This window comes from Tiliqua scincoides, chromosome 5 (genome assembly GCF_035046505.1).
Source record: "Tiliqua scincoides isolate rTilSci1 chromosome 5, rTilSci1.hap2, whole genome shotgun sequence".
NCBI classification, from domain to species: Eukaryota; Metazoa; Chordata; class Lepidosauria; order Squamata; family Scincidae; genus Tiliqua; species Tiliqua scincoides.
Genome location: NC_089825.1, coordinates 143,652,460 through 143,723,132, shown reverse-complemented (window position 1 = coordinate 143,723,132; position 70,673 = coordinate 143,652,460). Strand labels below are relative to the sequence as shown.

At 47.2% G+C, this 70,673-nt stretch overlaps 3 protein-coding genes across 3 annotated transcripts; all 3 read right to left on the bottom strand.

Annotated features, from left to right (window-relative positions):
* Positions 1-35,947: 35,947 nt before the first annotated feature.
* LOC136654054 (perforin-1-like) lies at positions 35,948-44,131 on the bottom strand. The gene is made up of 3 exons (XM_066630916.1): positions 43,587-44,131; positions 36,518-37,480; positions 35,948-36,053 (listed from the first exon to the last, which is right to left on the bottom strand). The coding sequence occupies exons 1-3, from the start codon at positions 44,129-44,131 to the stop codon at positions 35,948-35,950; spliced, it is 1,614 nt and encodes a 537-aa protein (XP_066487013.1).
* Positions 44,132-48,496: 4,365 nt separating this feature from the next.
* LOC136654053 (perforin-1-like) lies at positions 48,497-52,908 on the bottom strand. Its single transcript, XM_066630915.1, has 3 exons — positions 52,809-52,908; positions 52,364-52,658; positions 48,497-49,550 (listed from the first exon to the last, which is right to left on the bottom strand). Exons 1-3 carry the CDS (start codon positions 52,906-52,908, stop codon positions 48,497-48,499), a joined length of 1,449 nt encoding a protein of 482 aa, XP_066487012.1.
* An 8,306-nt stretch (positions 52,909-61,214) lies between these two features.
* On the bottom strand, positions 61,215-69,529 carry LOC136654052 (perforin-1-like). Its single transcript, XM_066630914.1, has 3 exons — positions 69,177-69,529; positions 61,866-62,828; positions 61,215-61,320 (listed from the first exon to the last, which is right to left on the bottom strand). The coding sequence occupies exons 1-3, from the start codon at positions 69,527-69,529 to the stop codon at positions 61,215-61,217; spliced, it is 1,422 nt and encodes a 473-aa protein (XP_066487011.1).
* Positions 69,530-70,673: the final 1,144 nt, after the last annotated feature.

Genomic DNA, 70,673 nt, shown 5'->3' with positions numbered 1-70,673 from the left:
AATATAAATATCGCACTCTGAATGTAGGTAAGTATACATGTTTTATATTTATCTCATGTTTGCCCTGGGGTTGCCTTCCCCTTGGCTTGATGCAGCGCTTGCCTTTTTGGTACGCCTGGATTGGCACTGCTGGCAGGGGATGGAATTGGGGTGTAAGAAAATGTACTGTGTGCCATAAACTTTGTAAGATGAATCTCTGACTGGCAATTTTTGGCAGTTTTGACAATTAAACAGTGACTAATGGGGAAGAAGGCAGATAGTTTATGTATTTGTTTTGTTTATTGTTTAGCTTTTAATTCACTTTGTGATTCCATATTTGACAGAAAGCAGTATACAGATAGTCTTAATAATGATAATAATCATGATTAGATTCAGTGTAAGGCCACAGATCAGAATAATGCCAGCAGGAAGAACCAATTAGGTGGTGACCACAGACCAAGCGATATTTGAAATGCATTTGTCCATGATTCAAATAACAGGTTTGGTCCTCGAATGTCCCAGATTCAAGAGCCAGGTTGCACACTCCCAGAAGGTTATCATTCCATCCAAAGTCCTGATCCCAGACTTTCATTTGCAGCTTGCTGAAATCCTTGTCGAGCTGGATAACTCCAAAATTCAAGGTGACATTCCATGTTGGGTTGTTGTTGTTCCACACAGTGTGCGTGCACCTCCGCTTATTTTGAAAGGACACACTGACGTAGCCATCGGAACGTGTGATGAGGTCCCCCCACAAGCCTTCAGCATGTTCAATTGTCACCGTCAGTTTGCCCAGGCCTCGATTGGGTGCACAGCACATGGAGTTGATGAAGTTATTATTGGGACACTCACAAGAACAGAAGTCACTGGTGCTAGGCTGGGATCCTGGTGGGCAGGAACGAGTGCAGTTCCTCCAGAGAGCATTTTCTCTCACATACTCACTTAGTGCCAGCTGCAAGCCCTTCCTCCGTGGGTCAGCCTTATCCACCACAGTATGGAGAAGCTCTATGGAGGAAGAAAGCAAGCCAGGCCAAGATTTTGCACTTTCCAGCCACTCTTTGGGGGATGTTGAAGGAATCCTACCACCCAAAATCTCCACATTGCTTCTACTTAACTGAAGCAAGGAATTGTGGTTTTTTTTCCTCTTTTCACACATCTGGAATTGTGTACTATTGGTCAATCCATCAAGACCAAAAGCAATACCTGCATCAATTGCCAGGCAGTGGCTTATCTCAAAAATATTGAGGCCTTCCAGTACAGCCTCACACACTGGAATGAATGTCAGATACCTGACATGCGCTCCCAAGTCAAGCTCTGTTTCAAAGTGAGTCCCATAGGTTCTAATGAGCTCAAAATATTTCATCTTGGAGCTGGGGTCATAATTTTCGGGGAGAAGCTTTACATTTTCAGTAAAGTGGGCACTAACTTGTTTGTTGACACGGAACCTGCAAAAGGAACAAGAACAGAACGCAAAGCGCAGAAAATGAATTAATGCTGCCTATTATGGGCTTGTCTGCACAATACTATTTTGAGTTATCAAAAATACTACAATTCTGAGATGTAATGTAGTGGGCTTCCAGAAGAACCTGGAGGAGGAAAGGGGAAGGTTTTAGGGGTGCAAGAAGGGGAAGTGAATGGAATTAATAGAAAGAAATGAGATGTGCTTGGTGGCTTGGTCTGTGGCAGAAGGGCTGTAGCTGAAGGTTACTAGAAGACTCGCCACGGGCAAGGGATGAACCCAAGAACAGGCCATAAAAGTACTTCACATACTTGTGCTGCATGAACTAGTTTGTCCCACTGAATAAACACACTTGGCCAGTACCTCAGGAGGAGATTTGCCTTGGTTCTCCTACTGAAAAGCTTTATTTGTAAAACGTTAAGAGTTAATTAAGAGAATGTGTGGAATGAGGTCTATTTGACATACTGGACCCCCCCCCCCCAAAAAAAATAAAAAATAAAAATAAAAATAAGAAAACAGGAAGTGCTCTCTCTCTCTCTCTCTCTCTCTCTCTCTCTCTCTCTCTCTGATAATCTTTGTCCCAGTGGTGTAGCTAAGGGGGTGCAGGGAGTACCAACTGCACCAGGCAACAAGCTTTAGGGGGGTGTCGCCTAGGCCCAGCCCTGGTCCCAGCGACAAGGGCCTCCTCAGGAGTAAAGCAATCCTTGAGTGCAAGGGGCTCCTCAGGAGTAGGGATGTTGCAAGTATGGCCTGGATCTGGCCCCCAGGCAGGAGGCTCCCAGGGAGTAGGGCCTGAGATCTTGTGAGATCTCAGGCCAGTCACATGGCCAGAAAAGGTAGGGCTGGCTGGGCCAGCTGCTGTCTTCATAAGGAGCCTGGCAGGCAGAGGGAGAGGTCGCTCCTCCTTGGGCTCCTTCTTACAGAGGGCAGCTTGGGGAGGTGAAAGCAGCCCTTACCCTGCCCTGAAGAGGTTGGAGAAGCCTCAGCCAGGGGCACCCAGCCCCTAACGCCCCTAACTAAGGAGGGGAAAGTTCCTGGCACTTTTAGAGGGTGCAGGAGCCTCGTGAAGCCAGTGAATCCCCAGTAGGAACCCTCCAGTAGGACCAAGAGGCTACTCTCAGCACCAGGCCAACTCTTGAGGCCTCCCAGCTGTGGGGTGGTAGGCAGGCAACTCTGGAGCAAGGCATCACCCCTTGGACATGACAACGTAATCATACTATATAAAGACTGTAAGGGGGGGTAGTTCTTGTGATGTAACAAGGCACCCTCATGAATGTGAAATGATTGACCGCATTAAACCCCCTACTGCAGCCCCTCTTCTGGACTTGACGTCTTCTTCCTTGGTGCAGTAAGTGGGAGAGGGTTTTGTCTGATTTTACCCAAGGCCAGATCCTGAAAAATAACCTACCACTAGTTGTTCTAAGTACTGCAGTCTCTAATTTATTAAAAACATAGTAAAAGATCATAAGATACATTTTTATTCTTCTTAAATTCTGGTCTTCACCACCTTTTTGTAAATACTATCCATGCACTATGAACAGCATACCAGTAGAACAGTGGTTCCCAACCTGGTATTCATGTACTGCCAGGGACACTCAACAGGACCTTTAGGGGTACTTGAAAAAGAATTGAATAATGGTAGAAAAAGGCAGGTTGTGCTCCAGAATGCCTTGCAAGGCAGGAATGCCTTGCAAGGACCAGCAAGACAGGAAGGGAGGTAGCTAGTTGACTGTGAAAGCCCCACTAATAGTTAGTTTTTGGTCATCAATTCATCTATGAGCCAGTGATTGAAAACCAGCACAGTAAAAAAGTTGAAACATAATATGGAAAGTAATCAATCACCCAGAATTCCTCAGCACACTTCTGGTGCAAAACAGTGCAAAGGCAGAGTCTTCTGTTCTTCAAACAGATGAAAAGAGACAATATGTGATGAATGATGGAAGGTGGCAGGCAGGATGACCAGGGTGACATAGCGTTTGAGTAAAAGCAAAAGCCACACTGCAAAAGTATAGAAAAACCCAGAATAGAAGAAGCTGTTTGACTTCATTTAAAGGCAAAATTGTATTCTCACAGAGCTGCTTAGGCGTAAACACCTTGGAATGCAAATAGATAAGATTACTAGGTAACAAGCAGATAGGCCCCAACTTGGCAGAAGTAGGACAGTCTGCCTGTGTTTGTTTATAGTTTTAAACTGTTATTCTTCCATGCTTTGAGGAAGGACACATATAGGCACATATAGGTAAAATAGTCTTTGCCCTAAAGTGTAACCAACATATATGGGGACATAGTAGTCATTAGAAATAAGTCTTAAGCAACCTTTGCTACTTGATTTTAGAAAAGTCTTAAGAACAGACAAAAGCTTTAACATTGCAGGAAGGTTTCACAGGTGTTTTTATGTTGACATTAGCATAGGAGAAAGGCATGCAGAGAGAGATAACTGTACCAGTCAAAGTACATTGTGTCATCACTTTAATGAGGATGGTACCTGTCAAGGAAGCCCCTAATTGGATTGATGGATGCGAGTAAGGGTCAGTACTGGGTCAGTACTGGATAAAATGATATTATAGCAATCCCTGCTGGCTTTTGAAAACTTTGTAATTCAATATGTTTAATTGTTTAATTTTACCTTTTATGGGAACTGTAACCTGAAACAAGCCGATCAGGTGTCTCTAAAGTTATCTATAGCCTATTAAGCGTCAGCCCCATCTATGATGTCAAACTTCAGCCAATGGGAAGTCTAAATTTTCAAACAAAGAACCCAGAATGCTATAAAGGGTCCAGTTAATATTGGGAAATTGCTCTCAATGCTTTGGACATGAGTCCCTTGAGATGCCCATTGCCTGCAATGAAATAAAGCCTGCAAACTTTCGCTCCTGAGTACTGAGATTTCTTGAGTTGCCTTCTTTCTACCCTGCAACAATGAATACATGAAGTCTGGGCTTTCATAGAGAGGAGATGAGGGCGTGTATTATTAATTACATACATTTTGCTAATATGAAGGGTGCAGTTTATGGAAATGGGCTGCCAAGGGATATGCAAGTGAAAAAGGTTGGGAACCACTGCAGGAGAACCATGAATCTAATCCACCTTTAAGGTGTCTGGTGTGTTAAGCCAGAAGCTCTACATACAACATACAACCCATAGCACATAACTGAGAGTGTGCAAGTCAATTCACAGCAGAGAGATGAGATATTTGCAACCTTTTTAACTCAGATGTAGACCCACTGTTTTCCATGGGAGTTATTCTTAAATAATGATGCACTGAATTATATAGCCTTTGCTTCAAATGGAAAGGAGAATCCCATCCTGGTGTTGAAAAAAACAGATCTCTGATCAATGCAAAACAGAATCAGGCTGTAAAAAGCATTTGCAAAAGGGAACAGAAGAGAATAAAAGGTTAACATTGACTAGAATTTCCCAGCAAAGTTACTATAGAAACTAATCTCTGTATTGCTTCTGAGAAAGGAAACTTTTCAGAGTTGAAAAGCTCTGCCCTCTGATTGACCTGGAGATAAGGCGAAGTGATAATTAGAGCTTGATTACTTGGCAAAAATTTTAAGTACTATAGGCAAGTATCTATCAAATGTTATGACTAATTACCCAGGTATATTCTATAGGTATATTCTATACCTATAGGTATAGATATATAGGATAGGTGTATTCTATCAAATGTTATGGCTAATTACCCAGAAAATGAAAACACAACACAACTTATGGAACAAAAAGTAGATTTTCTTAACTCAAAACTGACACTGATTGTTCTAGAAGCCAATGAGATGTTATCTTGATACAGCATCAAACCAATAAGGTGTTAATAGGAGTCAGCTCTAATTTCCATGTATCATAATACAGTTACCCCTGCTAAAAAGAGGCACTTTTTCAAGTGGTGCTCCTCTTATATTTAGCAGGGAGAGAATAACCGTCCCTCTTCACCCCAGCACAGTGTCTCTAATAAGGGCACACTTTTTAAAATTTACTTCATTAATTAAATTTGATTTTGTTGTGGGCGGGGGGCTACAAAATCCTCTTTGACCCCAGGCAGCAAATGGGGAGCTGTGCCACTGGCTAGGGGGAGGTGGCAGAGCAAGTGGGTGGCAAGCTACTATGGGGAGGAGGCAAGTTTTCCTGACATCACTTCCCTTTGTGACATCACTTCTGGGACATCATTTTCAGTTCAGCACTGGTCTACATGATCATTAGCTACACCATGGTTTTGTCCTTCTGTACATATGCCTGGGCAAGCATTGTGAAATTAAGGATATCTGTTTGAGTCTGTTTTTTAAAAAAATATAGGAAGTAAATTCATTTGCAAGTGTGTTAGTAAGCAAATATATATATATATATATATATATATATATATATATATATATATATATATATATATATATATATATAGCCTGCAGATCTTCTATAATTATTGCAGTGTTGGGAAAACCCAGCAGGGCTTGACTCGAGTCAAGTCACCGAGTCACTGCCCCCTGTAACTTGACTTGGCAATGAATCATAACAGGGGCACTTTCCAAGTTGCTGAGTTGCCCCCTCACAACTCGAGAGTATTTGAGTCAAGTCACCCGCCTTTAAAAAGTCCACTGTGGCTTCACTGAAGGAAAGGGGGCTGTGGCCGAGCGATGTGCGCACTTTGGGGTTGCATTTCAATTCTCCTCCACCATATCTGCCCACCCTAATGCCTGGTAGCATTGTGGTACACACCCACCTCTTCTCTTCCCTCCCCCCATGCAATCCTGTGATAACTGTGATGAAGAAAACCCCCTTTGCTCCACAGGCACAGCAGAGCAAGGGCGCATCCCGGCTTGGCCAGGTGGGAGGGCACTGGGCGGGGGCAGCACATGCTGAGTGAGTGAGGAAAATCACATTGCAGCTCAGCGGAGGGAAATGGGGCTCTGCTGGGCTGTAGGCATGTCTCGGCATTCCCTTTAAACAGTTCCCCGCTGTCCCGCACTCCACCCCACCTGTCAGCCGGATAGCAGTGTGGAACATGCCCACCTGACCCCTTCCCTTCCTTGTGCCACACCAAATGTAGCTGAAAACCAGCAGGAGAAGGACAGGGAAACTGCCCAGAGAGGCTTGGGCAAAAGTGTGAGTGATATAAATCACCCCGCACTGTGCCCACCTCCACCCCATATATGGAGTGTTAATTATAATAATTAACTCCATATCCTTTGAAGGAGGAGCTTATTGCTATGCTAATAGACCCAAAAGTTGTCCATGAAGCTACGAGCCTTTTTTGCCTCGGACATTTCGCAGCAAATTAAGATATCTTTAATGCATAACATTCAAACATCTAATCCAGTGGAATTATACCAGGATCTGGTCCATGAGATGAAACAGCTTTTTACCTGCAGACCAAGGGTGACTCAACAGTGGAATTATCCAATTTCCAGGTACTGGTTCTACAGAAACTGCACTGAAGCAAAAAGAGCCCCACAAAACACTTACCAAGCTTACAAAATCAGTTCTGAACCAAAGGCAGTTCAAGATCTCCTTGACCAAAACAACAACAACAACACTGTATAAACAGTTGTTGATGTGAAAGGAAAGAGATGTCATGAAAGAGAATTGGGTGAGATTGATCCAGGCAGTCAGATCTAAGGACTCAGCTCCGTTCTGGCAATTGGTTAAGATTTCTTCAAATTGTCAACCTACACTGCTAGACTGTCATATTTATCTGAGGACCTGGGAGAAACATTTCCATGACTTATATAAAGATCCTGATGCCACCTACATGCTGCAATCCTAACCACACTTTCCTGAGAGTAAGCCCCATTGAACAAAATAGGTCTTACTTCTGAGTAGACCTGGTTAGGATTGTGCCCACAGTGACCTAAGTATTGCACTTGAGGATGCCCCAACCTGGTCTCTGGTGTTTGATTCAGAAATCCACGATTTAGTTATCCAGATGAAAGTAGGCAAAGCTCCGGGCATTGATCTGATACCTCCAGAGGCAGTCAAAAGCAATTCAGGGCACAATCCAATCCTGTGCTGGTACAGGCAAGCCAAGAGGCTAGCACTGTATCCAGCATGGGATGGGGCCTAAAGTGGCCGCTCAGCCAGAGGTCAGGGGAAACTTTTCTGCTTACCTCTGCGTAAGGCACCCTGGCCCATATGGGTCTCCTCAGACTTATGCCACCACCTGAGGTGGTGCAAGTCCAAGGAGAGCAGAGTGGCTTCAAGCCGCTCTGAGCTCCCCGGGAACAGGATCCAGCATAACTGCTGGGTCTCAGCCCTGCCTCCTGCTCCCCACCTGCCCGCCCCTGGGGCCACTGACCACCTGCCCTCCCCAGAACCCCACCTCTACCCCGCCTCCTCCCCACCCACCCCAGAGTCATGCCTCAGCAGAGCTTGGCTGATGTAAGACTTGGAGCCTCCGATGACGTGGCAGGGAGTTCTCCGGTAATAGAGGATCTGGGCACTCCGTGTCCATTGGACATAGCAGGCAAGGACCAGCATACTGTGTGATGCCAGATGTGGAAACAACTCCTTACCGATAGGAGCTCATCTAATGGCCTTTGAAGACCACTGGTTCCCTGTGACCTTGGATACATGGGCATTACAAAGAATGGCATGGGGGTTCATCCTGGAGTTTTACAGGATTCCCCTAGACCAATTCTGGCAGGTTCCGGTCTCATGGGATCCAGTCAAACATCAACAGAAGTTGGCTGCCATATAGTACTTATTAAACATCTAGGCCATGCAGATAGTGCCATGCAAACAGAGATGCCAGGGGATGTATTTGGTGTTCTTCCTAGTTCCCAAGAAGGATGGGAACGTGAGGGCCACCCTGAACCTCAAATGGTTGAATACCTTCCTCAGAAAGAAGGAGTTCAGGATGGAGACATGGAGGTCTATTATGGCAGCTCTGGAGGAGGAAGAATTCCTGATCTCCATAGATTTATCTGAGGCATACCTCCATGTGCCTATCCTGAAGCAACACTGCCGGTTTTTGTGGTTCTGCTACAGCTGCCACCATTACCAGTAGAGAGCCATGTTGTTTGGGTTGATGACAGTACCATGAGTGTTCACAAAGATTCTGGTGGTGCTGGGGGTGCACTTGCATCTCCAGGGGCTAGCCCTGTACCTGGATGATGTTCTTATCAGATCAACGTCCCATGAACGGGTGAAACAGAATTGACAGGCAATCTTGACCTGCCTTCGCAGCCATGGTTTTGTAGTGAACAAGGGAAAAAGCTCCATGGTTCCAACCCAGGACCTAGTCCATCTGGGGCTACTCTTCAACACCATGTCGTTCAGGGTTCACCTATCACCAGGCAGGCAATCATCCTTTCTACTGGTCTGCCAAGCAAGGGAGTCCTCTCAGATGGAACAGATGGACTTAGCCAGATTACAGGGTCTGATGATGTTCAGCTTGGGGAGATGGAAGGGTCTCAAGACAGGTAACATATGGAGAGCCAGGATGGGATAGTGGTTTGGGAGTTGAACTTAAACCTGGAAGATTCAGATTCAAATCCCCACTCAGCCATGAAGCTTCTTGCTTGTCCTTGGACCACTCACTATTCCTCAGCCTTCAGTGGCAGACCTCCCATTTTGTCAATGGGGCAAATGTCCCAGGAGTGGAGCCTCACATGTGTTTAGGACCCCTCAGAAGCCTCTCTGAAGCTCCCAACGAGGTCAGAAACTGTAGTTCCATTTTTCTGGAAGCACAGTTTAAAGCATTGAGGTTGCCTCAGGAAGCTTCCCCAGCACAGCCTGGGTTTGCACAAGGCTCTGTAAGCATCAGGTAAAGGGGGGGCAGATTTATGCACAGGGGGTGGCAGCATCCCACAGGGGGGACACCATTGCAGACCTTTGCCCCAGGTCATGAGGCTGGGGAGGCCTGCCACTGTCTGCCTCACCGACCTCATGGAGTTGTGAGGACAAAAGGAGGGGAAGAACTATGTACAGCACCATGAGCTCCTCAGAGGAAGGGATTTTTATTTTTTTTATATCAATTCCATGCATTCCTATGAAGCTCAGAGGAAGGTACAAGATACTCCCCACTCCAAGTTTATGCTCAAATACCTGGTGACACTCAGACATTGTGACTGGCCTAATGTCATCCATGAGCTCTGGGGTCATAGGGAATTTGAACTAAATTTAGATATTCTTAGTACATCAACACTCTAACCACTACACCACACTGTCTCAGCTAATTTGAACCCCCCTTCCCTAAGGTTGTATGTTAAAAAATTGTCTAGGGAATATTCAGGGTTTATCAGGGTAGACAGCTGATTGCTGCCTTTGCTTGATCTAGACACAACACTGGTTTGCCTTGAACAACCATCATGTTTATCTTTACTCCCTCACACACTATGGTTTTAGCCAGGGTGGGGCCAATAGATGGATTACTCCATCTGAAGCATTGACATTATTCTTAAGAATTCGTCAGACATGGCTTTTTAATTTGTGATATGACTGTTTGTATTTGCTGCAACAGGTGACTCTTCTGGTTTTAATTAAAAGAGTTTGGGTGTTGCTTCCCACCCAAAATGATTTTGCTTCAGACTTGACTCACCTGACCCAACAAGCGCTGGCCAACCGAGCCCCTCCCCTGACTCAGACTGATCACCCCTGCCAAAAGATCATTACCCCGTTGATCTTGCCAAAGCAATTCAGGACAAGACCACAAGCATGTTCATACTTAGCATGACAGGGTGTTTGATAGATGTGAATGAACTGTGAACATTCACAGTATGCCAGCTGAACAAGAAAAGTCCATAATAAGTCCAGAAGCTAGAGCCTGCTAATCATGAACACCTTCCCTCACTGGCATAGCTAGAGGGGGGGCAGTGCACTAAGTTTTGCAGGGAGCCTCCCTGCAGAATGCAAGCAGCTCCTCCCCCTTCCCTTGGGAGCCATTCGCCTCCATTTAGCTTCACCACAGCTTGCAAGCGGCTCCTCCCCTCCCCTTGGGAGCCAAGTGGGGGGGCAGAGGCGAATGGCTCCCAAGGGGAGGGGAGGAGCCACTTGCATGCTGCAGGGAGGCTCCCTGCAAAACGTAGTGCGCCGCCTCCTCTAGCCACACCAGTGCCTTCCCTAAGGAAATCATTCGTTTCTATTCACTTTGCTCAAATTCCACCCAGCAAGAAGAGACAACTCCAGCCCTGCCCACCTCCCACTCCAGCACCCTGCATTTCCCCTCCACCTTCCTCACTTGTAATAGGAGCAGGTGATGTGATGGAGAAGAAAAATATACTTGTCCTGTGAACTCTTCCGTATGCATTCTTGAGTCACCGTGGAACGCGATCCCGCAAGAGTCCACTGGACCTTATCACTGGGGCTGATGTTCACTTGCAGGCCACTCTTCCAGTCATTTTTCACTCGCAATTTTGTCAATGCCTCAGCCACAGAAATGGCCGACTGGTGAACTGAGTGTTGCACTTTGTCCTGGCACAAAACGTTGGCTTTCCAGTCAGTGATGATCAAGGGAAGCCTCTGGAGTGGCTTCCCCTCCAGCAAGGGATTCTCACACAAGGTGCACTCCCCACCTTTAGGTATTTCCTCATACACATGCCTCAGTGACATCAGTCTGTTTATATCGAAACCCTTACCAGCAAAGTCACCACCCGGTACAAGGTTAGCCTTCTTGCATTCAGCTGCAGTGCCGTTCCGGCAATTTGGGGAGGCAGGAGAGAGGAGAAACAAGAGAAATACGCAGGCAGCAAAGGTGGGGTCCCTCTTGTGCATGGCTGGTCCAGCAGGAAGGCACCCTAGAAAAGAGGAAGAGGCTGTTGACTTGCTCATCTGGGGATGGGTCACAAGTTACTCCACAAGTGGAGACAGAATGTTGCAACTTTGTGTTAAGAAATACTCTATATGATTTTGCAATTAAGGTATGAAACAGTTCAATTCTATGTATTTCTGCTCTGAAATTAGTCCCACTGTGCTCAATAGAGCTTATTCCTAGGATTATGTGTATAGGATTGCATCCTCAATTACACAAGTGTTAGAGTACAAAGCTGTCAGAGTTAAGAGCCCCATCCTATCCCCTTCCAGCTGTGCTAATGAAGCCACACCAAAAAGCACACTCTGCATCCAGCAGTTGGGAGAGGGTGACCCAAGAGCTAACAGGATGTAAGTATACAACATTTATACTTTCTTCTTGGTAGGTCCTGGGGCTGCTTATGGGTCTCCTTGGACATATGCAGCAGTGCTCACAAAATGGTTGCCAACAGAGCGTTGCACGTGTGATTGGTAGCCATTTTATGACAGTGGAGATCACATTGTCATGCTCCCCACCTGGCAGCCCAGTGCTATAGGACTGGGCTTTAAGTGCCATTCGAATTCTATGGCAGCTGCAAGATTAAAGTCAGTATATCATCAGTTGCTGGGAGAGGGGCAAGAGAGGTAGCCTGTGGGCTTTCTGAAGGCATCTGGTCACCATGGAAAGCAGGATACTGCAGTAGGTGGATTTTTGATCTGACCCAGTAGTGCTCTTTATACATTCTTAGCAATGGCAGCAGAGATCATTTGATCCATGATTGCTGAATTGAGTCTCCCTGCAGAGCGCTAGTGCTCAGTACTGAGTGTGAGAGCTGCCTTCCTCAAGCCACAGCAGAGATGGAAGCTAAGGGAAAAACCTATGCTGAGTATTACAGAGGCACATAGCCCAACCCTGCTGATCATGGGCAATGGGTGTCATAAACATGCCCATGCTCAGTAGCAACTTTACGGCATCCTGGGAAGGAGGGAATGCCGGCGCATGGCCAGCACCAGTTGGCACTCAGTCTCAACGTTGGGAGAGTGACCAGTCAGTGTTCCTGAGGCACGGTGACCTTTGACCCTAAACCGTAAGTCACCCAGAAAAGTATAAGCAGAGTACTAAGAATTAGTTTAATACTATAGCATATGCACAATGGAAGAGAGCTGCTTGATTTTAGAAACAAATGCTTAAACAGCTTAAAGGCCACACTGCTACAGCATAAAGGGAAAAAGGAGTTTTATTTAAACATCATAGTTAGTCTTACAGAACAGGGGCAAGCTGCTTGAAGAAAATTATTTTTAGAAGTTGTTTGCTAAGTTTCACAGAAGTTACACACTTCAGAGTTTAGAAAGGGAGTAGCAACTAAGGCAACATATAATAAGATAAGGTTCCTTCTTGGCAGGAGCACAGGGCTGACCAAGGCTATTGCATGCCAGGTGCCAAGTCTCACTTGTTTATTCTTCTAAGTTTTCAAAAGAGGGGGGCTGGTGCAGAGTTGCCTCAAACAGCTTGCCTGACATGTAATGTGTTTGAAGGTAAATGAGAGGAGGATTTCTTAAGAGAAATCCTATATGCAGAGAAAGTTTGGCTTGTTTTAAGAGATATACACCACTATACCCTTAATAAGTAATTAGTCACAATAGTTATAATAGAATTAAGACATACAGTATCTTAAAAAAAACTGTTAAAAGGAAGTTTAATAGACTCTGGTTCACACAGGTTTGCAGAGGGCCCACAGGACATATACTAAAACCTGGAGAAAAGATGCAGAAGAGATAAGATGGGTGGCGCAAGTAAGGCCATCCTAATTAGGAAGGGTTTGGAAGGAATATATGTCAATAAATAGGTTAGAAGTTCTGCCAAATTAAGGTCTTCACACCCATGTTTAAGTGTTTGTGTGTTCTCTTTAATGAGAATAGTATGAAAACCTATTTTCTCAAAGAGGTCCCTAGTTAGATTGATAAATATGAGTGAGGGTCAGTGCTGGATGGAATAATGTTACAGCGAACCCTACTGGTTTTGGAAACTTTTGGAAATTGTGTAATTTTGGCAAAGTTTTAAGATGAAACCCCACCTGTATGTAAAATAAGAGCCAATCAATGGTTTTGCTCACTTGTTGCCCACCTATTTTCCATCTTGTATGTAAGTGGTATCTTATCTATATCCTATTAAGAGTTAGCCCCATTTATGATGTTAAACTTTCAGCGAATGAGAAGTCTAGATTTTCAGACAAAGGATTGTGTGGTATAAAGGTTAAGGACCAGCGTTCAGATGGGGTCCATGCTTTGGACACGAGTCCCATGGACCAATTCAATAAAAGTCTGTGAACCTTCATCCCTGTGTACCAAGTCATTCTGAGTTGCTTATTTGAGTTGCTGATAGACCTTGCAACATCCCTACAGCCCCAGCTAGCAGTGTTTTCGGGGTGGGGGAGAAGCAGGGAGGGGTGAAATGGGGTGGAGGGAGTGCAGAAGGAGGGTGGAGGGAGGATCAGGTATGCGAGGTGATGGGGACGATGGCAGCCTCTGCTACCAAATCCTAAACCTCCTTCTGAGCCTGGTGGCCTGAAATGGGCCCCCTCAACTCTGTGCCTGTTCAAACACAGGCGCAGAGCTGAGGAGACCCATTGCCGCTGGCTACATTCTACCCGAATTAAGGGAACAAACACTCCTTTCCCCCAAGGAGACCCCAGCAGTAGCCACAGTGCCCGTAGTGCCCAGCGGTCACCATTTTGGCACTGCTGGACCCCTAGGAACAGCTGGTTTTAAGATTGGTCTGAAAGTGAAGTTAATCTCTCCTCCCCTGCACCATTCTGTTAACTTTCAAAAAGCAGAGGTTGTCTGTACAGCAGGGAGTGTTACAGACCAACTTTTTTATTATTTACTTTTTGATTGGTTCCTATGTTCTGTTCCTCTAAGTGCCAATACAAATGTTGCTGCCTGTTATGTACTATTAGCACCTGTTTTGTGCACCAGCCTATATGAATGCCAGGCTTGTGTGATGAACTACTTCACCCAGGACTCATACACACAAAATGGACTATTTTCCATTTTCCACTATTGTTCTTATGGTTTTAAATGACCTCCATTCATTCTGGAGAGATTGGCTCCCATGTGCTGGTATAGCTAGAAGGAGGCAAAACGCCTTCAAGTGGCTGCAGCTGTGCAGCAGATGCATTGCATTCTAAAGCCCTGGTGTTAACTCTGTGCTTCCCAGATCTGTTAGAGCAAGGGGCCACTGTTGACACTACAACCTATGTCCTTGAGGGATCTTGCATGTTTCCACTACTTTGTTCTACATTTCTGAACTCCTCAGAAACTGTCAACCTTGTTATACATGAATTTTTTATACACAGATTTGACTCAACACGAATGACCCCTGCAAATGAGAAGGAATGTGCTGATCCCTGGAGAAGGGAAATAATGCACCCCTTTAAAATCATAGTATAAAAAACTGCTATTTACTGTTGTAGAGAGACAGTCATACAAGTGTTTACAGGTATAACCTAAGCATCCACAGATTTTTCTGTCTCAAAGCTGATGAGAAGGGCCCTTTAAATTAAAGGAAAACATTTAATAATGCCAGAGAGGGCAGCCATCCATCAATCCATCCATCCAGCTTACAATTCATCAATCATTCTCCCTGCAGGCTTCATTCCTCCCTTCCCCCTGAGCACGTGAAAGAAGGCTAAATGGCAGTGATTATCACCTCCTCCATTCTTTCCCCCTTGCTGGGGCTCCTGGTGAAGGGAGGGATTGCTGCCTCCTAGTGAAGCCTAAGCACCTGGAGAGACACCAATTGCCTCTGTGTGCATTACAAAGGTCAACAATTTTAAATCTTTTTAAATCACCAGAACAAAAAGACTTTGTTTTTAAATTGATTTGCTACAGTTTTTTGCCATCCCTGAGGGCTTGGAATGGAACCCTCCTGAATAACGAAACTCAACATGTACTTTGCAGCAACTTTTGTCCTTCCTCTTTTTGAAACTTGATTACAGGCAGTCCTTTTTATCTGCACACTCAGTACCCTTGGATTTGTTTACCCATGGTGGCCGGTGGGTTGGCCCAACCTGGACCCTCTGAACTCACTGCAAAGCTTCTCCAACTTTCAGAATGCCCGTTTTGGGGGGGAAAAACCCAGCAACTTCTGGTTTCTTGGGGGAAACCAGAAATGACATTTTCATGTCCTTATAAGGCAGGGATCTCCAAACACTTTGGCCAAATGGCCACATCAAATATCTGGCATGGTGTTGAGGGCTGGGAAAAAAAAATTAAATACAAAATTTAAATAAATACATTAGAGATGAACTTGGATGAATAGATAAATGAATGAATGGGCTTAAATTTCCAGGATTCCTGCAAGCACCAACACACACCACAGAAATAAATGCACACACTCAAATGGATCCCCATTCCCTCACCTCCCAAGCAGCTTACTTAAATCTACAGGAGTAAATACCTCAGAACCAGCACATCACAGGAAATTCCTGGAGCATGTTCTGGGGGATGGGGAGGCCTTGGTGGGGGGGGGGACCTCTGAGGCATGGGGAGGACATGCTTGACTTCCCTGCACTTTAGCTGGAGCCTTCTCAAAGGCCTTTGCAAGGATCTCTGAACCTGGAAGTGACTGTCAATGACATAATCACAAGTCAGTCAGTGCATTGTCACAAGTCAATCACAAGTCACAGTGCAATCACAAGTCAGTGTGCATTGTATTTGCAGAGAGCAGAAGCATCAAAGGACAGTAATGTTTGGGAACTGCTGCAGTGGTGAATCTAGATAGGGGCAAGAGGGGCAAATGCCCCAGGCACTGCCCCTTTGGGAGCGCCGCCACCAGCCTCATCTCCCCACCCCTGTTTTTCTTTTTCTTTTTAAAGCAAAAGAAGCTGCCAACTCCACCAGCTTTTTACACTTTAAAAAAAAAACACCCCTCCTCCTGATGAAGGAGGGGCAACCCAGAATCACAGAATCACTGAAAAAACTCTACATTCAGGGAATTAGAGGACAGGTCCTCTCATGGATTGAGAACTGGTTGGAGGCCAGGAAACAGAGAGTGGGTGTCAATGGGCAATTTTCACAATGGAGAGAAGTGAAAAGTGGTGTGCCCCAAGGATCTGTCCTGGGACCGGTGCTTTTCAACCTCTTCATAAATGACCTGGAGACAGGGTTGAGCAGTGAGGTTGCAAAGTTTGCAGACGACACCAAACTTTTCCGAGTGGTAAAGACCAGAAGTGATTGTGAGGAGCTCCAGAAGGATCTCTCCAGACTGGCAGAATGGGCAGCAAAATGGCAGATGCGCTTCAATGTCAGTAAGTGTAAAGTCATGCACATTGGGGCAAAAAATCAAAACTTTAGATATAGGCTAATGGGTTCTGAGCTGTCTGTGACAGATCAGGAGAGAGATCTTGGGGTGGTGGTGGACAGGTCGATGAAAGTGTCGACCCAATGTGCGGCGGCAGTGAAGAAGGCCAATTCTATGCTTGGGATCATTAGGAAAGGTATTGAGAACAAAATGGCTAATATTATAATGCTGTTGTACAAATCGATGCTTAGGCCACACCTGGAGTATTGTGTCCAGTTCTGGTCGCCGCATCTCAAAAAAGACATAGTGGAAATGGAAAAGGTGCAAAAGAGAGCGACTAAGATGATTTCGGGGCTGGGGCACCTTCCTTATGAGTAAAGGTTACGGCGTTTGGGCCTCTTCAGCCTAGAAAAGAGACGCCTGAGGGGGGACATGATTGAGACATACAAAATTATGCAGGGGATGGACAGAGTGGATAGGGAGATGCTCTTTACACTCTCACATAACACCAGAACCAGGGGACATCCACTAAAATTGAGTGTTGGGAGAGTTAGAACAGACAAAAGAAAATATTTCTTTACTCAGCGTGTGGTTGGTCTGTGGAACTCCTTGCCACATGATGTGGTGATGGCTGTCAGCTTGAGTTCTGAGTAAAGCAGAACCACAGCTTACATGTTGGTTCAGGGAGCAGGTGCAGAGAGATGATTCAGCAGAATCAGCAATCACCTGGGACAGGCACACCCTGGGTGTGACCAAAGCCAGTACTGATTGGCTGAGCTGACTATATGAGGTTAGTCAGAAGGAGCCTCAAGTGCAGCAGTAGGGGAGTTGATGGAGTAACTGTGAGACTGCTGCCAGTGACTGAGGAGGCTAGATACTGTATGTATATGATATTACTGACTTATGGACTGAACCTTTGACTGTGTATTATTGGAAACTGATTTGGACTTGTTATACTGGAACTGACTGCTGTCTGTGCTGACTCTTGGACTGTTTAATGACTACTCTAAATGTGATATCCCTTGCTCAATACAACTGCTGAAAGTACTCTGCTGTAGTTGATGTATTGTTCTTGCAACCTGTACACATTGGGACAAGACTGGGAACCTCCAATCCTCTCATTATTTTCTACAAAACCCCCTTAACCTTAACAATGGCAACTGGCCTGGATGCCTTTAAAAGGGGATTGGACAAGTTTCTGGAGGAAAAATTCATTACAGGGTACAAGCCATGATGTGTATGCGCAACCTCCTGATTTTAGAAACGGGCTATGTCAGAAGGCCAGATGTAGGGGAGGGCACCAGGATGAGGTCTCTTGTTATCTGGTGTGCTCCCTGGGCCATTTGGTGGGCCGCTGTGAGATACAGGAAGCTGGACTAGATGGGCCTATGGCCTGATCCAGTGGGGCTGTTCTTATGTTCACTGCCAGAGAGGCAGTGAAGTGCTGCCTGTCCAGCAGTGATTCAGCGCCAGACTGGGCCACCCTAGAATGACAGTGCGCCGGGAGTCTCAACTCACAGTGCGCTGATGCTCTAGGGTTCCCCTTTCCTCTGGAAGAGATGAAAGGGGTGGCATGGTGCATTTGCACTCAGTTAAGTGGGGAACCATGCCAAGAGTGGCTGTGCTTCTGCAGCCACTCTCGGCACAGTTCCCTGCCTCTTCTGAGACTTCCCCCTCTCCTCCTCTTCAAAGAAAAAAGAGGAGAGAGGAGTGGCCCTCAGAGAGGTGGGAAGCAGCACGTCTCCTCCTATTTCAGAAGAGATGTTCGCTGCTTCTCTGGCTCTGAAAGAACCTTCACACAGCTTCTAAGTGGCACGAAGGGCTCTATCAGAGCACTTTTCGGCTGCTGGTAGTGATGCCCAGGAAGTGAGCGCTGTGCTTCTGTCCTGTTTGCCACTTCCAGCAGCCCCAAAGTACTCCAATGGAGCCTTTTGCACCACTTAGAAGTGGCATGAAAAACTCCATCAGAGCCTGAGCTGCCTCCTTCCTTCCCCCTTTTGTTTCAAAGGAAGAATGGAGGAGGCAGCCATGCAGAAATAATTGAGGTGATGATGACATCACCGCAATTACTTCCAGGTCAGGGGAGGGGGGGCGGCAAAAGCAGAGGTGGCCCCGGGTGCCCCGGCCCCACCTCTGAACTGCTGCCCCAAGGGGTGTGACGTGCTGTTCAGCAGCATCTCAGCTCTATCTGCTTGTAATGGCATACTTGGGGGGGTTCATGTGGTCAAGTGATCCAGGGGGCACAGCTGGTGAGGCGGCACTGCATTGCAGCCATGCTATCCTGAGGGTCACCCATGCAGGCTACCTCCGCAACCCTCATAAGGCTTCTAAAGCCTTCAGAGAGTGTTTAAATGTCACTTCTGGTTTTGGACAAAAACTGGAAGTGATGTTTAAAAGATCCTCTTAGAAGTGGGGGTGGCACCTCCAAGTTTACCCCCTGGAAGCAGGCCAGGACCACCACTTTGCCTTGTTATTGTATCTTTTTGACGAAACTCTCTTTGATGCTTTCCAACCAGACTCAGGCATTTCCCTTCAGCCTGCTTGTACTTTTATTACTCATCTTCCCTTTCCCGTGTTGTTTAATCTCTTTTGCAGAGGCTTTCAATTCTGGTTACGTATATAGTGACCACTGATCTGCTTGGTCCATATTCACAGATGATTCAGTGGATTGTCATGTTTGTTCACTCTGAAGATGCACTGTGGGATTGACTTTTCAGAAGAACCTCTGGTGTTCCATGCTGTCCTGGCAGGGTTTTTTTCTCCAAGATGGCCTTCCTCTGCCTGTAGTCTCTGAGATGGTGGCAGTGGATGCAATCCATGAAGGATTTTCCCTATTGAGCTGTAAAGTACAATCCTGAGCTGCATATCGGCTGGGATAAGACCTTTGCTCCAGCCCAGGAGGACCGCAAACGTGCCATAAAGCACATTTGTGCCTCCTCCAGTCAGCATAAGCCTCCGTGCTGACGGAGGGAAAGAGCCTTGCGTCAGCCCAGCTGGGCTGACGCAAGGCTCTGGGGTGGGTGGAGGCGGGGAGGAAGTGGGAGGGAGGCGTTCCTGGGTGGGAGAGGGTGGGCGGGAGGCAGCTCTGGGGATGGGCTGGTAGGGAATGGGAGGCGGGGCTGGGATTCAGCAGTTATGCTGGACCCCAACCCCCATTCCTGGGGAGGTTGGAACGACTTGAAGCCACCCCACTCTCCTCAGACTTGTGCCACCTCAGGAGGTGGCGCAAGTCCGAGAAGACCCATTGGGGCCAGGGCACCTTACCCAGGGGTAAGGGGAAGAGTTTCCCTTTGCCTCACGCTCAGCTGATTCTGGCCCCTATCCTGTGCTGGATACAGTGCAAGCCTCTTGGCTTGCCTGTTCCAGCACAGGATAGAATTGTGCCCATAGTATAATAAAGGGAAAATGGGAAGCAGGGAGTGTGAGTATGCACTCACCAAGTATTGGTATGCATGCGCTAACCAAGAGGCACATAACCCCAAGGTCAGTCTGCCCGCTCCTAGGAGATTCCCTTCCCTGACTGGAATTGATGGTGAAGTAATAGTACTTTTGCAAACACCCTACAGGTAAGCCAATGTTTTTCCCCCCCTAAGTATTTGGGAACAATTGCTGCCTACTGTTCAAATGTTGAACTTTTCCCAAGGGAAGATCCAGACATCCTCCCAGGTAGGACTTTTGTCCCAGGTGGTAGACATTCTAGTTGAGCTTCCAGTACAAGTCTGTCCTAATGGAAAACTATTCCAGGATCAGATTAGTGGCCAATAGTGCTTCCCTTTGCCATTTAGAAGTCCACTTATCCATGCTTCTAGTTATCAAAATGCAAATCCCTGCAGTGTAACCTTGGCACAAGAGGATTTAAGTTCATCCTCCAAGGAGGGAGTCCTTTCTCTTCCTCCAAATGATGTTCCCTTCCCCTCTTCTTCTTTGTGACAGCACGGGAGCTGACAGACACCTCTGTGATATTCTCCTTTACATACCTCTCTCCTTCCGCAGCTTTCCAGGTGAGCGAATCAAGCTTCGGTGGAATGAACATCTTCCCTTGGAGCCAGGAGCAATTTATTCCAAGCAACACCCACAACTGACACCCAGTAGGCAGCTAGTCATACGTGTGACATTCTGTACAGTACACTTGATAGCAGCCACTCCCCTGCTGGCTTTTCCTCCATAACTGGTTACTTTTGTTTGCTTGTGTTTTTAAAGTTTTGTTCACTTGTAAAATAAAATCTTACGAAAGTTTTTTTTTTTTTAATTTACTTCTACATTTCAATAATTTCATTTTTAAGAGACCAAACATAATTACAAAATCCAATTTATGTTGTCACTGGAATAGGAAAATGTTTCAGAATGGAAGGAAATCAGAATGACAAGAACACATTTGATTAACTGTAATAAATCAGTCTTGCTGAAATAATTCTTAGATAAGCTCTGAGTGATCATAGAAACATAACTCAGAAAAATATCTTGCTTTGTGGGTCATCTCACCAATAAAACATGAATCACTTCTCTCAACCAGGTTGCTCTCCTGATGCCCAAGTAGCCCGTGGCTGTGTCAGCATTTGAGAGTTGAGCAAGCTGGCCTTGGATAGGATTGTGACCTTAAAAACCCTCAGTGGATCCAATCAATCAATCAATCAATCAATCAATCAATCAATCAATCAATCAATCAATCAATCATCTAGATATGGAAGTGGAAAGCATTGCATATAGTATCACATGTAAGAATGTCTGCTTTTTAGATATATGTTGTACATTTTTCCTTGATATAATGACCTCTTGGCTCTTTGGGAGTCAGTTCATTCCTTTCAAGGCAAAGAGAAACCAGGAGGGCCGAAAAGAAGAGAGCTCCATGGATGAGACCCTCAGGGGTGTGATAGAGGCATCCTATTTCCAGACTGATACGTAGTTTCCCATGCTATCATGGAGAATCAGGATTTTGAGAAAGGAGTGTGTAATTTTCAAAAAGAAGGATCCCTTGGAAATCCCCCACCCACCCAGCCACATCCTTTGATCACTAGGAACAGAGAGAGGTTGGCTTGTGGTGGGTACATTGGACACACTGTGACTGGACTTTCAGCTGGGAAGGCTGCAGATCTTACATGTTGTATTGGTAGAAAGTGCTGGGGAGAGGGAGTGACATGCCATATGTCAGCATCAATGTCAGCATCTGGTTAGGACAAATCATCCCTAAAGGATGTGGGTGTATCTTTTTGAGAGTTAATTTCATAGTGGGCATAGACTAGGTGGTGGCAGCTGGTCAAAGAAATCCAAAGGTGACAGAGGAGAAGAGTGCCCTTTGGAAAGAGACACCCTGTACAGGTGTTTATATGTAAATTACAGCAGATCAGAGTGAAGGTGGAGGAGTTGGAGTGGGCTGAGAACAGAGATGTAATTGGTATCATGGAAAGCTGGAGGAACGGCAGGAACCTGTGGGCATGGTTATTCTATACAAAAGACAGGGAGGAGCAGATTTCGGGGTGATATAGCTCGATGTATCAAAGAGGGTACTAAGTAAAATGAACTGATCCATGTAGGGGGACCAATATTACTGACAGTCCAATCCTAACCTGCACTGGTGCAGCCAGGCCACATGGTCTGCATTGTATCCAGTATAGTTTAGGAGACAGCTGGAGGTCTCCTAAGGGTGAGGGGGTATTTAGAGTTCAAGTTCAAGTTTATTAGGTTGATCAGCACATAAGCCATACACCTATTTATCTAGAATCTTAAAACCAGAGTTTAAAAACACAAAGAAACAAAATTTGGCTATATCCACAATACAGTCTTTGCAAAGACTACTTAACAGTAATTTCAGTCTTAAAGAGTCTGAAAACATAGAACACTTATGTATCAATTTCTTTAAGAATCGATCTCTCCCTGCTGTATATTTTGGGCATTGGAAAAAGATATGCACCAGGGTGTCTAATTCGGTTAAGGGAGGGGGGATATTTGTGCTATGGAGCTACTTGGATCTCCTCCTGCTGTATAGCTAGTGGAAGTCTGACCAGTCCAGTGCTATGCCAGCTCATCCAGAAGGGGGGTTGGATTATAGAGGATACAGACAGCCTCTGCACAAAACCCCCTCCACAGGTGGTTAGGGGCTCGTCCATCGCTGGTGGTTAGGGGTTCAGATTCATCACTGGTGGCAAGTGCCAGCAGTGAAGCCGGCACTTCTTGCTCGCAAGTTGTCATTCAGTGTCTTTTGGCAATTTTATAATGGCCTGTGCCAGTGTGGTGGCCACTGCACTGGTGTGCCTACCGGATTGAATTGTTCTCTGTACATGTTTTATTCTGAATGGGTATTTGCAGGCACACATGGAAGAAATCTATCTCATATGCTGGAATCTGATGCAGTGGCCAAGAGCAAAGTGATTTGATGGGGAAGGATGCAGGAGACAAAGGAAAAGGTAAATACAAAAATCTTTCATTGTGGGGGTAACTTTACAAAATAATTGAAGAGGAATTTAAATCAAAGCCATTCAATAGTAAAAATACCATACGCACCACACTCACACAAAGGGAGAGACAAGCGGCACCGAGTGGATTATCCATTTGACTGCAGATGAGATAAGGAAGGGAGTGGGGAATTTTGTGGGCTGACAGTGAGGCTACAGTTAGGACCAAGATCTTTTTGTTGCTGATTGATGCCCTGCAGGAATCACTGGGTGAAGATCCCAAGATCAAGCAATAATCTTCTGGCTGAAAGAAGGGAACAAGAGACCAGAGGGACTTTAAAGCAGCCCCAGGGGCTCCGGGAAGACATCTGATGGTGCTTTTTCAGGGGAAGAATTGTGTTGCACACACACAACAGATGTGTTGTGCCTGCACAACAGGCAGCACACAAAAGAGGTGCTGGCACAGGGGCTGCAGTTGCATTGGGGGAAAAGCTTGGAAAGGCAAAGGGAACTCGGGAGTTCCCAGGCATAATTGCTGGTTTGGTGGATTGTTCTTGGGTAGCAGGTGGAATGGGGGTGTTTCACACAGCACCAGTAGGGCAGAGGGACAAAAGGCACCAGGGTCTGGTGACCCAGCTTCTCATATCTTTTTCTCCCAGAAGATCCAGTGGGATCTTTTGTGGAGTGAGCTCCTCAAGGAACTTTCTTCTGAGCCTTGATGGACCTTGATTGTTCAATCTCTCAGGCACAGCTCTAAGGCATATCTCTCAGGGTTGGCCTTAGGAGCTGTGGGGTCCAATGCAGACCATTTTGGGGGGGGGCCACCTCCACAGGAACCCCACACTCACCAGGATGAGTGGCAGCAGAAAGGCACCCTTCAATGGCATCACTGCCAACTGCTTTTGGGGATGAATTTCATGCCAGTCAGACCTGGGGCGGGCAGGCAGGCAGGAGAACTATCCAGCATCAATTCTCTTTGCAATGCCTTAGCATGCAAGATTTCATGCAAGACTCCATGCTGGAATGTCAAGGATGCTGTCAACAGCAAGGGAGGGGCGTTCAGGATGAAGACTGAGGGCCATGCTCAGGAATGCGAGGAGGAGCCCAAGCAGCCTCAGACATGGCCAGGGGAGGGGGTTAAACTAACCAGCTTCCTCCTCCTGCCTTCTCTTCCCAAGGATCACAAGCTACCACCCTCACAGGGCAGATGCCTACCCTTTCCTGAGCTCCTCATCTCCTGCTGGGGAACTTTTTTACACAGGCACCCAGTGGCATAGCTAATGATCGTGTAGCCACGCTCAAAATGTTGCCCCAGAAGTGATGTCACAACTGGAAGTGATGTCACACCAGGGCTTTTAAAAAGTGAAAACTGGGAGGAACCCATTTCCTCTTCCAAGCGGCACACCACCCACTTGCTCTGCTGCCTCAGTGGCATAGCTAAGGCATCTATCTGTTACCTGGGGTCAAAGAAGATTTGTAGCCCCTCCCAGACAAAATCAGATTTAATTAAGTAAATAAATAAAAAGTGTGCCTCTGATTGGTTCAAGACACTGTGCTGGGGTGAAGAGGGACAGTTATTCTCCCCCTGCTAAATATAAGAGGGGCACCACTTGAAAAAGTGCCTTTTTACACAGTTAGCGGGGTAACTGTATTATGATACATGGAAATGAGAGCTGACTTATATTAACACCTTATTGGTTTCATGCTGTATCATGATAACATGTCATTGCAACATGTCAATAACATAATTACATGTCATTGGCTCCAAGAACAATCAGTCTCATAGGTGAGTTCTGAATTGAGAAAATATATAATAATATAATATAATATACAGTATTTATACACCGCCTTTCTTGGTCTTTATTCAAGACTTTATTCAAGGCGGTTTACATAGGCAGGCTTATTAAATCCACGCAGGGATTTTTACAAATTGAAAGAAGGTTCTTTCTTTCAAGAACCACTACATTCAAGGTGTTACACTCCGATCTGGTTTAACATTCTGGCTTCCATCCTCCCATGCTCCGAGCAGATGGAACAGCTCAGCTGCAGCTTGCCAGCTGCTTCAAGGTCGCACAGTGCCGGTGGCCTCGAACTGGCGACCTTGTGGATGTTAATCTTCAGGCAAATGGAGGCTCTCCCCTCTAGACCAGACCTCCTGCCCACTTTTTGTTCCACTTTTTGTTCCATAAGACAGTTGTGTTTTCATTTTCTGGTTAATTGGCCATAATGTTTGATAGAATACAGATATTCCAATGAAGTTTGTTTCATTGCATTCTGGATTAAATTACCTTTCCAATGACATATTACATGATAGTATTATTCATATGTACCAAGATTTTCACAATTTTGGTCACTAGTGTCAAGTTCAGCTTGTTGCCCCCCTAAAGCATGATGCCCGGTTCAACTGCTACCCTCTCCACCCCCTTAGCTATGCCACTCCAGGCACCTCTGTTGTCCGCCCTGCCCTTTTTTCTACAGTGCATCAAAGTGTAATAAGAACATAAGAAAAGCCCTGCTGGACCAGGCCCAGGGCCCATCAAGTCCAGCTTCCTGTATCTCACAGCAGCCCACCATATGCTCAGAGAACACACAAGACCACAAGATACTTGCATCTTGCTGCCACTCCCCTGCATCTGGCATTCTATTAACCCTTGCACCCCCCGATAAAGACACCAGATTGCACTTGGGTTTAACTTGGGCCACTTTATTTAACACAAGTGACCAATTTTAACACATGAAACCTACTGAACACACCTTCCCTCCCTTGCCAGTCTGGGGTAGGTGAAAAAAACTGCCATCCACGGCCAATTCAGATGTCAGAAAAAAATTCCTACCAGGCCCTCATAATGAGTGACCAGCTAATCTCAGACTGTACACACCCACCGTGGCTTGTAACCTGCATTGGAGTTTTCTTCCAGAAATCTGTCCACTCCGGTTTTAAAGGCAACTAGGCTGGATGCCATCACCACATCCTGTGGCAAGGAGTTCTACAGACTAATTATATGCTGGGTAAATAAATATTTCCTTTTGTCTGTCCTAACTCTCTCTATACTCAATTTTAGTGACTGTCCCCTGGTTCTGTTGTTGTGTGAAAGGGAAAGAACATCCCTCTATCCACCCCTGGCATAATTTTGTACATCTCAGTCATGTCCCCCCTCAGACACCTTTTTCTGAGACCAGAGAGTCCTAAATCCTGTAGTCTTTCCTCATAAGGAGGTGCCTCAGTCCTGTACTCATTTTGGTTACTCTCTTCACATGACATACAATCTTGGTGGGTCATTTTCATGCTGCTGCTGCATGCGAGGTCCTGAGTGGGGTCTACGGTGGTGGTTGAGAAGCAGGCAGCTATGCACATTTCCAGAACACTGTAAAGTGCATTCTGCTGCTGGAACACTAGTTCTGGTGCTGGTCATTCTCCACAGGATTGGACTGTAAGGACTGATAATTTCTCCTCCCTCCCTTTCCTACAGTCTCTAATCTCTCTCTTAAATCCTCTCCTCTTCTACCTGAAACCTCACTTAAAGTACCATAAACTTAATCACATTTGCTAAAGCTTGTTCTGTATCCTAAAATGCAGAGACGTAGCTAGGTCATTTGACACCAGGGGCCCATAAATTTTTGTCACCCCATAAGGCATAATTAATTGATTGATTGATTGATTGATTTTTATACCACCCTTCCTCCAAGCAGCTCAGGGGGGTGTACATGGTTCCTCCCCTTATTTTGTCCTCACAACAACCCTGTGAGGTAGGTGAGACAGAAATAGTAACAGTCATGACTTGGAATGAATAATTATAATGGCCAGAAAAATAAATGCAGTGAATATTTCCCCACAAGTAATGGATGAAATTCTGCCTCAAATGGTATATAACATGATGGTATTATTCCTAAAAGCCACGATTTCCAGAATTTTGGTCACTAGGGTGTCACCCCCCCCCCCCGGATGTCTCATTGGCCTGTTTTGAGCTAAGGCAGAGGTTCTCAAACTTTAAACTCTGGGACCCACTTTTTAGAATGACAGTCTGTCCGGGACCCCGGAAGTGATGTCATGACTGAAAGTGACATCATCAAGCAAAATAAAATAATTATAAATAATTAAATTAAAGAAAAACAGATAATTAAATAAGGGGAAGCCAGCCCTGTTTCACCAAGTGAATTTTCTCTGTAGCCTGCCTGCAAGAACACCCCCATACACACACACAAAAAAAATCAGTGAGATTTTCAGCCCTCCCCAGTGCCCACTTTTCCAGCTCAAGTGTGTTTTATTCTTGGGGGGTGCTGCCTTCTGGAGCAGTTGTTGAGCTCCGCTTTCATCAGATTGGGACCATGCAGCTAGCCTTGCATTCCCCTTTGCCTGACTTGACCAGCAGCCAAGACATAGTTGCTTAGTCACGAGTAAACATGACAGTGTGGCTTATTTTCGCTTTCCTTAGGGCTCAATACATTCGTCCTTGGGGGGGATTGCTGCCTGCAATAACACCCCCCCCACACACACACACAAATAAATCAGTGAGATTTTCAGCCCTCCCCAGTGCCCACCTTACCAACTCAAGTCTCTATTTTATTCTTTTGGGGGAGCGGTTGCTGCCTGCAATAACACCTCCCCACAAATAAATCAGTGAGATTTTCAGCCCGCCCCAGTGCCCACCTTACCAGCTCAAGCCTCTGGTTTATTCTTTGGGGGGGGGGGCTGCCTTCTGGAGCATTTGTTGAGCTCCACTTTCATTAGATGGGGACCATGAAGCTAGCCTTGCATTCCCCTTTGCCTGACTTGACCAAGAGCCGAGGCACATTTGCTTATTCATGAGTAAACCATGTGGCTTACTTTCACTTTCATTAGGGCTCAATATATTCATCTGCTTGGAGGGAGGGACTTACTTCTTGGGTGTTTTTGGGGGGCTGCTTTCATTGGATAGGAACAATTCCAGTGTCATTGAATTCCTCTTGGCCTACCCTTTCCGACAAACTATGGCAATTTTGCCTACTCATGAGTAAACGCACAATATGGCTCAGTTTCCTTTTCCATAGGGTTCCATGCATTTTTTTGGCCATAGTGTTTGATGGAAAGGGGATATTTCAATCTGGTTTTTTGCAGTGCATTCTGCTGGAAATTCCACATCCAACAGTATATAGCATGATGGGTTTACTCCTAACCTTCGCGGTGTTAACGATGTTGGGGCATTTGTGGTGTTACACCCCCCTGGGTGGTACCAGGGGCGGACCGCCCCCTGCCCCCCGCTACCTACGCCACTGCTAAAATGATTATCTTCCTTTTCTCATACTCTGAATATAAGAACATAAGAACAGCCCCACTGGATCAGGCCATAGGTCCATCTAGTCCAGCTTCCTGTATCTCACAGCTGCCCACCAAATGCCCTAGGGAGCCCACAAGACAACAAGAAGCCTGCATCCTGGTGCCCTCCCTTGCATTTGGCATTCTGACATAGCCCATTTCTAAAATCAGGAGGTTGCACATACACATCATGCTTGTACCCTGAAATGGATTTTGTTATGTATGTAAGTTATGCAGGATCGAAATCCTGCATAACTGATTCACCCAGACTGCTGGCTGGCCAATCAGGTGATGGATCAAAATCCTACCATCTGATTGGCCCTCTAGTTAATGTTTCAAGTGCACCAATCATGGGGAGTCTGGGTGGAGCTAAAGGTGTTTGGAGCTAAAAGCCAGGGGTGTTTGCCTTGTGTCAGATTCATTGCCAGGTCCTGTTCTGAAGATGGAATAAATGTATTGAGCTGTTATCTCTATGCCTTCCTTTATTCGCATGAGCCTACTTTATAACACTGGCGATGAGGGTGGGATTCGATTCCTCCATGCTTAACAATGCTAGAACCAAGAGCTGATTGGCTTAGAGCTGATTCATCACTGGGGAATTTTCACCCCAGACGAAGAAAGAAGGACCTGCTTCCTTAAGCCTGCTGAGCTGCCACGATGACCACCCGAGGTCACATCGAGGAATTCAATACAGCATCCCCGGAGCTATGGGACACTTATGCAGAACGTCTTTGAGTTCTTCCTTGAAGCCAACGCAGTCAAAGATGCCGCCCTAAAGCGGGCCACCTTGCTCAGCATCTGTGACTCTGCCACTTTTGAAATCGCCCAGAATCTTGTGGCACCAGCAGAATTAAGGGCTACCCAGTATAAGGACATCGTGGCACTCCTGAAGAATCACTTCTTGCCCCAGCTGTCCCATATTGCATGCCGCCATGCTTTCTACAAGCAAGATCAGGCTGCCAGTGAGTCTGTTCCAGCTTACATGTCTGTGCTTCGTCATATTGCATGAAGATGTGAATTCCGAGACCTGGAAGAAATGCTTCTCGACCAGTTCATATGCGGCCTCCGGGATGAAAAGATTCAGAGGAAGCTCTTCGCAAAGGAAGAGCTGAGCTTTCAAGAGGCTGTCAAGGAGGTGCTGGCGTTTGAAAAAGCAGAAGAAGCAGCAAGGGAGATTCGTGCCTCTCACAGCCCAGCCACAACTCGAAAAGCCGAGGCAGCCCACCATAAGGACACAGCCTCAGACCGTTTGGAGGAAGGAGAGGTGCTATGAATTAATCGAGGTGTGTTGAGATGCAATGATCGCCAGGAACCACAAGCACCTAGATCCAGGGCCTGGCAAGCCTCTGATGTCTCCAGCCAGGGCCCTTGTGCCAGCTGCAGGGAACTGTATTGACATTGGAGTTGCCGGTTCCACGATGTGACTTCTTGGGCCTGCGGAAAGAGGGGCCATATTGCCTGCATTTGTTGCAGTAAGCCTTCTTGGGCTTGGAGCCAGAAAGTTCTTCAGGGGTCTGTCAGCCAGGAAGAGCTCTACACTACTTCAGTACACCCCATCCAGAGCATCCGTGTTCCAACCAAGGAAAAGATACATGTGACAGTAGAAATTCAAGGGTCACCTTACATAATGGAAGTGGACTCCGGATCAGCGCTCTCTATAATTTCTACAGAGACTTTTCAGCACCTTTGCCCTAGAAAGGGCCCCAGCCTCGAGCCGATTGGACTTTTGCTTACAGATTTTCAGGGCAACTGGATCCCCATTCAGGGTGCGGGTAAGTTTCAGGTTCATTATAAACACTTTGATGGGCTCCTGGATCTGGTGGTCGTCAAGGGCCATTGCACCAGTATCCTCAGCCTTGCGTGGTTTGTTCCTCTTGGTATCCAGGTAACTGGGGTCCAGAGTATGAGCAAATTAGACTTTGATGCTGACGGCATTCATCCTGCACCAGACAGAACTTCGGAAAGACCACCGACTTCCAAGATACAAGAGGCCATTCGTGGGTTCAGCCTGAGTGACCCAGTCTATGTCCGGAACTATGCAAATGGCCCAGCATGGATCCCAGCAACCATCATTAGAGTCACCAGTTCCGTCTCAGACAAGGTTGCCATCCAGGATGGCCGGACTCTCTGCCGTCATGTGGACCAGATGCGCCACCACCTGTCTGACTCAGCACACACCATGCCGATTCCAGTCCCTGGTAACCAGCATCAGGTCTTGCCACAGACCGGAGAGGCCATCACTCCTAATGTGTTACCATGGGAACCGGAGACCTCCCTAGACTTATCTGAGGCACATGATGTCAGTGCACCTATGGGGAGTCCCTCTGCCATAGCTGTGCCAACCCCAGAATGGACTAAGGAACCAGAGGTCCCGATACCAAAGCCTCGCCACACCTTGCGAATGTGGGTACACCCCGCCACTATGTTTGTTAACCTTGAACTGTACTTTGGTGGGGAGGGGTGTTATGTATGCAAGTTTTGCAGGATCGAAATTCTGGGTCTCCCTGGCCTCACACTAACTCTAAAGCCTTGGGGCCAAATTCGCTCCAAGTTTCCAGTGTTGATGCAGTCGTGCCAGTGGGGCGTGCCCTGCCTGCTCCAGTGGGAGGGTCATTTATGGAGACCTCCTCATGGTAAGGGAACGTTTGTTCCCTCACCTCAGCGGCAATGGAATCCTGCATTGGTGCTGGAGTGTTGGGTATGATTGGGCCCCAAGGGAGTTGGAATGTTTGAAAAGAGTGGGATAGGATCCTGGAACATGCCAGTATCACCCTCCCTTTCCCAGGCCTTCCCATCCCTGCCCATTGCCCATCCTCCCCATGCCAACTTGCTGCTTCTAGGGTATCTAGGAAATCCACTACAGCTCAGCTTGTTTCAAGCGCCATTTGTGGTGGTGACTGGGCAGTGCGAGGTGGCCACTGGCATTTGTCAGTGCTGCTGTTCTTGCACAAGTTCTGACAGCGCTCCCCAAGCATAGAATTGGGCAGTAAGAAGTGCTTCTTCTTCCATGCAAAGGGCCAGCTAGAGTGGTGGAGCTGAGGAGTCTCAATGCTAGGGGGAGACAACAGAGCCAGGATGAGGGATTTGGATGTTCAAGCCTGAGGAATGTTTCGAGACCAACCAAATCTCTGCAAGGCACCCAGGATTCACTTGAGCTGAAATGGGACCAGCCTGTGGGTGCTTAATGTAAAAAATAAAAAATAAAAAATTACAGAGCGGTTTCAAGCATTAAAACCAAACTCTGGGGAGAAGTCGATAGGAACTGGGCAGCATTCGTTTTGGGTAAAATCATCCCTAAGGATTGAGGGTGGATCTTTTTCAGGGTCAGTTTCAAAGTGAACATACAGTAGGACGTGGCAGCTGGTCCAAGAAGTGAAAGGTTCACAGAGGAGAAGGCAGAAGGCAGAGACCAATGACATTTGGAAAGAGACACTCTGTACAGGTGTTTATATGCAAATTACAGCAGATCAGAGTGAAGGTGGAGGAGTTGGAGTGCGCAGAGAACAAGCGGGTACTTCTTGCTCACAAGTTGTAGTTCAGTGTTTTTGGGCAGTTTTGTGATGGCCCATGACAGTGTAGCGACAACAAAGCTTTTAGAATTCTTTGAAAAGGTCAACAGGCATGTGCATGTGGGAGAACCATGGATATTATATATTTGAACTTTCAGAAGGCATTTGACATGGTCTCTGACTAAAGGCTGCTGAGAAAACTTCATAGTCAGGGAACTAGAGGGCAGGACCTAATATGGATTAAGAATTGGTTGAGGTCCTGGAAACAGAGAGTGGGTGTCAGTGGGCAGTTTTCACAATAGAGAGAGGAGGAAAGCGGACTGCCCCAAGGATCTGTCCTGGGACCAGTGCTTTTCCACTTGTTCATAAATGACCTGGAGACACAGATAAGCAGTGAGGTGGTCAAGTTGGCAGATGACACCAGACTTTTCCAAGTGTTGAAATCCAGAAGGGATAGTGAAGAGCTCCAGAAGGATCTCCCCAAACTGGGAGAACGGACAGAAAAAATGGCAGATGCATTTCAATGTTGTTAAGTGTAAAGTAATGCACATTGGGGCAAAAAATCCAAACTTCATATATAGGCTAATGGATTCTGAGCTGTCTGTGACAGCTCAGGAGAGAGATCCTGTGGTGCTGGTGGACAGCGCTAAATTCACCCGTACCTGGAGCCCGCATCGGTGCGGGAAGGCTGGCACATGTCCACACGCCTGCCCATCTCCTGCTAGAGTGCTTTACAGCACTTTTGTGACACTGTTTGGCCGGCACAAGTGACTTGCACCAGCTGAAAGGATGCTTTGGATTGCGCCTTAGAAAGCTTACAAAGGCGCAGATGAAAAAGACAAGAAAGCTGCAAGCATAGAAGCATAGGTGCACGACCAGCAATATTAACAGAGAACTGTGACATGAGGACACATTTCCAGACCATCCATGTTTGTACCCTGGCAGAGAGATGCTCTGCCACACAGCCTGCATCTTTCAAAGCACAGGTCTCATGGATGTCTTCTGTTGCTTGAACAATCACTTCATTCAGCTAGGAGTAGAGTGTGTGTTGCAGGGAAATGATCTGCCCTGAGTTTGCTGCTGAGTTGCAAAGCTGGGGCGTAAAGGTTTTAAAATCCAGCCATCCATCCAATTTTGATGAGCAGAAGTGTTTGTGTCTTCATCAAAGTATGGGTTTAGTTCAAAGTTTCCTCTCTGGGAAACTCACATAGCAGTGTTTTCCTTAAGCACTTTTGTACCGCATGAGATTTGTCTAGTGTTTTCATTGGGGTCCATCGTTCTGGAGCTCTTATGTTTCTGTTATGTCGTACCCAGTATGGCAAAGTGTGAATCCTGATCCATGTATATCAGGAGTATCTCAATCGCTGAAATGAGCTGAAATACTAGGAAGGAGCTCTCTCTCTCTCTCTCTCTCTCTCTCTCTCTCTCTCTCTCTCGGGGGGGGATAATATGAGGAGCAGCTGAAAACAAAAATGAAAGCAAATTCCATCCAAAACTAAAACATTTTTTTTGACCTGGAAATTTACTTTCTGATTTTTAAATTCAGTTTGAACTTTTGTCCAAAGATCAGGGAAGGGGGAAGTATTTTATAAACTTCTATCAGCCCTCCCCTTTAGTCTTTTTTTTTTTTTTTCCCTTGAAGGGGATTGTTTCCTCTGTTTTTCTCTCCCTCCCCCAAATATCTTTTCAAATCAACTTCAAATTAGGTTCCAAAAAGGCTGCTTTATCTCTTTCCACCTTTACTGGCTCATTTCTTTATTTCCCCTTTGTCAGCTGGGAGGATCCTTTTTTTTTCCAGGTGGGGGCTGGAGCCTGGACCCTGTTTCAAAGGCAGGTGATGTGATACACATGGGTAGTATGATGATAAAATGTGTGTACATGTGTTTAAATGATACTTTTTATGTAGAGTTCCCAATGGTCTCCTATCCAGGGAGATTGATGAGATTTGCACTTGGCTGACCATTCACTGGACCTACCTACCAAAGTGGAATCTCTGGGTAGCAAGGGTACCCAGAATCAAAACTTCACGTATAGGCTGATGGGTTCTGAGCTGTCTGTGACAGATCAGGAGAGAGATCTTGGGGTGGTGGTGGACAGGTCGATGAAAGTGTCGACCCAATGTGAAGAAGGCCAATTCTATGCTTGGGATCATTAGAAAAAGTATTGAGAACAAAGCGGCAAATATTATGATGCTATTGTACAAATTGATGGTAAGGTCACAGCTGGAGTATTGCATATAGTTCTGGTCACCACATCTCAGAAAGAACATAGTGGAAATGGAAAAGGTGCAAATGGAAATGGAAAATGGAAAGAGAGTGACTTACAGCCCAATCCTGAGCTGCACAGAGAAATTGCTGCACAGAGAAATTGCCTCAGCGGCACAGAGAACGGCTGCCACTGGATCATGCACGCCCTGGGCTACTGTGGGAGGTACCTCAGGAGAAGGGGACTTTTGTCCCCTTCTCCTGGGTAAGGTAAGCAGCCCTGCAATGGGGCTACACACTCTACCACCGACCAAAAGGTCGGTGGTAACGTAAAGGCACTCGTGTAGGGCACCGAACCCTCCACAAGCACCTTGGATCCACTTCACGCCTCTCCCTGCTCTCTCTCCACACACTCCTGACCTCCCCCCTCCTCAGAACGCCTCCTATCCACCACTGCCCATGCTTACCCTGCCGTGGCTCGGCAGTCTGGGAGACCGCCGAACCGTGGAGACTGGACAAATGCCCCGCGCTAGCCCAGCACCAGCAGGCGCTGGGTTAGCATGGCACGTTTGCAACAGTCTACCATGGCACAGAGCCGTAGCACGGAGCTTGGGATTCGGCTCTAAGATGATTACTGGGCTGGGGCACCTTCCTTATGAGGAAAGGCTATGGCGTTTGGGCCTCTTCAGCCTAGAAAGGAGGCGCCTGAGGGGGGACATGATTGAGACATACAAAATTATGCAGGGGATGGACAGAGTGGATAGAGAGATGCTCTTTACACTCTCGCATAACACCAGAACCAGGGGACATCCACTAAAACTGAGTGTTGGGAGAGTTAGAACAGACAAAAGAAAATATTTCTTTACTCAGCATGTGGTTGGTCTGTGGAACTCCTTGTCGCAAGATGTGGTGACGGCATCTGGCCTGGATGCCTTTAAAAGGGGATTGGATAAGTTTCTGGAGGAAAAATCCATTACGGGTTACAAGACATAATGTGTACGTGCAACCTCCTGATTTTAGAAACGGGCTGTGTCAGAATGCCAGATGCAAGGGAGGGCACCAGGATGAGGTCTCTTGTTATCTGGTGTGCTCCCTGGGGCATTTGGTGGGCCACTGTGAGATACAGGAAGCTGGACTAGATGGGCCTATGGTCTGATCCAGTGGGGCTGTTCTTATGTTCTTAACTACAATTCCCAGAAAGCCTTGCAGGTCTCTTTTTATCTGGTGTGCTCCCTGGGGCATTTGGTGGGCTGCTGTGAGATACAGGAAGCTGGACTAGATGGGCCTATGGCCTGATCCATTGGGGCTGTTCTTATGGCTGTAGGTAACCTCAAGGAGTTAGATGTTTTTCTGGTCTTCTTTCTTTTCAGTTTGTATGTGAGTGTTTGCTTCTCCTCCAGTAATTCCCATTGCCTGTAGATTGAGATCTTAGTGTGATCTTAGGGTTTTTAATAAATTCTAATACTTTGTTAACTTGTACCAGTGCTTTGTCTTTCGTATGAAGGAACTCCATAGGTTTTTGTTCTGTCTGGTGCCTGGGTGATGTGTTGTCTGCCTCCTGTGCTTCTGTAGCAGAACCTTGGTTGTAAATAGTTTGTCCTCCTCCAAATGGTTTTTTTATTTTTAGTGATTTTATTTATTGTTTTTATAAATTGTTTATTTTAGCTGGAAATTGTAAGCTACCTTGGGCATCTGCTCTGGTAGAGGGAAGGCGGGTTAAAAATCTTTATTCAATTAAATAAATAAAACGAACAGAACACATCCTATCTAGCCCTTCCCTCCTTTTACTTCGGTTTGCGCTACCCAACAGGGAAAGGAGCCTGAGGCCAGTGAACCTGGGGACAGATACAGAACCATAACACTTATCCCATTCATTTCAAACCTCTGTGTCCCTGTTCTGCCAGTTTTGGCAAGCTAAACAGTGGTTGATGGGGAAGAAAGCAGATTGTGGACCCACGGAAAGGGCTGCCACCAGTCATGCTTGAAACCTTTCAGTGGGTCCTTCATCAGGGGTCCTTCTGCTTCGCAGTGGCCGCTTTATACTTTCACCCTGACATGAAACATGCATAGTTTATATACTATGGGCAGGAGGTCTGGTTTAGAGGGTAGAGCTGCTGTTATGCCCAGAGATATCATCTGAAGGTTGCCTGTTCGAGATCACCTGAAGCCGCAGGAGCGGCAAGCCCTTGACAAGCTGAGCACAGCTGTTTTGGGCGAGAGCCAAAAGAAGCCAGCTCTGAAACTCTTGGTCTGTGTATGAAGAGACGGCAGCCAGAATGTGACCAGACTCTGAGAAGATCCACCTGGAATGTAGTCAGTTCTTGGAAGACAGAACTTCTTTGTTCATTGTAAAAACTCCTTTGGGGGTTTAGAGAAAGCCTGCCCATGTAACTGCCTTGAATAAAGCCAAAGGAGCAATCTAATGGCCAGAAAGGCAGTATATAAATACCTGCTGTTGTTATGATTATTATTATTATGTATTTTTTTATTGTTTAACTTTTAATCCACTTTGCGATTTAATATTTGTTGGAAAGCAGGATACAGATGTCCTTAATAATGGTAATAATCATGAACAGATTCAGAGTTAGGCCACTGATGTAAATAATCCCAGCAGGAAGAACCAACCAGGTTATGACCACAATTCAAATGGTATTTGAAATGCATTCGCCCGTGATCCAAATAGCAGGTTGGGGACTCATATGTCCATGATTTCAGAGCCTGGCTGCACTGTCCCAGGAGGTTATCATTCCATCCAAAGTCCTGATCCCAGACTTCCACTTCCAGCTTGTTGAAATCCTTGTCAAGCTGGACAACTCCAAAATCCAAGGTGACATTCCATGATGGGTTGTTGTTGTTCCACACAGTGTGTGTGCACATCCGTCTCTTTTGGAAGGACACACTGACGTAGCCATCGGAACGTGTGATGAGGTCCCCCCACAAGTCTTCAGCACGTTCAATTGTCACCGTCAGCTTGGCCAGGCCTCGCTTTGGTGCGCAGCACATGGAGGTGGTGAAGTTATTGTTGGGACACTCACAAGAACAGAAGTCACTGGCGCTAGGCTGGGATCCTGGTGGGCAAGGCTTGGTGCAGTTTCTCCACAGAGCTCTTTCTCTCACATACTGGCTCACTGCCTGCTGCAAGCCCTCCCTCCGAGGGTCAGCCTTATCCACCAAGGTATGGAGTGGCTCTAGGGAGTAGGAGAGCATGGTAGGCATGGATTTTGTATATTCTATCCATTCTGTGCCATTATAAGAAAAAAAAGAACCCCAAATCTCTTCAGTCATTAACTGTAACGCATTGTAGAAATTTGAGTTTTTCTTCTTTTCTTTACACATCAGGAAGTCAGGGCTGTTTTTCACTCCATCAAAACTGAGAGCAAGACCCAAATCAATTGCCAGGCAACGACTTATATCAGAGGCAGTGGTGCCTTCCAGCACTGCCAGGCACACTGGAACAGCTGACAGGAACCTTGCACGTGCTCCCATGTCCAGCTCTGTTACAAAATGAGTCCCATAGCTGCTAATGAGGTCGAAATAGTCTGGCTTTGAGCTGGAGTCATACTTTTCGGGGAGATTCTTTACCTGGTTTTCAAAGTGTTTGCTCAGAAATCGGTCTTTGCCGATGCGGAACCTGGAAAAGGAATGAGAAGATAATTCAGAGAGCAGAAATGGAACCATTCTGCCCATTATGGGCTTGTGCTCATGACACTATTTTTGAGTTGTCAAAAAAGCTACAATTCTGAGATGACCGTAAAATTGCTTTGTTGAATCAGATGGCCCAGAGGTCTGTCTGATGCAGCATTTTATTTCCAAGTGCAATCTACCAGATTCTTCTAGATTGGGAGGCTTCCAAGTGTTACTTGCCATGCTTTTTAACCATGTCTTAACATGCAAACACAAAGGTGGGGAAACAATCCAGTGTGGTGGCCAAAGGCACACCAGTGTGGCTTGGCGGTGAAAGGATAACCAAGGCAAAAAAATATGTACCCTGAAACTGTACTGGAATGCTCTGAAAACCAAGCAGGGGTTTCAAACTGGGACTATCTAGACTGCCACTCACTCTTATACTATAAAGGGGGAACTGGAACTATGAGAGTGACACTCACTCTTATACTATAAGTCCAATTCCCTTGGGCCGAACTGGGAGGGCTGCAAACGTGCCATAAACCACGTTTGCGCCTCATCTTGGGGAAGCCAGGCCGGGGCTGACATAAGCCTCTGCGCTGGCTTCCCCTCAGCCGCTTGCATCAGCCCGCCTGCGCCGACACAAGTGGAAAAGGTAGGCATGGGGGGGTGGGGAGGAGGAGGGAGGGAGGCGTTCCTGGGCGGGGGGAGGGCAGGCGATGGGTGGCCCTCAGGGTGGGCAGGCGGGGAGCAGGAGGCGGGGCTGGGATCCAGCAGTTATGCCAGATCCCAACCCCCATTCCCGGGGAGAACGGAGTGGATTCAAGCCGCTCCTCTCTCCTCGGACTTGCACCACCTCAGGAGGTGGCGCAAGTCCGAGGAGACCCATTGTGTTCAGCAGCCCTTACCCAGGGGTAAGGGGAGAAGTTTCCCCTTACTTCTGGCTGAGCCGCTTCTGACCACAATCCTGCACTGGAGACAGCGCAGGCCTCCTGGCTTGCCTGTTCCAGCGCAGGTTAGGATTGCGCCCAGAGACAGCTACTAAGCATGCAGTCCCTTTGACTTGCAGGAGACAGACAGCCCAATCCTTTTGGGTTCTACTACTGTGGAAACTAGTATTCTGGTAACAGTACCTGCTTTACAGCTGTCACAAACTGGCAGAGAGTGAAACCTCAGACATCTGGAAAGCTGCCCAGCGTGCAGTGGCAGGGCGAGGAAGGCCTGACAACCCAGATAAGTTGTGGGGAGGGTGGGAATGGGGTGGAAAATGCTGTGACACATGTTTGTGACACCAGTGGCAGATCCGGGGGGGGCATGGATGCTTAGCTCCCCAAACTGTTTTCCAGCAGCCACATCGTTTCCTATGTGGGACTTTGCTGGCTGCCTCCTGCTTGGGGACTTTTCCTGGCCAGGCAACTCCCCTCCACCCCATTCCTTCTCCCTCCCCCCCTCCCCCCAAGTGTGTTGTGCGACTCCCTGGCAGGGAGGTTGTGGTTGGGGCTGCAGCAGCGAAAGAGTCCCCTGCGAGTTTGTGCCAGGCTGTCTGGGGGGATGGGGAAGGAGGACAAAGGGCACTGGGAGCTCCAAGTGGGGGAGGCAACCTGGCCCACTCGCTGCCCTTGGCTTCAGGCGGGAAAGTCGGGTTGTTCAGGAGGGAGGTCGCTGGGAGCTCCAAGGGGTCGAGCGGGGAGGGGAGGCTGCCCACTGCCTGGGCCTCTCCTCTATGAAACTGCATCTGAATTCAGGCTACAATCCTCTCCACACCTTCCTGGGTGTAAGCCCCCTTGGCTATAATGGTGCTTACTTCTGAGCAGACAATCAGAGGCTTGGGCTCTGAGGCTGCAATCCCACCCACACTTTCCTGGGAGTAAGCCCTCTTGACTATAATGGGATTTATTTCTGAGTAGACAAGCACAGGCTTGGGCTCTGAGGCTGCAATCCTGTCCACACCTTCCTGAGAGTAAGCCCCCTTGACTATAATGGGACTCACTTCTGAGTAGACAAGTATAGGATGGGGCTCTGAGGCTGCAATTCTCTCCACACTTTCCTGGGAGTAAGTCCCCTTGATTATAACAGGATTTGCCCCTGAGTATACAAGCATAGACTTAGTCTCTCAGTCATAAATAAGTCATAATTTACATCACATGAGATTTTCCAAGAATCCTTCAAGCTTCACACATTGGTGGGCCCCACAGAAACATCAATTATCTCTCAGTAATATTAGGAAGCTGTACTTCATCATCCACACTCATGAAATGTGCACAGAGGTAAGAGAGCTATTTGCTGTTCTACATGGTACTTTGAGGGACTAGTGATCCCAGATTAGATCACACAGCATGCATGCAAAAAACTCTAGGTTGGACACAAGGAAGTACCTGTAATGCACCTGCAAATTCACTCCCATGGGATGTGATGGGGACTGGTGGCTTTAAAAGGAGATTAGATCAGCTGTTCCCAAACCTTTTAGCACTGGGACCCACATTTTTAAACAACACTCTATCAGATCCCACTAGGCTTACCAGACTTTTTAAATAGAAGATCTAGTAAGAAATGATATTAGTAGCTATCTTGCAAACTGCAGGAGCTTAGCTCTTTGCGGGGTAATTAGCAGCTACAGTATCTGATTTTTGAATAGCTTGAGACAGTTAGTTATCTGATCTTTCCATCATCCTTTGGGTGCCCCACCTAAGATCAAATCATGACCCACCAGTGGGTCCCAACCCACAGTTTGGGAACCACTGGATTAGATAAAACTCATGAAGGATTTATTATTAATGGTTATGGTCAGGATGGATAAATGAAACCACCTTTGGCTTGGCCTCTGTGGCCAAGTTTTGGTGGGTGGGTAGATCTGGGCTCCTGCCTGGACTTGGAGCCCAGATCTACTGGCTGGGTAGACTGGGCTCCCATTCCAGCTGAAGTCCAGGTGGGAGCCCAGGTCAACCCAGCTGGTAGATCTGGGCTCCAAATCCAGGCAGGAGCCCAGGTTTACCCCTCCCAGCAAACCTTGGCCAAGAGGCTACAAGTTAAACCAGGAGCCCAAGTCTACCCACCTGGTTGACCTGGGCTCTGGAGTTGGTAGTTATCATTCCCCCCCCCCCAACGCAAACATTGGATCCACCCTTGTGCGACACAGGCAGGAGGAGGTGACATCTGAAGAGGGTGACTTGCTATAATGGAAATGCACAAGGCAGGAGATAGGATGTGGTGTCAGCAATGGCCCCTTTAAGGGTTAAGGCCTGGAATTTCAGCAGAGGGTGCTGCACAGCTGCAGCCACTTGAAGACAATAGAGCCCTCAGGGATAAAAGTAGCACCTGATGAAGCGAGAGTTTGGTGGATGTTAGAAGGAGGAAAGCTGAAGGAAGGAAGGAAGGAAGGAAGGAAGAGGACTGGACTGTGGATCTAATGGAACTACTGATGGACTTATGGGTGAATGGGCTTTGGAGATTGCTGGAACAGACTGCTAGAGATACTGGTACCTGTTTGCCATGCCCAAGACCTGCTGAGGACCAAGGTGCTGCTGCAGTGGTGGGAGGAGTTGCTGGCAGGAGAGGGGAGGAAGGAGGACCTCTGCAGGTTGAATGGGTGAGGTTCCCTGGTGGTGGGGTCCAGCAGTGCTGCAGGGCAGAAATAGGGCCATTATTGGGGAAGGAAAGGGTGCTAATTAGCTTAAAGTGGGGTGCTAATTAGCTGAAAGTGGGGATAAAGCCTCTAAGTGAAGCTTGGACTGGGAATCTGGCAGAACACCTGCACTGGATGCTCTCCCCTCCAGCAGCAGCCACCTTTGTCTCATTGAGAAGGAGAAAGAGAGATAATAATTAAGAAAGGAACTGAAGTGAGCCTCACTCTTTTAGCCCAGTCCTTAAGCTAAGATGGGGCAGAAGGTGAGAGACAGATGTGGCAAAGGAAAGTGAGGGAGTTCAGAGCACAAGGATAGTTATAGTGTGGCAAGCACTGGTGTACCTGATGGGATCAGTGGGTACAACTGTTCTGGGGTGGCATGATTGGGCGGTGCTGCCAACATCCACTGCCCCCCTCAGTTGTACTGCCCAGGAAGCCTGTCAGGAGAACCTCCAGTCATGACTGGAGGTGTTGTGAGAGCCACCTGCAGCCTCTGCAGCTCTCAGAAAGCCTTTGAAGGCCTTAGCACAGTACTACTCATTTTTAGAAAGTTCCTCAATGGCTAGTAACATTTATATCACTAACCAGATCCTGTACCACACAATATTCAACCCAGAGTTACCTGTCCTCTGGTGGGCTCCATGACTAGCTGCTCTCACGCAAGTCACTTATCAAGTCAAGAAATCTGGTCTCTCTTTCATGATCAAATTGACCCAGTTGATATGAGAATAATTTGAGTCCACCATGATTGCAACACTCTCTTTGATGCCTCCCTGACTTGTTTTCTCATTTCAAAGGCCCCTTCAGGTTTTTGGTCCAAAGGATGATAGCACGCCCCCAGTATCACATTGCTCCTTGAGCCTGGTAATTTAATCCACAGCGATTCTGTGGTGGAGTTGGACCTCAATCTCTGGTGTGCTGGATTCCACCTGTTCTTTAACATAGATGGTCACCCCTCCTCCAACATGCCCCTCCTTGTCCCTCCTATAGAGTTTATGGAGTGGGATTGTGGTATCCCACTGATTCTCCTCATTCTACCATGTTTCTGTTATACCCACTAGATCAATGTTTTTCTCTAGCCTCCAAACATTCCAGTCCTTCCATCTTTGCCCAGAGACTTTGGGCACTTGCATAAAAGAACTTGCATACAGAGTCCCCAAGATGGGCTGCTTATGTGCTCTTTTTCCCCTGCAGCCTCTCATTCTGCTGGATCGGCTATCACATCCCATCATGCTTCCACTCCCAATTCCTCCCTTGTTGTAGGAACCCAAGTCACTACCCTGTTGTTCTGTAAATTATACACAGGGATGAAGAGTCCTGAACCAGACACCATTTAGCTTTTGTTGGGTTTTGCCCAGAGTTCAGTTTAGAAGCTGCTCTGCCACCTTTTTAATGTTATGCACCAGCAGCCTGGTTCCACTATAGTCCAAATGAAGCCAGTTCCTCTTGTTACAGGCCTGTCTTGTCCCAAAACGTTCCCCAGTGCCTAATGAAATTAAATCTCTCCTTCTGATACCACTGTCTCTTCCATGCATTGAGACCCCTGATTTCCTCCTGCCTAGGTGGCCCTGTGCATGGAAAAGTTAGAATGCTACCTTTGGGGTCCTGGCTTTGAGCATCTTATCTCCTCCCTAACACTCTCTACCAGCCTATCTAGATGAGATATAATGTCCTCAACCTTCTTCTTTATTTAAGGGAGGTGTGCATAACACAGGCCAACACACATTTTGCTTCCTTAAACGTTACACCAATTCCTGGGTATATTTGGGGTGCTGATTCCAAAAATGGCATCCTTTTTGCCTTATCACGTCTAGTTTTGGAGATATAGTATAGCCTCATTAGTGAATGGTTCAATGAGCTTCCTCATGCGGAAGCCATGGCTTCCTCACGAGGAAGCTGATTGAACCATTTTTGGAATTGGAACCCAAATTCATATCAAACCACCATAAAGGGGGGGGGGTGACGGGGTGCTTTGCACTCATGTTATGTAGACAGGGCTGCAGCAGGCTGCAGGAAGTGTGGGGAGCCCTGCATAGCACTCCTGCAAAATGGAAGTGCTTTGTGCCTGCTTTTAGCAAACGTCCCAAGCCTTGGGGAGCACTGCGCAGGGCTCCCCGCATCTCCTTTAGATTGCTGCAACCCTGCCTGCTTGACGCAAGTGCTTTGGGGATTGTTGCTGCCTCCTTCTCCCACCCCTTAAAGGGATAGGGGAAGCGTTACACAAACTGGTGGGTCATGACCCACCAGTTTGACAACCACGGTTCTTGATTTATTCTGGACTATTCTCGTTCGGCTGGGATGCTGTGGCTGTTCACAGTTCATGGAAATGTGCACAGAGGCACTTATCAACAAAACTCTCGAAATTTCTGTTGGTTTCAAAAGGAAATCATTCATGTTTCCTTTTGGTTTTCTCCAACTCCACCCAGCAAGGAGAGTCAACACCAGCCCCACCAGCCTCCCGCACCAGCACCCTGCATTCCCCCCTTCTCACTTGTAGTGTGAGCAAGTGATGTGATGGAGAAGAAACATGTACTTGTCCACTGAATTCTTCTGTATGCATCTTTGAATTGCTTTGGAATGTGATCCTGCAAGAGCCCACTGGACCTTATCTCTGGGGCCGATCTTCAGGTCCAGCTCATGCCTCCAGTCATTTTTCACTTCCAGTGCTGTCCAACTTTCAGCAACACCAATAACCGACTGTTGCACTGAGTGTTCCACATTCTGCTGGCAGGGAGTGTGGGCTTCCCAGTTGCTCATGATCAAGGGAAGCCTCTGAAGTGGCTTCCCTTCCAGCAAGGGATTCTCACACACAGTGCAGTCCATGGCAGGAGTTATTTTATACAAATCCACCCAAGGATACATTGCACCACCTGTTACGGTTATATCAATACCCATCTCAACTGCGTCGGCACCTGGGACAAAATCGGCATTCTTGCATTCATCAGCTGTGCCCTTCCGGCATTTTGGAGAGACAGAAGGGAGAAGGAGAACGAGGAGAAACACACAGGCAGCAGAGGTGGGGTTCCTCTTGTGCATGGCTGGTCCAGCAGGAAGGCACCCTAGAAAAGAGGAAGAGGCTGTTGAGTTGCTCATCTGGGGATGGGTCACAAGTGGCTCCAGAAGTGGAGCCAGAGTGTTGCAGCTTTGTGTAAAGAAATACTCCACATGATGCGCAATTAATGTGTGGAACTGACAGTGTGCTCCTGTGCATGTCTACTCCCAAGTCTCTCCCATGTGCTCTGTGATGAATCCCTTGCAATACCCCCCCCCCCTTTGAGCATCTCGTTTGCTATTTTTCTACTGTTTTAACTCCCCAGAAGCTTTTAACTCCCCAGGAGCTTCTGGAACAAACTTTGCAGCAGGCTTTGCCTATGTGAAGGGGAAAGAATTGCACAACCAAGAAGGGGTAGTTTGGAAGACTGCCTGGGGCCCTCAAAATGCAACAAAACCGCTGCCCAATGGTAGGAAAATCTATTGATGATGAGTACATACTGCTTTCCAACAAATGTTTGGCTTTTTTATTTTTACTTTCTCTAAGTTTTTAAAGTGCATCCCCAGTATCCACGGATTTGCAGGATCTCTGTGTGTGTCTCTGAAATGCCCTGTGGATATAGGGGTACTCCCACATTAGTGAATGAAAGAGAGCATATGTGTTTGTGAACCAACATGACAAATGTCCAAGTTCAGAAGAAGTGGAGGTTGAGATTCACCCATTTAAAGTAGCCCAGAAAGAACCACCCACTCGCTCAAGTCCAAGTGAAAGGACTGGGGAGTCTTTGTGCAACATAAGTAGGTTAAGCTAGGGGCTGCCTAGTGACAATGGTGATGGGCTTTTATGCTATTTTGCTTGGTTTTCCTGTTTAGCCCTGGATAAACTTCTCCCTAAGGGGTGCTAGGAACGATTGAGCAGCATCTTGGCTCCCTCGTGTGCTAATGGGTATTGGATCTGTTGGATGAAAACCTTCCTTGATGCTTTCCAGCGAAACTGAGGGCCCAATCCTATTTAATTTCCAGCACTGATGCAGCCATGCATCTTGTAGTGGGGGGGGCAATTCCCTTACCTCGGGGTTGCATTGGCACTGGAAAGTTGGATAGGATTGGGCCCTGAGGCATTTACCTTCAGCCTGCTTGTACTTCTTTTTTTTTTGGTCCATCTTCCCTTTCCCATGTTGTCTAATATATTTTGTGGAGGTTTTTAATTAATTAGTTATATATTGGCCTGCTTGGTCTGTGTCAGACTCCTCTAAAACAGGGTTGTCTAAACGTTTTGGCCAGAGGGCCGTACCAGATATCTGGCATAGTGTTGAAGGCTGAAAAAAAATTAATTTTAAATATAAAATTTAAATAAATACATCAGAATTTCTCCAAGCACACACGCACACCACAGAAATAAGGCACACACTCAAATGGACCTCCATTCCCCCACCTGTCCAGTCCTCAGAACACACTCTGGACATGACCAAGCACAGCTCTGGTTGTGTTTGGTTGAGTGGACCAGACGCTGGCCATGGGCCAGATAGAGGCTTGCCATGGGCTGCATCTGTCCCCCGGGCTGCGGTTTGGAGAGCCCTGCTCTAATCTACGGCACATGGGCCAAATCCAAAGGCTGTGGCAGTCCTTTCCCCGGGTGAATGGGGCTTACTGGTCCACTGAGCCTCTTGTCTTCACTCTCCATCTTCCCCAAACCTCACATTGGCCAGCTGCTTGCATGATCCATTGCTCCAGCAGGCTCTGTGCCCAGATTTCCAGGCAGATGCTGCTGGCTGGTGCAAAGTTTGGGGAAGATGGGTGTGAAGATAAGAGGCTCCCTGGTGGAACAGTAAGCTTTGCTGGCACCAGGGAAGCCTTTACTAGTGGGCAGTGGTCTCCAGTTTGAAAATTGTTGGCCTATGTTCATGGGTGATTCCATGCATTCTTATGTCTTTTCATGCTGCAGATGCCACTGTGGGATTGATTTTTTAGTTAGAACCAATCCATTACGGGTTACAGGCCACTATGTGCATGTACAACCTCCTGATTTTAGAAATGGGCTATGTCAGAAGGCCAGATGCAGGGGAGGGCACCAGGATGAGGTCTCTTGTTATCTGGTGTGCTCCCTGGTGCATTTGGTGGGCCGCTGTGAGATACAGGAAGCTGGACTTGATGGGCCTATGGCCTGATCCAGTGGGGCTGTTCTTATGTTCTTATGCACTCTCCTGGGAGAGTTTTTTTTCCCCAGAAGGTGTTTCCAAAAGGGCTATTTTTGCTTAGGGGAATTATTACACTGCCCTTATTAGAACATCAGGACCTCAGGCTGGATAACAAGATGGTGTAATGCAGAGAAATTCCCTTTTGCTTAAAGAGGAAACTGAGAGAAAGATAACTTTCAAGAAAAGATTACGGTTTTATTACAAAAGAACAAAGATAAAAATAATGCACATGGAGAAATGATAAAGGCATATTTCTTGGTCCTAATGATTGAATACAGTGTACCTAGCTTTGATGGTGGTTGCTTGTGAATTACCTTTGGTGCATCCGAGGAAATCAGAAGAGAAAGGGGGTTGTAGGGAAGGATTTTAGGGGTCTCTGCTATGCCAGCCCCAGCTGCTAGCTAAAGATGGGGAGAGAAGGGAAGAAAAGGGGGGGAGATGGGAAAGTTCCAGGCGCAAGTTAGTTACCTGTCCTGCAGAGCAGTCGGGGGAAGAGAGAGTCTTGTGGAGAGGCCACTCTGACACAACACAGAAAGAGAGGGAGGGAGGGAGGAAGACCTCTCTTATAAGGATTTGGGATATAGTGCCTACGTGCTGAGCTGGAAGGCAGCTTGATTGCTGGTTGCTTAACACAATGCTGAGTCCTTGGCAATTATCAGCAAAAGTCAATCAGGGGGCTGATGACTGGCTTCCTGGAAAGGGAAACTTAGCAAAGACTGTGTGGAAAAAATACAGGAGGTAGGTACAATACAATGAATCAGAAACAGAATTTCAACACCAGTATCATGAAAGGCAGTTCAAGTTTGCCTACAGTATTGTAGGAGATGCCTAAAAGGGTGATTTGATTAAGACACAGGAATTCCTCCCATGGTGTGTGTGTGTGTGTGTGTGTGTGTGTGTGTGTGTAAACTAACAATGAGCTTGTGGCTTGATCAAAGTCCTGGAAATGCGGCCTGTATGCTGGGAGAACAGTTTAGCTTGCAGGATATTAGAGTCCATAATAGCATAACCTGATATAGAGAGACAATCACAGCTAAAAGGCAAAAAGGGGGGATTTTCACATAACAAAGGTCCACCTCTGCCTGTAGTCTCTGTACCCTGAGATGATGGCAGTGGACATGATCCACCAAGGCTTTTCCCCATCCAGCTGCTAGTTCAATCAAGGGAAAGTTGGAAGCAGGAAGAGTTTTGGCAGTACCTTTGATAGAACACAGATATTTCAATGTGGTTTGTTTCATTGCATTCTGCATGGAATTACACATTGATTGATATATAACATGATGGTATTATTCCTCCAGATTCTGATTTTAGTGGTTTTGAAAACTTGTGGAGACACACACACACACCAACTTACTAACACCTTATTGCAGCAGTTCTTAAACTTTTAGCACTGGGACCCACTTTTTAGAATGACAGTCTGTCTAGGACCCATTGGAAGTGATGTCATGGCCAGAAGTGACATCATCAAGCAAATTAAAATAAATAATTATAAACAGGAGCCAGCCCTGTTCCACCAAGTGAATTTTCTCTGCAGTCTGCCTGCAATAACCCCCCCCCCCCAAAAAAAAAAAAAAAAATCAGTGAGATTTCCAGCCCTCCCCAGTGCCCAATTTAAAGTCCTTCTATTTCAAGCACATCAATACAAAGACCCACCTGGCTTTATAAGTCTGAGAGCCCAATCCTATGCTTGTCTACCCAGAAGTAAGTCCCATTAGAGTCAGTTGTGCTTACTCCCAGGAAAGTGTGGGTAGGATTGGGCTGTGAGGGAAACTTTGCAAGTGCAAAAGAGAAAACTTTCCCTTTACCAGTTCAAGCCTCTTTGTTGGTCCTTTCTAGTGGGGGCGGGGAGGCTGCCTTCTGGGGCTTTGCCTGGCCTGACCACCAGCCAAGGCATGTCTGCCTACTCATGAGTAAATGCTACATGAGGCTGCTTCGCTTCCCATAGGGTTCCATACGCTTGCAGCTGGCAAACTGAACAAAGCTGACGGGAGGCAGCCAGGTTGTGCACCCACGGAGAGGGCTGAGACCAAACATACGTGAAATCTTTCAGTGGCTCTCTGTCTGCAGGGACCCTTTTGCTTCACAGGGACTGCTTTGCCCACTCATTCTGACATGAAATGCTCATAGTTTTTGTATTTGTTATATTTATTGCTTTAGCTATGTAAACAGTTTGGGAGCTACTTTCTTTTGGAAAAGGGGTAGACAAACATTCTTAATGATGTTGATAATAATTGCTTGAGATCTGAATAAAATAATCCCTGCAGGAAAAACCACCCAGGTGGGGCCCACAGTCAAAGTGGTACTTGAAATGCACACTCCCATGATTCAAAGGACAGCTTTGGGGCATTATGTTCCAAAGAATCACATTCAGGGTACATTTCCCCAGAAGGTCGTCATCCCATCCATGGTCCTCATCCCAGACTTCCACTTGCAGTTTGAGGGGCGTTTCATGGATCTGGATAACTCCAAAATCCAAGATGGCGTTCCATGTGGGGTGGTTGTTGTTCCACACAGTGTGTATGCACATCCACCGTTCTTGGAAGTATACACTGACGTAGCCGTTGGAACGTGTGACACGGTCCCCCCACCAGTTGTCAGCACGTTCGATTGTCACTGTCAACTTGGCCAGGCCGTGCTTCTGTTCACAGCACATGGGCTTGGTGAAGTTATTATTAGGACACTCACAAGAATAGAAGTCACTGGCGCTAGGCTGGGATCCTGGTGGGCAGGAACGGCTGCAGTTCTTCCACAGAGCTCTTTCTCTCACATACTGGCTCACTGCCTGCCGCAAGCCCTCCCTCCGAGGGTCAGCCTTATCCACCAAGGTATGGAGTGGCTCTAGGGAGTAGGAGAGCAAGGCAGGCCAGGATTTTGCACTTTCCATCCACTCTGTGTCGCCAGTCGAAGTCGTTGTGGTTATTATGTGTATCAAACAAAAGAAATTTGGGTTTTTCTTCTTCTCTTCACACATCTGGAAGTCAGAGCTGTTTTTCACTCCAGCCAAACCATGAACAATACCCAGATGAATTGCCAGGCAGCGACTTAACTCAGAGGCAGTGGTGCCCTCCAGCACTGCCTCGCACACTGGAATAGCTGACAGATACTTTGCTTGCGCTCCCACGTCCAGCTTGGTTACAAAATGAGTCCCATAGCTTCTAATGAGTTCGAAATAGTCTGACTTTGAGCTGGGATCATACTTTTCAGGGAGAGTATTTATGTAGCGTTCAAAGTCACCACTCAAGAACTGGTCTTTGCCGACATGGAACCTGCAAAGACACGAGAAGAGAATTCCAAGAGCATAAATAGAATCATTCTGCCTGTTATGGACTTGTGCTCATGATACTGTTTTTGAGTTATCAAAAATGCTACAATTCTGAGATGACCGCAAGAGTGTTTTGTCAAATCAGATGGTTCAGGGGTCTATCTAGTGGAGGAGTGGGCAAACCCCGGTCCAGGGGCCTTTGCAGCCCTTGGGGACCCCCAATCTGGCCCACAGGGAGCTCCCACTCTCCAACAAGCCTGCCGTATGCTTCAGACTGGGCAGGAAAGGGAGAGCAGAGTGAAGGCTGCTGGGAAGAGCCCCAGGGAGACAGAGAAGGGGTTAAAAATAAGCTAGATGTATTAGGTTTTTGTTTATTTTAGTTTGTCCTTCCCATCCAGAAGTGGGGAGCTCTTAGTTCACTCAGCTTATGCTAGTCCAAGTGGGAATCCAGGCCCTCAGCTTAGTTTTGACCTGTGAAGCCAGTCCCATTGAGGAGACTTTTATTTGTTGCAACCCAACAACTGGTCCTGGGTGGCGGGAGGAGGGGCAGTGAGCAGCCCCGGGGTGGGTGGGCGGTCCTGGAGTCAGGTGGGCGGGGAGTGGGAGGCAGGGCTGGGATCCCAACCCCAGTTCCCGGGAGAACAGAGTGGCTTCAAGCCGCTCCACTCTCCTTGGACTTGTGCCACCTCCAGAGGTGGCGCAAGTCTGAAGAGACCATAGGGGCCAGCGACGTTTTCCCTTGCCTCTGGCTAAGCTGCTTAAGGGTACAATCCTGTGCTGGATACAGTGCAAGCGTCTTGGCTTGCCTGTTCCAGAGCAGGATAGGACTGAGCCCTTAATCACAATGGGAAGCCCTATCCCAGATGGGAAAAATTTACAAATATCAGATAAATCTGAACTACCATAGTCCCAATGTATCCACGGCGGGATCCACTCCCAGACCCTCATCAGATACTGAAACCCGCGCATCCTGGGGTCTGAGTTAACATTTTTAAAAGTAAAAAATTTAAAAAGCATTCCTTACCTTAGCGCCACAAACTGTGATGCATTCTGGGGCAAGCAAGGATTAAGGGAGTGGGTTGCAGGCCTTAGCACAACCTAAGCCACAGCCTTAGCCACAACCTTGTGGCTTCCAGAAGTGCCAGAGACTGTCCTCCAGCCCTCAGCCAGCATGGCTTATGGCACTAAAGTAAGGAACACGTTCAAAAACTCTTTTTTTATATTTTGAAATGTTTTAAAAGAAAATGCCTTTTTTTCTTTTAGTGCCTGGCGTGACCTAGAAGTAGCTTCTTGGAGTGCAAGGGACTGTCCCCTGCCAAATTCACGGAGGCCAACAAGGTGGATTGTGAGGACCACTGGGCTCTAACTTCCTCATTTTGCAATGGATTTGTACTAAATTTGGATGCATGCTGGAGACTTGTCACCTAGTTCCTCTGTTCCTGATTTCATGAAGATTGAATGGAGGGCTTCAGATCTGTTCAGGGCTTATCATAGTAGAAGGCTGATTTCCTGGCCTGATCAAGGCACAACACTGGTTTGCCTTGAATAACCATAATGCTTATCTTCCCCCCCCCACACCACACACTATGGCTTAGCCAGAATTAGGCCAATATTTGCATCACCCTATCTGAAGCATTTTGGTGGTATTTGCCACTCTCTACCCCAAGTAATTATGCCAGGAGAAAGGACACATACAGGGACATCAAGCAGAGTTCCCCAAGCAGCATGCCATGGACAGAACAATAGGGAGGCAGGAGGTGTCCGAGCTCCGCAAGGTGGGAGGGGACAGAAATGGCAGACAGGTGGAAAGGTCGCCCCCAGCAGCCGGGTGGCTTACAAACCAATCCTTTGCAGCTCTACCCAGAAGCCACTGCTGTCAATGGGGCTTCCTCCCAGGTAACTGTGGAGGATACTTGAGTGAACTGTTCATTCATTGCAGCCTAGTCCTCCTTCTCCACTCCACCCCCCACCTCCTGGAGCCAACCTACCCCTCCTCTTGCCAAGTCTACCCCTTGTGCCAATTTGAATGCAGCTTCTAGATCACCCATGAGATCTTTAAGGATGCCACAAAAAAACAAAAAAACAAAACAACAACCAGCACGCGCGCACACACACACATACACACAGACCAAGATTCTCTGTGTGAGATGCCAAGCAGAGTGGTGGGGCCTATAGGTTAGAGGGGATAGACTTGAGTTCCTGAGACTTCACTTGTTCCCAAGAAAAATTCCTGAGTCACTTCCTGTGGACTCAAGTGTCTTGAAACTCAAGTCTCAAGTGTCTTGAGACTGTGGACATGTGTCTTGAGACTCGAGTCTGAGGGCCCTGTTCTATCCAGTTTTCCAGCACTAGTGCAGCCGTGCCAACAGGACATGCGCTGCATCCTGCAGTAAGGGGGCAGTCATGGAGGCATCCCCAAGGTAAGGGAATGTTTGTTACCTTCCCTTGGGGCTGCATTGCGGCTGCACTGGCATTGGAAAGTTGGATAGGATTGGACCCTGTGTATTTAGGGTTAGTTTGCCCATCCATGGTGAGGACATTCTTGTTTATTTAAGGGAGCTGTGCATAATTAGCAGGCACAAACTTCTGGACTTACTCTGGACTATTCCTTGTTCAGCTAGTATGCTGTGGATATTCACAGTTCATGGAAACAAAAATGCAGAGGCACTTATCAACAAAGCTGTAGAAATTTCTGTTGGTTTTAAAAGCAAATCATTCATGCTTCCATTCAGTTTTCTCCAACTCCACCCAGGAAGGAGAGTTAACTCCAGCCCTGCCAGCCTCCCACATCAGCACCCTGCATTCCCCCCTTCTCACTTGTAGTGTGAGCAAGTGATGTGATGGAGAAGAAACATGTACTTGTCCTCTGAACTCTTCTGTATGCATCTTTGAGTTGCTTCAGAATGTGATCCTGCGAGAGCCCACTGGACCTTATCATTGCGGCTGATCTTCACATCCAGTTCTTTCCTCCAGTCATTTTTCACCTCTAGTTCTGCCAATGCCTCAGCCACAGCAATGAATGACTGCTGCACTGACTGTTGCACTTTCTGCTGGCAGGAAGTGTGGGCTTTCCAGTCGGACACGATCAAGGGAAGCCTCTGGCGTGGTTTCCCTTTCTCCAAGGGAATCTCACACAAGGTGCAGTCCACAACAGGAGTTCTTGACTGATAAATGTTTCCCCAGATATGCCTTCATTCCAGTGTGGTTATATCAATACTTGAACCAGCCATGTTAACACCTGGCACAAACCTCGCCTTCTTACATTCATCAGCCGTGCCCTTCTGGCATTTAGGGGTGACAGCGGTGAGAATGAGAACTAACAGAAACACACAGGCAGCAGAGGTGGGGTCCTTGTTCTGCATGGCTGGTCCAGCAGGAAGGCACCCTAGAAAAGAGGAAGAGGTTGTTGACTTGCTCATCTGGGGATGGGTCACATGTTACTCCAGAAGTGGAGCCAGAGAGTTCCAGATGCTGTTAAAGAAGTACTCCACATGAAGTGCAATTAATGTATGGAACTCACAGTACACTCCTATGCATGTCTACTCCAAAGTCTCTCCCACTGTGCTCTGTGATGAATCACTGGCATGTCCTCTGTCCCCCTTTTGTGCCTATTGTTGACAATAGGTGGTAGACATTCTTCTTGAATTTCTGGTACAAGTTGGATGCAATGGAAAAGTATTTTATGTGCTAGGATGATCATGCAGTGGCCAAGAGCACTTCCATTACAAGCACACTTGACTGTTACAAGTCCATGAACCCATGCATCCAATGATCAGACAACACATCCGAACTACAGAGTATCCTTGGCACAAGTTTCAGTTCAGCCTCTCTTCCTCCAAAAGACGTTCCCTTCCCCCCTCATTCTCTAAGAGAGCTATGACATTCTCCTTTGCATACCTCTCTGCTCCCACAGCTTCTCCAGGTCAGCTAATCCAGCTTCATGGGAATGAACTTTTTTCCCTGGTGTCAGGAGCTCTTTGTTCCAAGCGCACACCCACAACTGATGCTCAGTAGGCAGCTAGTTGTACATGTGACACTCTAGACAATACATCTCATAGCAGCCACTCCCCTGCTGGCTTTTTGATCCTATAAAAATAAGTCAGATTAGGAGAAGAATATCTTGTTTTGTGGGTCGCCTCACCCTCAAATCTTTAAATACATTTCTCAGCCTGCTTGCTCCCCTATTGGCTATGTTGGCAGCTTTGTGCAAGTTAGCCCTGGATAGGCTCGTGCTATCTAGTGTACTGGATATAGTGTCACATGTATGACATGTATGATGGCCTATTGCATACCTGTTGTACATGTACCCTTGGTATCATGGGTTCTTGGCTCTTAGGGAGTTGGTTCATTCCTCTCAAGGTAAGGTAACCGATCTGGAGAAGCACAGGGAAAAGCAGAAAAGACTCTCAGAGATGTGATAGAAGCATTTTCCTTCCAGACTGAAAGTTCCTGGGCTGTCATGGAAAATCAGGATTTTGGGAAAGGGGTACCTAATTTTGAAGAAGAACAATCCCTTAGAGGCCCCCCACCTTTGGATAATGAACCCAAATCCTCTCATGGCAAGAATATTCCATGGTGGTTGGGGATACTCCTAATCATGAATGATTTGATCTCTAGGAACACAGAGAGGTGGGTTTGTGATGGGAACGTAGGACACCTGGTGACTGGACTTTCAACTGCAGGTGTAACATGTTATCTAGATAGGCTGGTAGCCAGAGCTGGTGAGGAGGTGGAGATGTGCCATATCTCAGCACCAGTGATATTCAGAAGTGTAGTTGAGCTGTCCCGGAAACCAAGTGTAAGTTGCTGGGAAGGATGTTGAACCCCAGGGTGCCTGGAGTAGCATATTCAGGTCCTAATCTTATCCCCCACTACCAGTGCCAATGAAACTGCTCTTTGGAGATGCGAACTGCATCCTAGGATGGGAGGGCACCATAGCTTGGGTAAGCGCCCTGGTCCCCTATGGGTCTCCCTGGATTCACACCAGCTCTAAAGTCTTGGGGCCAAATTCTCTCCAACTTTCCAGTGTTGATGCAGTCATGCCAATGGGTTGTGCCCTGCCTATTGCAGTGGTAGGGTCATTTACGGAGACATCCTCATAGTAAGGGATCATTTGTTCCCTCACCTCAGCCGCAAAGGAATCCTGCATCGGTGCCGGAATGTTGGGTATGATTGGGCCCAAGGGAGTTGGAATGGGTGAAAAGAGTGGGATAGGATCCTGGCACATGCCAGTGTCACCAGGATCAACCTTCTCCCTCCATGTCAAGAAGTTTTCCCAGGCCTTCCCAACCCTGCCCACTGCCCATCCTCGCCATGCCAACTTATTGGTTCCAGGGTGTCTGGGAAATCCACTACTGCTCAGCTTGTGCCAAGCACCATTTGTGGTGGTGACAGTGTGCGTTGGCAGCCAGCATTTTGTCATTGCTGTTGTTCTTGCACAAGTTCTGACAGTGCTCCCCAAGCATAGAATTGGGCAGTAGGACGTGCTTCTTCTTCCATGCAAAGGGCCAGTTAGAGTGGTGGAGCTGAGGAGTCTCAATGCTAGGAGGAGACAACAGAGCCAGGATGAGGGATTTGGATGTTCAAACCTGAGGAATGTTTTGAGACAAGCCAAACCTCTGCAGGGTGCCCAGGATTCACTTGAGCTGAAATGGGACCAGCCTGTGGGTGCTTAACGTAAAAAAAAAAAAGAATTACAGAGCCTGCGGTCCTATTTTTTAAAATTTTTTAAAAAAATTACAGAGCAGTTTCAAGCATTAAAACCAAACAATGGGGAGAAGTCGATAGGAACTAGGCAGCATTCGTTTTGGGTAAAATCATCACTAAGGATTGAGGGTGGATCTTTTTCAGGGTCAGTTTCAAAGTGAGCATACAGTAGGACATGGCAGCTGGTCCAAGAAATGAAAGGTTCACAGAGGAGAAGGCAGAAGGCAGAGACATCTGGAAAGAGACACTCTGTACAGGTGTTTATATGCAAGGTGGAGGAGTTGGAGTGGGCAGAGAACAAGCCAGTACTTCTTGCTCACAAGTTGTAGTTCAGTGTTCTTGGGCAGTTTTGTGATGGCCCATGACAGTGTAGCGACAACAAAGCTTTTAGAATTCTTTGAAAAGGTCAACAGGCATGTGCATGTGGGAGAACCATGGATATTATATATTTGGACTTTCAGAAGGCATTTGACATGGTCTCTCACTAAAGGCTGCTGAGAAAACTTCATAGTCAGGGAACTAGAGGGCAGGACCTAATATGGATTAAGAATTGGTTGAGGTCCAGGAAACAGAGAGTGGGTGTCAGTGGGCAGTTTTCACAATAGAGAGAGGAGAAAAGCGGAATGCCCCAAGGATCTGTCCTGGGACTACTGCTTTTCAACTTGTTTATAAATGACCCGGAGACATGGATAAGCAGTGAGGTGGTCAAGTTGGCAGATGACACCAGACTTTTCCAAGTGTTGAAATCCAGAAGGGATAGTGAAGAGCTCCAGAAGGATCTCCCCAAACTGGGAGAATGGACAGAAAAAATGGCAGATGCATTTCAATGTTGTTAAGTGTAAAGGAATGCACATTGGGGCAAAAAATCCAAACTTCACATATAGGCTAATGGATTCTGAGCTGTCTGTGACAGTTCAGGAGAGAGATCCTGTGGTGCTGGTGGACAGCTCGATGAAAGTGTCAGCCCAATGTGCAGTGGCAGTGAAGAAGGCCAATTCCATGCTATGGATCATAAAAAGGGGATTGAGAATAAAACAGCTATATTATAATGCCATTGTACAAATCGATGGTACGGCCACACCTGGAGTATTGTGTTCTGGTCCCCACATCTTCAAAAGAATATAGTGGAACTAGAAAAGGTGAAGAAGAGAACTACCGAAATTATTTCTGGGCTGGGGCACTCCCTTATGAGGAAAGGCTGCAGGGCTTGAGGCTCTTCAGTCTAGAAAAGAGGTGCCTGAGGGGGGAACATGATTGAGACATACAAAATTATTCAGGGGATGGAGAGTAGATAGAAGGATGCTCGTTTCCCCTTCACACAACACCAGAACCAGAGGACTTCCCCTCAAATTGAGTTTTGGGAGAGTTAGAACAGACAAAAGAAAATATTTCTTTACCAGCATGTAATCTGTCTGTGAAACTTCTTGCCACAGGATGTGGTGAGGGCATCCAGCCTAGATGCCTTTCAAAGGGGATTGGACAGCTTTCTGGAGGAAAATTCCACCAGAGGTTACAAGCCATGATGGGGATGTAAAGTCTGAGATTAGCTGGTCGCTCATTACAAGGGTCAGGTAGGACTTATTTTTCTGTCATTCGAATTGGCCGTGGGTGGCAGTTTTTTTGCTTACCCCAGACTGGTAAAGGAGGGAAGGTATATTCAGTAGGTTTCATGCACTAAAAATTGGTCACTGTGTTTAATAAAGTTCAACCCAATTGCAATCTGGTGTCTGTGCAGGGTGGGGGGTGTGAGGGTCAATAGAGTGCTAGATGCAGGAAGCTGGCAGCAAGATGCAGGTATATTGTGGTCGTGTGTGTGCTCCCTGAGGCATCTGGTGGGCCGCTGTGAGATACAGGAAGCTGGACTAGTTGGGCCCTAGGCCTGATCCAGCAGGGCTCTTCTTATGTTTTACTGCGCTGGTGTGCCTGCCGGATTGAATTGCTCTCTGTATGTGTTTTTTTCTGAAGGTGTATTAACACGCACACATGGAAGAAATCTATTTAATGTGCTGAGATCTAGTGCAGTGGCCAAGAGCACAGTGATTTGATGGGGAAATGGGGGAAATGGAGAAAGGCAAAGGCAAATGTGAATACAAACCATCTTTTATTGTGGAGGGTAATTTTACAAAATAAGTGAAGAGGAATTAAAAGCAAGCAGTTCAACAGTAAAAATACCATACACACCACTCTCACACCAAGGGCTCTCCATACACACCACTCACACAAAAAGAGGCACTGTGTGGGTTGTCCATTTGACTGCAGATGGGATAAGGAAGGCAGTGGGGGATTTTGTGGAATGACAGTGAGGCTACAGTTAAGGAACGAGATCTTTTTGCTGCTGATTGATTCCCTGCAGGAATCACTGGGCAAAGATCCCAAGATCAAGCAGTAATCTCCTGGGTTGAAAGCAGGGTACAAGAGGCCAGAGGGGCTCTAAAGTCAGATCCTGGCCCAGCCTCCCTCTCTCCACCTGCCCCTGGGAATGCTCGCCACCTACCCTCCCCCTGCCCTGGAACACCTCCCTTCCGCCGCCTCCTCCTCGCCCTCCCCACACATCCCGAGACCTCTACACTGGTCAAGCCAGCGCTAAATTCACCCGTCCATCTCCTGCTAGAGTGCTTTACAGCACTTTTGTGACACTGTTTGGCCGGCACAAGTGACTTGCACCAGCTGAAAGGATGCTTTGGATTGCGCCTTAGAAAGCTTACAAAGGCGCAGATGAAGAAGACAAGAAAGCTGCAAGCATAGAAGCACAGGCGCACGACCAGCAATATTAACAGAGAACTGAGACACATTTCCAGACCATCCATGTTTGTACCCTGGCAGAGAGATGCTCCGCCACACAGCCTGCATCTTTCAAAGCACAGGTCTCATGGATGTCTTCTGTTGCTTGAACAATCACTTCATTCAGCTAGGAGTAGAGTGTGTGTTGCAGGGAAATGATCTGCCCTGAGTTTGCTGCTGAGTTGCAAAGCTGGGGCGTAAAGGTTTTAAAATCCAGCCATCCATCCAATTTTGATGAGCAGAAGTGTTTGTGTCTTCATCAAAGTATGGGTTTAGTTCAAAGTTTCCTCTCTGGGAAACTCATATAGCGGTGTTTTCCTTAAGCACTTTTGTACCGCTTGAGGTTTGTCTAGTGTTTTCATTGGGGCCCACTGTTCTGGAGCTCTTATGTTTCTGTTATGTTGTACCAAGTATGGCAAAGTGTTAATCCTGATCCATGTATATCAAAAGTATTTCAAATGCTGAAATAAGCTGCAATACTAGGAAGGAGCTCTCTCTCCCTCCCCCCCCTCTCTCTCTCGGGGGGGGGATAATATGTGGAGCAGCTGAAAACAAAAATGACAGCAAATTCCATCCAAATCTAAAACTTTTTTTGACCTGGAAATTTACTTTCTGATTTTTAAATTCAGTTTGAACTTTTGTCCAAAGATCAGGGAAGGGGGAAGTATTTTATAAACTATCAGCCCTCCCCTTTAGTCTTTTTTCCCCCTGAAGGGGATTGTTTCCTCTGTTTTTCTCTCCCTCCCCCAAATACCTTTTCAAATAAACGTCAAATTAGGTTCCAAAAAGGCTGCTTTATCTCTTTCCACCTTTACTGGCTCATTTCTTTATTTCCCCTTTGTCAGCTGGGAGGATCCTTTTTTTCTCCAGGTGGGGGCTGGAGCCTGGACCCTGTTTCAAAGGCAGGTGATGTGATACACATGAGTAGTATGATGATAAAATGTGTGTACATGTGTTTAAATGATGATACTTTTTATGTAGAGTTCCCAGTGGTCTCCTATCCAGGGAGATTGATGAGATTTGCACTTGGCTGACCATTCACTGAACCTACTTACCAAAGAGGAATGTCTGGGTAGCAAGGGTACCCAGAATCAAAACTTCACATACAGGCTGCTGGGTTCTGAGCTGTCTGTGACAGATCAGGAGAGAGATCTTGGGGTGGTGGTGGACAGGTCGATGAAAGTGTCGACCCAATGTGCGGTGGCAGTGAAGAAGGCCAATTCTATGCTTGGGATCATTAGAAAAGGTATTGAGAACAAAACAGCTAATATTATAATGCCGTTGTACAAATTGATGGTAAGGTCACAGCTGGAGCATTGCATATAGTTCTGGTCGCCACATCTCAAAAAGGACATAGTGGAAATGGAAAAAGTGCAAAAGAGAGTGACTTACAGCCCAATCCTGAGCTGCCCGGGGCTCCCAGTCTTGGCGCCACAGAGAACGGCTGCCACTGGATCATGTGCGCCCTGGGCAACTGTGAGAGGCGCCTCAGGAGAAGGGGACTTTTGTCCCTTTTTCCCGGGTAAGGTAAGCTGCCCCGCAATGGGGTTACTCACTTTACCACCGACCAAAAGCTCGGCGGTAAAGTAAAGGTGCTCATGTAGGGCACCGAACCCTCCACGAACACCTTAGATCCACTTCACACATCCCCCCGCCTTCTCTCCACATCCCCCTGACCTCCCTCCTCCTCAAAACGCCTCATATCCACCACTGCCCACGCTTGCCCTGTTGTGGCTCGGCAGTCTGGGAGACCGCTGAACCGCGGGGACTGGACAAATGCCAAGCGCTAGCCCAGCACCAGCAGCATTCGCAACAGTCTGCCACGGCACGGAGCTTGGGATTGGGCTCTAAGATGATTACTGGGCTGGGGCACCTTCCTTATGAGGAAAGGCTTCGGCGTTTGGGCCTCTTCAGCCTAGAAAAGAGACGCCTGAGGGGGACATGTTTGAGACATACAAAATTACACATGGGAAGGATAAAGTGGATAGAGAGATGCTCTTTACACCCTCACATAACACCAGAACCAGGGAACATCCACTAAAATTGAGTTTTGGGAGGGTTAGGACAGACACAAGAAAATATGTCTTTACTCAGCATGTGGTTGGTCTGTGGAACTCCTTGCCACAGGATGTGATGACAGCATTTGGCCTGCATGCCTTTAAAAGGGGATTGGACAAGTTTCTGGAGGAAAAATCCATTACGGGTTACAAGCCATGATGTGTATGCGCAACCTCCTGATTTTAGAAATGGGCTATGTCAGAATGCCAATGCAAGGGAGGGCACCAGGATGAGGTCTCTTGTTCTCTGGTGTGCTCCCTGGGGCATTTGGTGGGCCGCTGTGAGATACAGGAAGCTGGACTAGATGGGCCTATGGCCTGATCCAGTGGGGCTGTTCTTATGGCTGTAGGTAACCTCAAGGAGTTAGATGTTTTTCTGGTCCTCTTTCTTTTCAGTTTATATGTGAGCATGTGCTTCTCCTCCAGTAATTCCCATTGCCTGTAGATTGAGATTGTAGTGTGCTCATAGGGTTTTTAATAAATTGGAATACTTTGTTAACTTGTACCAGTGCTTTGTCTTTCGTATGAAGGAACTCCATAGGTTTTTGTTCTGTCTGTTGTCTGGGTGATGTGTTGTCTGCCTCCTGTGCTTCTGTAGTAGAACCTTGGTTGTAAATAGATTGTCCTCCTCCAAATGGTTTTACTTATTTTTAGTGATTTTATTTATTGTTTTTATAAATTGTTTATTTTAGCTGGAAATTGTAAGCTACCTTGGGCATCTGCTCTGGTAGAGGGAAGGTGGGTTAAAATCTTTATTCAATTAAATAAATAAAATGAACAGAACACATCCTATCTAGCCCTTCCCTTCTTTTACTTTGGTTTGTGCTACCCAACAGGGAAAGGAGCCTGAGGTCGGTGAACCTGGGGACAGATACAGAACCATAACACTTATCCCATTCATTTCAAACCTCTGTGTCCCTGTTCTGACAGTTTTGGCAATCTAAACAGTGGCTGATGGGGAAGAAAGCAGATTGTGGACCCACAAAAAGGGCTGACACCAGTCATGCTTGAAACCTTTCAGTGGGTCCTTCATCAGGGGTCCTTCTGCTTCGCAGTGGCCGCTTTATACTTTCACTCTGACATGAAACATGCATAGTTTATATACTATGGGCAGGAGGTCTGGTTTAGAGGGTAGAGCTGCTGTTATGCCCAGAGATATCATCTGAAGGTTGCCTGTTCCAGATCCCCTGAAGCCGCAGGAGCGGCAAGCCCTTGACAAGCTGAGCACAGCTGTTTTGGGTGAGAGTCAAAAGAAGCTGGCTCTGAAACACTTGGTCTGTGTATGAAGAGACGGCAGCCAGAATGTGACCAGACTCTGAGAAGATCCACCTGGAATGTAGTCAGTTCTTGAAAGACAAAACTTCTTTGTTCATTGTAAAAACTCCTTTGGGGGTTTAGAGAAAGCCTGCCCATGTAACTGCCTTGAATAAAGCCAAAGGAGCAATCTAATGGCCAGAAAGGCAGTATATAAATACCTGTTGTTGTTGTTGTTGTTGTTGTTGTTGTTGTTGTTGTTGTTGTTGTTGTTGTTGTTAATAATAATAATAATAATAATAATAATAATAATAATAATAATAATATGTATTGGTTTTTTATTGTTTAGCTTTTAATCAGCTTTGCGATTTAATATTTGGTGGAAAGCAGCATACAGATATCCTTAATAATGGTAATAATCATGAACAGATTCAGAGTAAGGCCGTTCATGTAAATAATCCCAGCAGGAAGAACCAACCAGTTTGTGACCACAATTCAAATGGTATTTGAAATGCATTTGCCCGAGATCCAAATAGCAGGTTGCGGACTCATATTTCCATGATTTCAGAGCCTGGCTGCAATGTCCCAGGAGGTTATCATTCCATCCAAAGTCCTGATCCCAGACTTCCACTTCCAGCTTGTTGAAATCCTTGTTGAGCTGGACAACTCCAAAATCCAAGATGACATTCCATGATGGGTTGTTGTTGTTCCACACAGTGTGTGTGCACATCCGTCTCTTTTGGAAGGACACACTGACGTAGCCATCGGAACGTGTGATGAGGTCCCCCCACAAGTCTTCAGCACGTTCAATTGTCACCGTCAGCTTGGCCAGGCCTCGCTTTGGTGCGCAGCACATGGAGGTGGTGAAGTTATTGTTGGGACACTCACAAGAACAGAAGTCACTGGCGCTAGGCTGGGATCCTGGTGGGCAAGGCTTGGTGCAGTTTCTCCACAGAGCTCTTTCTCTCACATACTGGCTCACTGCCTGCCGCAAGCCCTCCCTCCGAGGGTCAGCCTTATCCACCAAGGTATGGAGTGGCTCTAGGGAGTAGGAGAGCAAGGCAGGCCAGGATTTTGTATTTTTTATCCATTCTATGCTATTATAAAAATAAAAATCACCCCAAATCTCTTCGGTCATTAACTGTAACGCATTGTAGAAATTTGGGTTTTTCTTCTTTTCTTTACACATCAGGAAGTCAGGGCTGTTTTTCACTCCATCAAAACTGAGAGCAAGACCCAAATCAATTGCCAGGCAACGACTTATATCAGAGGCAGTGGTGCCTTCCAGCACTGCCAGGCACACTGGAACAGCTGACAGGAACCTTGCACGTACTCCCATGTCCATCTCTGTTACAAAATGAGTCCCATAGCTTCTAATGAGGTCAAAATAGTCTGGCTTTGAGCTGGAGTCATACTTTTCGGGGAGATTCTTTACCTGGTTTTCAAAGTGTTTGCTCAGAAATCGGTCTTTGCCGATGCGGAACCTGGAAAAGGAATGAGAAGATAATTCAGAGAGCAGAAATGGAACCATTCTGCCCATTATGGGCTTGTGCTCATGACACTATTTTTGAGTTGTCAAAAAAGCTACAGTTCTGAGATGACCGTAAAATTGCTTTGTTGAATCACATAGCACAGAGGTCTGTCTGATGCAGCATTTTATTTCCAAGTGCAATCTACCAGATTCTTCTAGATTGGGAGGCTTCCAAGTGTTACTTGCATGCTTTTTAACCATGTCTTAACATGCAAACACAAAGGTGGGGAAACAATCCAGTGTGGTGGCCAAAGGCACACCAGTGTGGCTTGGCGGTGAAAGGATAACCAAGGCAAAAAAATATGTACCCTGAAACTGTACTGGAATGCTCTGAAAACCAAGCAGAGGCTTCAAACTGGGACCATCTCAACTACCACTCACTCTTATACTATAAAGGGGGAACTGGAACTATGAGAGTGACATGCTCTGACTTGTGGTGGGGATGCTAGTCTGCCCCACTGAACCAACTCTCTTCAAGCCTTTGGAGGAGATTTGCCTTGGTTGTCCTACTGAAAAGCCTTATTTGAAAGATCAGAGGGGTCAGTTAAGAGAATGTGTGGAATGAGGTCTGGGGCGACAGTGGCCCTCCAACAAACAAGTAAGAAAACTCTTATGCACACACTCAGACTCACATGCGCAGCATGCACAGAAGGAAAGAGACAGAGGGCGCAATCCAAACTGTGCCGTATGCTGGCCCAAGTCCCTTGGGCCGACCTGGGAGGGTTGCAAATGTGCCGTAAAGCACGTTTGAGCCTCCTCTTGGGGAAGCCAGGCCGGCCCTGACATAAGCCTCCACGCTGGCTTCCCCTCAGCTGCTTGCGTCAGCCCGCCTGTGACGACACAAGTGGAAAAGTAGGCATTGGGGGGGCTGGGGAGGGAGGGAGGCGTTCCTGGGCGGGGGGAGGGCAGGCGATGTGTGGCTCTGGGGTAGGCAGGCGGGGAGCAGGAGGCGGGGCTGGGATCCAGCAGTTATGCCAGATCCCAACCCCCATTCCCGGGGAGAACGGAGTGGATTCAAGCCGCTCCTCTCTCCTCGGACTTGCACCACCTCAGGAGGTGGCGCAAGTCCGAGGAGACCCATTGTGGTCAGCAGCCCTTACCCAGGGGTAAGGGGAGAAGTTTCCCCTTACTTCTGGCTGAGCCGCTTCTGACCACAATCCTGCACTGGAGACAGCGCAGGCCTCCTGGCTTGCCTGTTCCAGCGCAGGTTAGGATTGCGCCCAGAGACAGCTACTAAGCATGCAGTCCCTTTGACTTGCAGGAGACAGACAGCCCAATCCTTTTGGGTTCTACTACTGTGGAAACTAGTATTCTGGTAACAGTATCTGCTTTACAGCTGTCACAAACTGGCAGAGAGTGAAACCTCAGACATCTGGAAAGCTGCCCAGCGTGCAGTGGCAGGGCGAGGAAGGCCTGACAACCCAGATAAGTTGTGGGGAGGGTGGGAATGGGGTGGAAAATGCTGTGACACATGTTTGTGACACCAGTGGCAGATTCAGGGGGGGCATGGATGCGTAGCCCCCCAAACTGTTTTCCAGCAGCCACATAGTATCCTATGTGGGACTCTGCTGGCCGCCTCCTGCTTGGGGACTTTTCCTGGCCAGGCAACTCCCCTCCACCCCATTCCTTCTCCCTCCCCCCCTCCCCCCAAGTGAGTTGTGCGACTCCCTGGCAGGGAGGTTGTGGTTGGGGCTGCAGCAGCAAAAGAGTCCCCTGCGAGTTTGTGCCAGGCTGTCTGGGGGGATGGGGAAGGAGGACAAAGGGCACTGGGAGCTCCAAGTGGGGGAGGCAACCTGGCCCACTCGCTGCCCTTGGCTTCAGGCGGGCAAGTCGGGTTGTTCAGGAGGGAGGTCGCTGGGAGCTCCAAGGGGTCGAGCGGGGAGGGGAGGCTGCCCACTGCCCTGGGCCTCTCTTCTATGAAACTGCATCTGAATTCAGGCTACAATCCTCTCCACACCTTCCTGGGAGTAAGCCCCCTTGGCTATAATGGTGCTTACTTCTGAGCAGACAATCAGAGGCTTGGGCTCTGAGGCTGCAATCCCACCCACACTTTCCTGGGAGTAAGCCCTCTTGACTATAATGGGATTTATTTCTGAGTAGACAAGCACAGGCTTGGGCTCTGAGGCTGCAATCCTGTCCACACCTTCCTGAGAGTAAGCCCCCTTGACTATAATGGGACTCACTTCTGAGTAGACAAGTATAGGATGGGGCTCTGAGGCTGCAATTCTCTCCACACTTTCCTGGGAGTAAGTCCCCTTGATTATAACAGGATTTGCCCCTGAGTATACAAGCATAGACTTAGTCTCTCAGTCATAAATAAGTCATAATTTACATCACATGAGATTTTCCAAGAATCCTTCAAGCTTCACACATTGGTGGGCCCCACAGAAACATCAATTATCTCTCAGTAATATTAGGAAGCTGTACTTCATCATCCACACTCATGAAATGTGCACAGAGGTAAGAGAGCTATTTGCTGTTCTACATGGTACTTTGAGGGACTAGTGATCCCCAGATTAGATCACACAGCATGCATGCAAAAAGCTCTAGGTTGGACACAAGGAAGTACCTGTAATGCACCTGCAAATTCACTCCCATGGGATGTGATGGGGACTGGTGGCTTTAAAAGGAGATTAGATCAGCTGTTCCCAAACCTTTTAACACTGGGACCCACATTTTTAAACAACACTCTATCAGATCCCACTAGGCTTACCAGACTTTTTAAATAGAAGATCTAGTAAGAAATGATATTAGTAGCTGTCTTGCAAACTGCAGGAGCTGAGCTCTTTGCAGGGTAATTAGCAGCTACAGTATCTGATTTTTGAATAGCTTGAGACAGTTTTCTGATCTTTCCATCATCCTTTGGGTGTCCCACCTAAGATCAAATCATGACCCACCAGTGGGTCCCAACTCACATTTTGGGTACCACTGGATTAGATAAAACTCATGAAGGATTTATTATTAAAGGTTATGGTCAGGATGCATAAATGAAACCACCTTTGGCTTGGCCTCTGTGGCCAAGGTTTGGTGGGTGGGTAGATCTGGGCTCCTGCCTGGACTTGGAGCCCAGATCTACTGGCTGGGTAGACTGGGCTCCCATTCCAGCTGAAGTCCAGGTGGGAGCCCAGGTCAACCCAGCTGGTAGATCTGGGCTCCAAATCCAGGCAGGAGCCCAGGTTTACCCCTCCCAGCAAACCTTGGCCAAGAGGCTACAAGTTAAACCAGGAGCCCAAGTCTACCCACCTGGTTGACCTGGGCTCTGGAGTTGGTAGTTATCATTCCCCCCCCCCCAACGCAAACATTGGATCCACCCTTGTGCGACACAGGCAGGAGGAGGTGACATCTGAAGAGGGTGACTTGCTATAATGGAAATGCACAAGGCAGGAGATAGGATGTGGTGTCAGCAATGGCCCCTTTAAGGGTTAAGGCCTGGAATTTCAGCAGAGGGTGCTGCACAGCTGCAGCCACTTGAAGACAATAGAGCCCTCAGGGATAAAAGTAGCACCTGATGAAGCGAGAGTTTGGTGGATGTTAGAAGGAGGAAAGCTGAAGGAAGGAAGGAAGGAAGAAAGAGGACTGGACTGTGGATCTAATGGAACTACTGATGGACTTATGGGTGAATGGGCTTTGGAGATTGCTGGAACAGACTGCTAGAGATACTGGTACCTGTTTGCCATGCCCAAGACCTGCTGAGGACCAAGGTGCTGCTGCAGTGGTGGGAGGAGTTGCTGGCAGGAGAGGGGAGGAAGGAGGACCTCTGCAGGTTGAATGGGCAAGCTATCTTGGTGGTGGGGTCCAGCAGTGCTGCAGGGCAGAAATAGGGCCATTATTGGGGAAGGAAGGGGTGCTAATTAGCTTAAAGTGGGGATAATCCTCTAAGTGAAATTTAGTCCTGGCAAAATGCTTGCACTGGGTGTTATCCTCTCCAGCAGCAGGCCACCTTTCCCTCATTGAAAGAGAGATAATAGTTAAGAAAGGAACTGAAGTGAGCCTCACTCTTTTAGCCCAGTCCTTAAGCTAAGATGGGGCAGAAGGTGAGAGACAGATGTGGCAAAGGAAAGTGAGGGAGTTCAGAGCACAAGGATAGTTATAGTGTGGCAAGCACTGGTGTACCTGACGGGATCAGTGGGTACAACTGTTCTGGGGTGGCATGATTGGGCGGTGCTGCCAACATTCACTGCCCCCCTCAGTTGTACTGCCCAGGAAGCCTGTCAGGAGAACTTCCAGTCATGACTGGAGGTGTTGTGAGAGCCACCTGCAGCCTCTGCAGCTCTCAGAAAGCCCTTGAAGGTCTTAGCACAGTACTTCTCATTTTTAGAAGGTTCCTCAATGGCTCAGTAACATTTATATCACTAACCAGATCCTGTACCACACAATATTCAACCCAGAGTTACCTGTCCTCTGGTGGGCTCCATGACTAGCTGCTCTCAGGCAAGTCACTTATCAAGTGAAGAAATCTGGTCTCTCTTTCATGATCAGAGAACAAATTGACCAGGTTGATATGAAGATAATTTGAGTCCCCCATGATTGCAACACTCTCTTTGATGCCTCCCTGACTTGTTTTCTCATTTCAAAGTCCCCTTCAGGTTTTTGGTCTGAAGGATGATAGCACCCCCCCCCCCCCAGTATCACATTGCTCCTTGAGTCTGGTAATTTAATCCACAGTGATTCTGTGATGGAGTTGGACCTCGATCTCTGGTTTGCTGGATTCTACCTGTTCTTTAACATAGATGGTCACCCCTCCTCCAACATGCCCCTCCTTGTCCCTCCTATAGAGTTTATGGAGTGGGATTGTGGTATCCCACTGATTCTCCTCATTCTACCATGTTTCCGTTTTACCCACTAGATCAGGGGTTCCCAAACCCTGGCCCTGGGGCCACATGTGGCCCTCGAGGCCTTTCAATGCAGCCCTCAGGGGGCCCCCAGTCTCCAATGAGCCTCTGGCCCTCCAGAGATTTGTTGCAGCCCAGACTGGCCCAACACAACTGCTGTCAGCGTGAAGCTGTTTGACCTTTTTGGGATGAGGGCTTCCTCCACTGCTTGCTGCTTCATGTCTGTGATGCAGTAGTGGCAGCAAAGGAATGGCCAGCCTTGCTTTGTGCAAGGCCTTTTATAGGCCTTGAGCTATTGCAAGACCTTCATTTATTCATATAAATTCATCTTTAATATATTCATTTATGTAAACTTATGCAAATTTATTCAAATTTTAAATGTAAATTAATTCTTTCTTTCCCTGGCCCCCAAGGCACTGTCAGAGAGATGATGTGGCCCTCCTGCCAAAAACTTTGGACACCCCTGCACTAGATCAATGTTTTTCCCTACCTCCAAACATTCAAGTTCTTCCATCTTTGCTTAGAGGCTTTGGGCACTTGCATAAAAGCACTTGCATACAGAATCCCCAAGATGGGCTGCTCATTTGCTCCTTTAATGTCCTCAACCTTCTTGTTTATTTAAGGGAGGTGTGCATAACACAGGCCAACACACATTTTGCTTCCTTAAACGTTACACCAATTCCTGGGTATATTTGGTGTGCCGATTCCAAAAATGGCATCCTTTTTGCCTTATCATGTCTAGTTTTGGAGATATAGTATAGCCTCATTAGTGAATGGTTCAATGAGCTTCCTCATGCGGAAGCCATGGCTTCCTCATGAGGAAGCTGATTGAACCATTTTTGGAATCGGAACCCCAAATTCATATCAGACCACCATAAAGGGGGGTGACGGGGTGACGGGGTGCACTCATGTTATGTAGACAGGGCTGCAGCAGGCTGCAGGAAGTGTGGGGAGCCCTGCACAGCACTCCCTCAGGCTTGGAACTTTCGCTAGAAGTGGGCGCAAAGCACCTCGTGCAAAATGGAAGTGCTTTGTGCCTGCTTTTAGCGAACGTTCCAAGCCTTGGGGAGCCCTGCGCAGGGCTCCCAGCACCTCCTTTAGACTGCTGCAACCCTGCTTGCTTGATGCAAGTGCTTTGGGGATTGTTGCTGCCTCCCTCTCCTTCTCCCACCCCTTAAAGGGATAGGGGAAGCGTTACACAAACTGGTGGGTCACGACCCACCAGTTTGACAACCACTGTTCTCGATTTATTCTGAACTATTCTCGTTCGGCTGGGATGCTGTGGCTGTTCACAGTTCATGGAAATGTGCACAGAGGCACTTATCAACAAAACTCTCGAAATTTCTGTTGGTTTCAAAAGGAAATCATTCATGTTTCCTTTTGGTTTTCTCCAACTCCACCCAGCAAGGAGAGTCAACTCCAGCCCCACCAGCCTCCCACATCAGCACCCTGCATTCCCCCCTTCTCACTTGTAGTGTGAGCAAGTGATGTGATGGAGAAGAAACATGTACTTGTCCACTGAATTCTTCTGTATGCATCTTTGAATTGCTTCGGAATGTGATCCTGCGAGAGCCCACTGGACCTTATCTCTGGGGCTGATCTTCAGGTCCAGCTCATGCCTCCAGTCATTTTTCACTTCCAGTGCTGCCCAACCTTCAGCCACACCAATAACCGACTGTTGCACTGAGTGTTCCACGTTCTGCTGGCAGGGAGTGTGGGCTTTCCAGTCGCTCATGATCAAGGGAAGCCTCTGAAGTGGCTTCCCTTCCAGCAAGGGATTCTCACACACAGTGCAGTCCACGGCAGGACTTATGTGATACATATCCGCCCAACGATAAATTGCATCACCTGCTACGGTTATATCAATACCCATCTCAACTGCGTTGGCACCTGGGACAAAATCGGCATTCTTGCATTCATCAGCTGTGCCCTTCCGGCATTTTGGAGAGACAGGAGGGAGAAGGAGAACGAGGAGAAACACACAGGCAGCAGAGGTGGGGTCCCTCTTGTGCATGGCTGATCCAGCAGGAAGGCACCCTAGAAAAGAGGAAGAGGCTGTTGACTTGCTCATCTGGGGATGGGTCACAAGTGGCTCCAGAAGTGGAGCCAGAGTGTTGCAGCTTTGTGTAAAGAAATACTCCACATGATGCGCAATTAATGTATGGAACTGACAGTGTGCTCCTGTCTAATACCAAGTCTCTCCCATGTGCTCTGCGATGAATCCCTTGCAATATCCCCCCCCCCTTTTGAGCATCTCGTCTGCTATTTTTCTACTGTTTTAACTCCCCAGAAGCTTTTAACTCCCCAGGAGCTTCTGGAACAAACTTTGCAGCAGGCTTTGCCTATCTGAAGGGGAAAGAATTGCACAACCAAGAAGGGGTAGTTTGGAAGACTGCCTGGGGCCCTCAAAATGCAGCAAAACCGCTGCGCAATAGTAGGAAAATCTATTGATGATGATGATGATGATGATGATGAGTACATACTGCTTTCTAACAAATTTTTCCAGAAAAAAACGACCCACTTGCTCAAGTCCAAGTGAAAGGACTGGGGAGTCTTTGTGCAACATAAGTAGGTTAAGCTAGGGGCTGCCTAGTGACAATTGTGATGGGCTTTTATGCTGTTTTGCTTGGTTTTCCTGTTTAGCCCTGGATAAACTTCTCCCTAAGGGGTGCCAGGCATGATTGAGCAGCATCTTGGCTCCCTCCTGTGTTAATGGGTACTGCATCTGTTGGATGAAAACCTTCCTTGATGCTTTCCAGTGAAACTGAGGGCCCAATCCTATCCAATTTCCAGCATCTTGTAGTGGGGGGGGGGCAATTCCCTTACCTCAGGGATGCATTGCGGCTGCATTAGCACTGGAAAGTTGGATAGGATTGGGCCCTGAGGCATTTACCTTCAGCCTGCTTGTACTTATTTTTTTTTTTTTTGGTTCACCTTCCCTTTCCCATGTTGTCTAATATATTTTG

What these genes read in the sequence shown, in the direction of transcription:
- LOC136654053 (XM_066630915.1), bottom strand. Translation starts at nt 52,908, where the DNA reads ATGCAGAACAAGGACCCCACCTCTGCTGCCTGTGTGTTTCTGTTAGTT. An exon ending in GAAGGGCACGGCTGATGAAT is followed by an intron (nt 52,659 to 52,808) that starts GTAAGAAGGCGA and finishes CCTTGGAGAAAG; the next exon opens with GGAAACCACGCCAGAGGCTT. An exon ending in ATCACTTGCTCACACTACAA is followed by an intron (nt 49,551 to 52,363) that starts GTGAGAAGGGGG and finishes GTGTCTTTGCAG; the next exon opens with GTTCCATGTCGGCAAAGACC.
- LOC136654052 (XM_066630914.1), bottom strand. Translation starts at nt 69,529, where the DNA reads ATGTATCACATAAGTCCTGCCGTGGACTGCACTGTGTGTGAGAATCCC. An exon ending in ATCACTTGCTCACACTACAA is followed by an intron (nt 62,829 to 69,176) that starts GTGAGAAGGGGG and finishes TTCCTTTTCCAG; the next exon opens with GTTCCGCATCGGCAAAGACC. An exon ending in ACCTGCTATTTGGATCTCGG is followed by an intron (nt 61,321 to 61,865) that starts GCAAATGCATTT and finishes CACCCAAAACAG; the next exon opens with CTGTGCTCAGCTTGTCAAGG.
- LOC136654054 (XM_066630916.1), bottom strand. Translation starts at nt 44,131, where the DNA reads ATGCACAAGAGGAACCCCACCTCTGCTGCCTGTGTGTTTCTCCTCGTT. An exon ending in ATCACTTGCTCACACTACAA is followed by an intron (nt 37,481 to 43,586) that starts GTGAGAAGGGGG and finishes TTCCTTTTCCAG; the next exon opens with GTTCCGCATCGGCAAAGACC. An exon ending in ACCTGCTATTTGGATCACGG is followed by an intron (nt 36,054 to 36,517) that starts GCGAATGCATTT and finishes CGCCCAAAACAG; the next exon opens with CTGTGCTCAGCTTGTCAAGG.